The sequence below is a fragment of the Benincasa hispida genome, chromosome 4, assembly GCF_009727055.1.
Source record: "Benincasa hispida cultivar B227 chromosome 4, ASM972705v1, whole genome shotgun sequence".
In the NCBI taxonomy this organism is placed as follows: Eukaryota; Viridiplantae; Streptophyta; class Magnoliopsida; order Cucurbitales; family Cucurbitaceae; genus Benincasa; species Benincasa hispida.
The window spans coordinates 48,239,133-48,311,221 of record NC_052352.1 but is presented as its reverse complement, the minus strand read 5'-3'; the positions used below and the strand labels follow the sequence as shown (position 1 = coordinate 48,311,221).

The window sequence follows — 72,089 nt, the reverse complement described above, 5'->3', positions numbered from 1 at the left end:
GACAAAGTGCAGGAAGCTATCTGGCAACGAGTGCAGAATTATGCTAACCTGGCTGCCCTGATCGATGTGCGACCCATTCATCTCCGCCACATTGAAGTGGACCATCATGTTTAGAACATGTTCACGCACGGATGTGTCTTCTTCCATTTTGGAGTTGAAGATGTATTTGAGAGCTTCGTGCTTGAGTTGTCTAGATGGTTGTTCGAACATTCCTCACAGGGACTCCATGATCTCACGTGCTAAGACTATAGGCTCATGTTTCTTGGCCAAAACATCGTTAAGACTAGCCAAGATTTAAGCTCGGGCCTTCTCGTTCACCCATATCCATCTTTCATAGGCCTCCCAAACATTTCGAGTGGCGTTCTGAGGTGGAATAGGAGGACACTCCTCTGTAAGGATGAACCTTAAATCATCGATGATTAAAATAGTAGTGATTGTATATTTCCAACTAGCGTAGTTCTCGCCAGTCAATTTATCGGTGCTTAATAGAGCTAATGTGGCCGTAGCCATTTCTACGTTGCTGAAAAATGAACAAACTTAATGAGTCTGTAATACCGCTTTTAACACCAATTTTAGTTTTAGCAAAATAGTTTCCATGTACCCTAAGTGAAAAGACATCTATTTCACAATGATGCCTCAGCGAGGCAGGACAAAAATCACCGGTAGGGGTGTCAGATGCCCTTTCACTGGGATGGAACATTCTCAACCATTAGGCAGAAACAACTCTTGTAATTGACACTAACAGTCACCATTTTTCAGTCCAAAACTATTAACCTTTAACAATTCTGCATAAGTGTTACCCCTCATTTTCGGCCCTAGAGTCCCGCCCTAATGTGCCAACCGTAGGAAGAAAGCAGCTTAGGACAAGAGACTAAAGTGACCTTATCCTATATAGGAGATCAGATAAAGAGTCGTACAAAAATGCCATCCTATAGGGGGACACTCCCAGGGTGCTTTGAGGCGATGCACAGAAATGCTATCCAACCTAATGAGAGAGACCGTGGGATATGTTATCACATGTCTCGCTCCAATTTACTATGAACATTCTCTCCATTCATCTAGGTATTGACCTACCCAAACACCATCCTTTAGGGGGACACTCCCAGGGTGCCACGAGCCGAGGATAGATCTCACGGTGTGAGTATAAAGGGAGAAACGTGAAGAGGTTTAAATGAAGTATCATATACCCCAAGTACCTCCCACTGAATGTTCTACCTAAAAGTTCATTAACTTAGACCATTCGACTACTGATTTTATCTAAGTTAGTTTAATTTGCTCAAAAACAACTCTTGTCTTTGAAATTAAACAAGTTAAAGTCAAGTCCCATTAAACTCTTTAACAGACTATCCCCAAATTTGCATGCATGCATCAAATCTATCTAATTCTCCTTTCCAGGTAGGTTCCCAGGTAGAGGTGTTCCGTTTCCATCAGCTTAAGTACCCCAGCCTAGACAGAATCCGCCAAGGTGCCTTATAGATAGATTTGGTACACATTTAATCGTTTATTAGTCAATTTAATCCTATTAAACCGATTAAAAGATTAAACCTTAGGTTGCTAATCTTATTAGAACTGTGATTTTAGGTCTATCTCCACCAAGTTTTAAAACTCTTTTAAAACCATGATTCAAGCCTAAGTTTGCATGCATGTCTTTCTTATTGATTTTAGTTCTAATTTCCCTTATAACTCTTATAAAAGAAACAACCAAAACCCATTCACATTTCTATGCACAACTAGATATTTATAACTCTTATATATTTAACCTATGTGTCATGCTTTATGCAATGTCCATTCATTACTATATATAACTCTTATATACTTGGTAATGAACTAAGCATACATGCTTCTATATACCCTTATACTATAACACTTATAATATAAAGATGATGCATGTCTATGCTTAATGCATGTATAAATATAACTCTTATATTATATGATGCATGAGCATGCTCTTGAAGTAATTTAAATCATGCAAACTACTACATCATAACATTTACAATATAAAGATGATGCATGACCAATGCATAACCTAAGGTGGGATTTCAACTATATGGCATACAATATGACATATAATAAAACATACATCTCATGTACATTCTCCAAAATTAGTGGACCAAAATGATTAGCCTAAAAAACTAGAAATTAAATTCTATCTATTACATAAATCCATCGAGCAAACCAATTCACAAGCGAACCGAGTCTTGAACCGCTCGGGCGAAGTCTTCCTTGATCGTTTGGTAAAATGGGCGAGTAACCACGATAACTTAGCTACGATCAAGTACCATTTACAATATGATGAAACATGAGGCTACTCGATCATTTAGCGTACTAATTTAAAACAGCGCAAGTCTAAACGATCGTATAGACAAATACGTTGCTATGAAACACGATTGTCTAGACGGTCATAGAACAAGCGCTAAGTAACTTTTACTACATGATGGTGTAGTAGTGACTAAACGATGAAGCTTGCTGAGCTAAACGATAGTTTAGTGCACGCGCGTCTACCTTGCTGCCGAGTATCCCATACTCAATGATCACTTACCCCATCGTTTAAACGATCTGACCAACGCTTGGTCTTCTTCTTTCTCGAAGTAATACGCAACTTCTTGCCTTGAAGCGTCATCACGAGCGACTCACACTAACTCAAACACTTTAAATTACAGACTCGATAGCAAGTTAATATGCCCAAAAAAATAGGGGCCCTTACAATTAACTTTCAAATGTAAAAGAATTCAAGAACTAGAGGCAACCATCCCAGAAACGCCATTAAACAACATCTACAAACATATTTAACACTTAAACAGAATGTAGATATGCTTACACCCACCAATAATGTATATGCTATTCTATACAACAATGGATTTGGAATATTAGAACCTAGCTCTGATACCAATTAAAGGAACACTTATCAAAGAGAACCTATGAGCGGAAGCAAGATCGTCTCAAATTCATTATGACATAATTACAAGCATTCACAAACATACAAACTAGTTATGCATTTTATAACAAATTATGGCATGCTTTCATAAACAAATGCAATAGGAACGGGAGACTTACCTTTGAAGAACTCTTCTTTCACAGGTCTCGCACTCTCGTGAAGAATTTGGACAACAACAACTCGTTCTCATCTGGATCGTCTACCCAATCGTTTGGTCACGAACAAACTTCTCCACGAACAATTTTCTCCACGAACAAGCAACCTTTTGGATACCACCACTCAGTGACCTTGGTATTCTTGGAGTGAGAATCTAGGAGGTGTGGGATCTGTTGGATTTGGTGGAGGGAAGGAGGAAACAACATCGAACTCAACGACCAAGCAAGTGGGAGAGGGATACTGTCTATCGTATAGACTGTGGTGTTTGATCATTTAATAAAGGTACACGATCATTTAGTAAAACAGGGTTGATCATTTACACGATCATTTAAAGAAACTCGCTAGCCACGCGATCGTTTAGTAAAATTCTACACGATCGTTTAGATAATGGTGTGTGTACATGATCATTTAGACAAACACTTAAAGCTGTCGTGTAGTCTCTCATGAGCTAAACGATTGACAGTGTACTCAAATGAAGCGATTCAACGATTCTCTTCCAAAATGAAAACATTTTTCATTTTATCCTTCAGTTATGAAAACTGAATACAACCTCTCATTTTCATGCACGGTTATAGGAGAAACCACCCACAATTATCTCATAATTGTTTTAATTATAAATAAATATAATAACTAACTTATCATAATATATTTATAACCTATAGTTTTAATATCACATCATAAGTAACATTTAAACCATAGTCATTTTCTTCTTTACTTGATATAAATCACATTTACATCATTTTCCTCCAATTAATGTATCTCATACATCATGTCAACTATATCATATATAATTGAACGAGTTTAGTCATACCATGTATAATCAAACTCCCTTTTGTCAATTTAAACACTTCAAACTGACCCAAACACTGATTCTTAACTTGAAGCCATTGAGCTACCAAGGGGTTTTTATGGACCAGTAGCTCGAAGCTCCAAAGGTACGTGAATAACTGATTAAACTCTTTAGTCACGAGATCTACCATCCATTAACTGTTGGGCACTCTACTAAAGATCGACAGTTGCACTCTTCTCACTACAGATATATTTCTGTGTCCATCGAATATAATTAGTCAACAATATGATAACCCTTCATAGATGCTCGTAAGTAAAGTTGGGAAAATTTACCATTTTGCCCCTGTAGTTACATCTAACTCCTTATGTACCACTGATTCTTCTAATGAACAATACATTATAGTCCCACTATGAGTGGACACCTCTCGGGCCTTGAGAAGGTGTGTGGCGCTACATTGATCAAGTTCCAGAATTAGCCCTTAAGGGAGCAATCTATCTACTTACCCCTGTTTCGAGGAAGGAATGAACTCCATCTTGTATAGCTGTGTTCCCAGCTCCCCAATCAGACGAATCCCCAAAGTGGTAGGTTTGAGTCAGCGATTTGGCCACTCGCACCCATGCAAATCAAAGGACCGCCCTCAAAGGCAGGAGTTCCCAACTCACTCAGGATTAAGGTCATGTTTCCTATGGTCATCCTAGTGAAGTGAAGTCTCTATCATGAATGGCGTTATATAACGAGACTAAACACTTCGTGGTCCGGTCTTATACAAACTCCTTTGTATAGGACATCCCCACTCACATGTCTCCACATGAATGATTAGAATTAGACCATCTGTAGCACGCCACAACACTTGTAACTATCTACAAAGCAGACTGCATCCGTAGTGTCAACAGGATAAGGTTTCCCTCCTATATCCATATACTACGGACCATTTTGGTTATCACTTAAGGCATGATCCATTTATATGTCTCCACATACATGCTTAAGTTACAACGACAACCAGGGATCTTAGTTTATTGGTTTGTGGTAAAGCAATTAAAACATCTCATGTTTCATAGACAATAGTGAAGAAAATATCTCATATTATTACATCATAAGCGTTTGTTCAATACATATGTTACAAACTACACGATCCAACGAGAGTTTAGGGCATCAACCCCAATAAAAAGGTCCCTTATAAATACGGTTGTTACATATTTATTCTTTTATTAGTCAATTTAATCCAATTAAACCGAATTAAAAGATTAAACTTAGGTTTATAATCTTATTAGAAACGTGATCTTAGGTATATCTCAATCAAATTTTAAAACTCTTTTAAAACATGATTAAAGCCTAAGTTGTGCATGGAACTCTTTATTATTGATTTTAATTCTAATTTCATTAATTATAACTCTTATAACAAATGAAACAATTAAAACCATCCCACGTTGCTAGCTAGACATTCGCAAGTTATTTATAACTTTTATAAATAAACCTAAGTGTCATGCTTCATGCAATGTTCATTCATTACTAATATATAACTCTTATATAACTAGCAATGAACTAAGCATATATTCCATGCTAACATACAACCTTATATTATAATATTTATAATATAAATGATGCTTGGATATGCTTTGATGCATGCATATATTATAACTCTTATATTATATGATGCATGAACATGCTTTATGTAATTTAATCATGCATACTAATATATTATAACATTTATAATATAAAGATGATGCATGGAAAAATGCATAACCTATGATGGATTGTAAAACTATATGACATACATCATGGCATATAAGATAAACATACATCACATGCACATTTAATAAAAGTTGATGGACTAGGATAGTTTATCTAAAAACCGAAAAAGAAATGCTAAATTATTACAAAAGCTTGAGTCAACCTGTTCGAACAGGTGAACCGATGAACCGCCCGCCTTGAAGCCTTGACACATGATCATGTAGCAAATCCTCTGATCGTTGAGCAACGAGCGTTGAGTATAAATGATCGTGTAGCAATGATTGCGTGGTTTAGGACTATGCGATGAGCATGAAAGTCCACATGATCTTGCAACATGCTTCGGGTAACGCATGCCATGCAATCGTGTAGCTAACGACTATGCGATGAGTATGATAGTCTACACGATTGAGTAGCAAGCGTCGAGTATCGTATACCATACGATCGTGTAGCTACTGACTATGCGATGAGCATGATAGCTTACACGATCGTTTAGCACACATGTTTTGCGTCAGGGTATTAAATATTGCATGATCGTTTACCCTCGAGCGTCTAAGCGATCATGCAGCCAACGCAACCCGATCGAGTAAACACTTTGCACAATCGCATAGAATTAGCTATGTGATTGTTTAGAAAATGCTACACGATCTAGTAGAACAGTTCTACACGAACGCATAGCCAAATCTAAACGATCGTCTAGCTTGAGCCAGATGATGCGACCACCATTTTGTCTTCTCCATCGAAGTGATCTGCAACTCTTGCATCTGAAGCTTCTTTACGAATGACTAAAAAACTCTAAATGAATACATATTCGATTGCAAGTTTTTATGCCCAAAAACGCAGAGGCCCTTACAATTAACTTTTGTAAAAGTAAAACGAAAGCATTAAATAAAGACAACTATCCTGAAGCATCATCAATAACATCCACAAACATTTAACAGTTAAACACATTGCAGAACTTAAAATCCACCAAATTGTAAATAAAATTCAATACAACAAATGGAATTTGGAAATCAGAACAAAACCTGGCCTTGATACCAATTGCAGAAATTCTATTTACAGAGAACCTTTGAGCAAAAGCGGATCGTCCCAATTCCATTGTGATTGAACGCATACATTTACAGTCATACAAAACAGATTATGCATAAAAAACTAAATTACAGCATGCTTCTAAATTAAAAACAAAGTTTAGAGATTATATCTTTGAAGAACTGTTCTTCAAGATAATCCCTCGAACGAACTCGTTCACGAACGCGTCGAACACTCCTCGAACAAGCAGCAAGCAAAAACTTGATCCTCGAACAACCGGGACACTACCACTTAGTTACCTTGGTATTCTGGGTGTGAGAATCCAGGAGTGGTGGGCTTTGGCTAATCTTGGATAGAGGGAAAGTTTGGTGTGGAGGAGGAAGACGATCGTGTAGTGAACAACACTATCGTGTAGACGAACTATCTATCGCATGGACAAGTTTACTCGATCATGTAGTCTCTCAAAGGAATCAATCGTGTAGTAACTCTTTTTACACTCGATCGTATATCTGATGTCTCGTGTGTGGAATAATAAAACCAGTTTTTATTTATTCTACTTTTTCCATAAAACCAAATAACTACCCACTAAGGGTGGTTATGGAGAAAAAGATTTACTTGTCAAATAATTAATAATTATAAATAAATATGATAATTAACTTATCATATTATATTTATAACCTATAGTTTTAATATTGCATCATATACAATATATAAACCATAGTTCTTTTCTCTATTTTATGGTAGCTAATATAAATCAAATTTAATAATTATGAATCTTATTCATAGAAAATATATTTGGATCATATTCAAATATTACTTTCTCCAATCAAACTATAATGTATCATATACATTATGTAAATTATATCATATATAATTGAATTAATTTAATTTATATCATATATAATCAAATTCCCTCTTATTAATTTGAACATTTCAAATTAACCCAAAAACTGATTCTTAACTTAAATCTATTAAGCTACTAAGGGGACCTTATGAATTTGTAACTTGAAGCTCCAACGGTACGTGAATAACTGATTAAACTCTTTAATCACATTATCCACCATCCGTTAACTGTCGGGTACTCTATAAAGACCGACAGCTGCACTCTTCGCACTAAGATATATTTCTGTGTCCATTGGATATAATCAATCAACAGTATGATGACCCTTCACAAATCGCTCATAAGTACAGTTAGTCCAATTTACCGTTTTGCCCCTGTAGTTACATCTAACTTCTTAAGTACCATTGATCCCTCTAATGAACAATAGATCATAGTCCCACTATGACTAAACCTCTCTCGGGTCAAGAGAGGGTGTGGTGCTACATTGTTCAAGATCTGGAATCAGCCTTTATGAGAGCAATTTATCTACTTACCTTTGCTTTGGGGAAGAAGTGAATTTCATCTTGTGGAGTTGAGTTCCCAGCTCCTCAATCAGACAAATCCCCAAAATGGTAGGTTTGTTGAGTCGACGATTTGGCCACTCTCACCCATGCAAATCAAAGGACCGCCTTCATAGGTAGGAGTTCACAACTCACTCAGATTAAGGTCATGTTACATACGGTCATCCTAGTAAAATGAAAGTCTCTACTATGAACGACGTTATATAACGAGACTAAACATTTCGTAGTCCAGTCTTATATAAACTCCTTTGTATAGAATATCTCTGCTCGCATGTCTAATACATGAATGATCAGGATCAGATCATTTGTAGCACTTTACAACATTTATAGCACCTACAAAGCGGACCTTACTCGTAGTGTCACCAGGATAAGGTATCCAACCTTATCCATATACTATAGACCATTTAGGTTATCACTTAAACACGATCCACTTGTATGTCTCCACATATATGTTTAAGTTACAACGATAACCATGGATCTTAGTTTATTGGTTTGTGGTTAATGCAACTAAAATATCATATATTTCATAGACAGAAGTGAATAAAATATCATATATTATTAATCACTTAAATGTTTGTTCATACAAGTATTTACAAACTACAAGATCCTATGAGATTTAGGGCTTCAACCCCAACAAAAATAAATCCCTGATGAAATAAATGTTCAAAAGTATGTCTAGATGTAGGCAGTTCTTGAGGAATCAATAAATAGCCTTTTGGATAGTCCAAAGTAAAATGATATATTTTGTGTGACAAATACTGATTTATTTAGAAAGTAAATGGTTGTAGACCTGTAAAAAGGTCAAGTTGTGTTGATGGATTAGTTTTAAGTAAAACCACGTAATAGTTAACTAGTGATGTTTACCGTCATTTAAACGTCAATTTCTAATTTTCAAACAGATAAGTCTTCATTGTAGTAGGATAGTTATGAGATAACTCAACCTTTTCAAAGGCTTACTTGAAGTTTTTGTTGTCATATAAGATGACAAAATGAAAACTTATAAACCTTACAGTAGTGGAAGAGTTATGCGATGACTCAACCTTCGCTGTGACTTATTGGAAGTCAAAGCTGTCATACTGGACTACAAGAATTGAAGAAATTTGACAAAGAGAAATTTTGTTAAAATCATAAATTATGAGATAAAGTAATGTACTTAATCTCAGTTTTTTTTTTTTTTTTTTTTTTTTTTTTTTTTTTTTTTTTGTAGATTTTCGTTGATGGGGGCAACCTCAAAGGATATGAATAGATTTACAAAAGAAGACTTGAAAGTTTAGTACTTGGAGATAGAGATCTTCAAAATAAGACTCTTGGTGTCAGGTGAAAATCAGCGCTAAAACTATTGGGTGAAAATGGACTATGAGTCAATTTTCTAACTAGTTTCTATAATAGAGATTTTATGCATTATTTGATTCGTTGTTGCATATGTGATAAGAAAAATGAATAGAAGTTCAATGCATCTGTATAATTTTCAAGAAAATTTTCAAAGATTGAATTGCAAAAGGTTTGCAAAATTGTGAGACACATTTGAGAAATAAACTTTACAATTGGGATCTTCGAGAATAAGCTTTTGATATAGTATCATAACCAATGACTTTGAACGATGACGATGTTCTTGTATAGATAAGAAAATGAAATGTGGGTTTTTATTTGTTTTATATTGGTATTTGCTCATTTATGAATGAAGTGGAAATCAATATGAAAGTTTGACTCTTTAACCAATTTTCAAATAGTTGATTTAAAGATTTTTGTATATTACAAGTCCACATACAGATCTTTAGGACATGATATTAAATTTGTCTCATGCATCTTACGTTTACAAAGTAGTTGTTTAATGTTCGATGCAATTACTTTAGATGGAATGGTAACATACCATTCTACAATGAAGTTGATATGTCAAGGGAAAATTTTCCTAAGACACCTCAAATGTTGAGGTAATGTAAATCTACATGAGACTTAATTAACATTTAATATACAATTGGTTAGTTAAATCAGTAAAGTTGATGGTATGACCATTGGGTTTTTAAAATTAAAACTTACGAATAGTGAGATGTGGGTGCATATAGTTTAAGATTTGATCTTTTACGGGTTACACTACTTCAGATTGGATTTAGAGAAATACATGTTTTATCCTAGTTGGTGTATATTGGACGATAAGGCAATCTTTTGCTTGTGAAGCAATAATTTGCATAAGTCAGGTATGTCCTAAGATATTTGAAAGTTGCTTCAAATATAACTTAATCTGTCCACTTTATGAGATAATGTGGTGTGAGAATTGAGTTTGAGGACATATGTAACCATCAAGTTGTAGGAATAAAACAGAATAAGAGAAACATCTTGTTGATGAACTGGTGGTTTTTGTTGACATAATAGTTTGAATTATATAAGAGGATTTCTCTAGGCTAAAGTGTGAGAGGATCTCCTAGATTGTCTGGGACTATGAGACACGTCTCTATTGTGCTAGGGCAAATGAGAGAGCATGTATGGCGTAGAGTATGTCATAGGATATATGTCTCACCGGTTTACATTTTCTTGACTTTAGTGCAAGTGGGAGATTGTTAATATATATGCCCTAAAGCCTCATAGTTTTATGTTATTAGAATCATTAGTTGATTAGTTTTATATGCAACAATCTATTATATAAATATCAAGATTATCTGATGTGACTTAAATGTGTATGTAGAGACATACATGTGGATCATCTTTAAGTGATAATCTAAATGGTATGTAGTATATAGATAAGGTTGGGTGCATTATCCTTGTATACTACTGATACAACTCGCTTTGTAGTTGTCACAATTGTTGTAAAGTGTTTCAAATGATCTGATCTTGATCATTCATGTGGAGACATGTGAGTGAAGGTATTTTATACGAAGAGTTTTTATAAGACCAGACCACAAAATGCATAGTCTCTCTTTATAACACCGATGCTACACCAAGATGACCGTAAGTGACTTAACCTTAGTCTTGAGTGAGTTGTGAACTCTTGCTTATGAGGGTGGTTCTTTAATTTGTATGAATGAGAGTGGCCAGATTCGCTGAATCAATAAGCCTACCATTTTGGGGATTCGTCTGATTGGGGGTTTGGGAACATAGCTATATAAGAAGGAAATCACTTCTTCCCTATTGTTAGGGTAAGTAGATAAATTACTCCTTTAAGGGTTGATTCCGGGGCTTGAACAATGAGGCGCCTCATCCTCTCTTGGCCTGAGAGGGGTTCAGTTATAGTTGAAATATGACTAATTGTTCATTAGAGGTTATATCCAATAGACACAAAAATATATCTATAGTGTGAAGAGTGCAACTATCGGTCTTTAGTGGAGTGACCAATGGTTAGTGAAGGTTGATTAATTTAATTAAAAACTTTAATTAATTAATCAAGTATCAATTAAGTTTCAATCTATAGGTCCATAAGGTCTCATTGTTAGCCCGATAAGGACTAATGAGAATCAAATTAATTTTGGTTTAATTTGAATTGTTCAAATTAATTAAAGGGAATTAATTGTATAAGATACAATTACATAAAGCATAATGTATGTTAATACATTATATTAGTTTTATGAGAGAAATAAATATTTGAATATGATTCAAATATTAATTATATGAATATGATTCATATAGAAACTATATGCTAAAATTAATGTGAATGTGATTCATATTAAATTTATATAGTTTTATGAGAGAGAGAATTATTTGAATGTGATTCATAGAAATACCATAGGTTAAAATTAATATGAATATGATTCATATTAATACCATAGGTTATTTAAGAGAATAACAAAATATAGGTTATACTATATGTGATACAGTATAAATTATAGGTTATATGTTATATGTGATATAACATATAGTTTATGTATATATTAAAAGGGTTAATATATATTTTTCAAGTTTTGAATTTGAATTTAATTTAACAACTCCCTTTCGGAGTTATTCTCTCAAAATTTTGGTTAAAAATAAGGGGAAGTGGTTTCCGTTATTCTCTTATTCACTTACATGAAAAATAGGATAGAGATGATGATCATCTTTTTCATCCCCCTGAATCTCTCTTTGTCTATTTCTTCCTCTTTTAGAGAACTCTCGCAAAATAAAGATCTCCTTTCACCAAAATTATTCCAAGTGAACCTACGAAACTCCACTGTGATTCTCACCTTGAGAATAATGAGGAAGATCTCGTGGTGGTGTTTTCTTCCTTGTTGTTGTCACTGTCGCTGTGTTCGTGGTGCCGGGTTTAGGAGATCTATTTCTTCCTCTTTTAGAGAACTCTCGCAAAATAAAGATCTCCCTTCACCAAAATTATTCCAAGTGAGCCTACGAAACTCCACTGTGATTCTCACCTTGAGAATAATGAGGAAGATCTCGTGGTGGTGTCCTCTTCCTTGTTGTTGTCACTATCACCGTGTTCGTGGTGCCGGGTTTAGGAGATCTAGAGAAGCAATTCATGTCCGCGCTTCTGAGAGGAAGGAGAATATGGTATTCTTCAAGGGTATGTGATATCCCTTCTCTCTTTTCTACTTTCATCACAGTACAAGCATGCTTAGAATTAATTATGTTTATCCTTTAGTTTCTGTCACTTTGAATTACTCTGTATATTCTGTAAAAAGAAATACTCTTTATATTCTGTAAAACGAAATTTAGAGACAACTGAGTAATTTCAATCCTTTCACATATATATGTGAAGTCATATGTATGTGTTTGAAGTGTATAGTTGAGTTCATATGTCTGGGGTATCTGGTGTAGTCTTTAAACTCTAAATAATCTGCTTTTATGATTACTATTTTTGTTTTGAAAGTTTTTTATTCAATAATTCAACCCATCTTTGTGTTGAATAAAATATGGATTGCGATTTTTTTCTTTTAATTTTTAAAGCATTTCTCTCTTTCTTTCTTTTTTTTTTAGAGTTGGTTGTCGAAAATGGTATTGGAGTTGGTTGTCGGAGTTTGTCGTCAAAGGTGGTTTTCGAAGTCCGAAGTTGGTGGCGCGAAGGTGGTTGTCGAAGTTGATCATCAAAGATCAGTTTCGCCGAAGTTTGTAGTCGGAAGTAGTTGTTAGAGCTCCCAAGTTGGTCGTATGAAGGTGAAATTGGAGTTGGTTACCAGAGTTTTGTTGGATTAAGGAAGTAAGCAACGGAAGCAAAACATGATCATTAAGCATTCTAATTCATTAATTTTGGCTTCAAAATAGGATGTTCATGAACTAAAAACAGAGTTTCAACACTAACCTTTGAAGTACCTTTGATTCACAAAAACTAGCTGCAATCTCCTTCTCCTTTGGTTGTGAACCATCACAAGGTCTTCCTTACTATTCTCTTGGAGCCTTAGATTGAGTTGTGGGACTCAAAACAAGCTTGAATAAGGGAAATGGGAGGTGAAAAACTGATTTTTCAGTAGTGTGAAGAACACTTCTTCAACCACTTTCTTTCAACAAAATGCAATCGATTTCTCTCCCATTTCTACTCAGATCTCGTTGTTATATTGCATGACTTTCATGCAAATCAACATCCTGCATGAACTCCAGCTCATGCCTGAGAATTTGAGTTGTAACAATGGTGGTACCATGAATGAGTTGCTAGGAGGAAGTGGGAAATTCCCACTTTTCCAATTTTTCTCATTTTCTCATTTTTTGTTTTTCAATTTTGAAACTTTTCCAATATTAAAAATTAAAAAAAATAACTTTTCAATTTTAATTCTTTAATTAAAATCGAGTTTTTATTAATTTTACAAAAATTAATTCAATAATTAATTAAACGATTTAATTAATTTCAATTAATTTAATATCAAATATTAATTTAATTAATCATCAATTCCACTATCATGAATCCCTATTCATGAATATTTAAATCATATTTAAATATTAACCAATTCTTCAATTTCGTTTAATTCCAAAATTAAACGTGTAATTATATCAAATATAATTACTAATTCCCTTATCTAATTTTAATGTTTCAAATCAATTTATCACGCTACTCCAAGGCTAATCCGTTTGTGAGCTAGTAGGGGACCTAGTGGACCTACAGATCATGGGCTTCCAATAATCCAACATTAATTGGCTAAACTCTTTACACCGAATTAACCCTCATTCGTTAGCTATTGGGTCACTCCACTAGTTCCACAGATTGTTCCACTCCCCTCACTGTAGATATATTGTGTCCACTCGATATAACCATGATTAGTAAGTTAACCTTTCACAGATTGTTCGTAATAACGGCTGGGTCAAAAGGCTATTTTACTCTCAAGATTACCTCTTGTTCTTTAAATCCCACCGATCCTCTAATGAACAATTGGTTTGTGATCCGATCATCAAACCGAGTTTCTTTCCGGCCAATGAGAGGGTGGGACCCCTTGTTCAAGACCTAGAGTCCGCTTAAGGGAACAACCTCTCTACTATTTCTGAAAGCAGATAGGAATGGATTCTATCTTGCACTCTATGTCCCCAGCTATCTACCCAATCTTACCCCTGAAATTGGAAGCTTATTGAGCCGGTGCTATTGAGCCAATCCTCACTTATGCAAATCTAAGGATAATCTCGAATAAGCAGGAATTCATAGTTAGCTCAGAATTAAGGTCAAGTTACCTAGGTCATCGTTGTAAAATAGTTAGTCTTAAACAGTAAACAACATTATAAAGTAAGAGTGACTTATTCGTGGTCCGATTTTGTGCAAACTCATTGCATAGGACAATCCCACTCCTCATGTCATCACATGTACGAATTAGGGTCAGTAGCACTTTACAACTCCTTGTAACAACTACAGAGTGGGCCGCATCCGATAATGTTACCAGAATAAGGCACCCAACCTTATTCATATAATATAGACTATTTTGACTATTTACTTGAACCTGATTCACTTTTATGTCTCCCCATAAAGTTCAAGTACTCATATAATAGTCATGGATCTTTAACAACTTTATTGAATTTTCAGAATAAGTTTTATTGTTTACAATTTCGAGTTTTAGGACATAAAAACCCAACAAGTTTATCGTCAGAGGTGGATGTCGAAGCCCGGAGTTGGTCGTCGGAGTTGGTCGCTCGAATGGTCATCAAAGTTGATTTTCATCAGAGTTTGCACTCGAAAGTGGTTGTCGGAGCCTGAATTGGTCGTCGGAGTTGGTTGCGCGAAGGTGGTCGTCGAAGTTGGTCATCAGAGTTATCATCGGAGGTGGTTATCGGAGCTCGGAGTCGATTTTTGGAGTGTGGCAGCGATAGCTGCCGACAGTGATTGATGGGTGGAGCCATTGAAATCATTAGAATGGAGGATGGGTGAGTTGGTAAAATATACCAATTCAACCTCACCAAAATTTAAAGTTGGTGGACCAAATATTGAGTTGGTGTATTTTAGCAACTCAACTCAACTTATGTTGGTGAGCCAAACACCGTATAAGTTTAATTTTACAATGCCGCACAAAGCTTCAATATTTAGCCTTCTTTTCCTCCTTCGCGTGAAGACAATCAGCAACACTTTGTGCTGAGACTACCGCTGTCAACCGCCTCATGCCGTCGTTCATGTCGAGACTGCCGTCATCACAAAGGGTAGCATCGGAAGTCTCATTTACTCTCTTCTCCTCGTTTTCTTTTTCTTCTTAAATCTCTTTTTTTGCCATTATCTACAAGTCATCATCGCTATTGTTGCCATGTGGTCAGGTGAGTATTAGGCTGTTTTATGGGATTTTTGGTAAAATTTTTCTGTGGAAGTTTGGCAAGGTTAAAGGTGTTCGACAAGGTATGATTCATTTAATAGTAACATCTAAAATACAGTGTATTTGAATGTGTTAACTCTTTTTCATTTGTTTTAGTTTGTGCTGTTGGTTTTTATAATTTTAGTTATAGGGGTACTTTGGGTATTTTCTAATTAATATTTTTTATTTAAAAAATTATTTTTCTATTTTTACGGTTTTGAAAACTTTTTTGGTATTTTTACAAATAAAACTTTAAAATTTGCTATTTATCGTGTCAACCCTTGTTAAAATGATACAATTAATAGTTGAGGTTTGAAGTGATATTTTGTGAAAGTTTAGGAATATAAATGGATTCTTTTCCAAAAGAAAAGAAAAAAGAAAAGATAATTGTTTTAAATGGTAAAACTGCTAAAAATATTTTTAAGTATAGCAAAATGTCACTGCTATCAGTGATAGATCGCGATGCATTTTTTATCACTGACACTAATAGATGTCTATCACGGTCTATCACTGATAAATAACAATATTTTATTATATTTATAAATAAGTTGGCACATTTTTTTTTATTTAAAAATAACTAAAAAAATCAATTGAAGGCATCAAGTAAAAGGATAACAAACAAATCTAGTTTTTATCATATGCAAAATAAGACTGAATCTATTTTATTAGATTAATTTTGCCAAAAAAACTTAAGTTTTGTTCAATAACTATTTGTTTTCCATTTTCTATGTTTTTTTTTATTACTCATGAGTTTATCCTTTTATGTTTTTTTAAAAAATCAAGTTAGGTTTTGAAAAGTGAAAAAAAAAAAAGAAGTAAATCCTATTTAATAATGGTTTCATTTTTAATCTTCTCTTTTTTTAAATTTATGTTTGCTTCTTTCTAATTTTTCTAGTATGATTTTCACATATTTTATGAAAATACTTAAATTGTTAATCAAATTTTAAAAGCAAAATGTACTTTTTGAAAACTAGTTTTAGCCTTCAAAACTTAACTTTACTTTTTGAGAACACAATCAAATTGGATAACAAAACATAAAAACTTAGGAGAGAAAATAGTGATTTTAAGTTTAATCTTAAAAAAAAAAAGAGTAAAATGACTATTAAATAGACTCGTAAACTTATTTTTATGTTTACAATTTCAAAAGAATGAAAATATACTGGGTGATGAAAATATAACAAGTAATTCATCTCGATATAAAGAAAGAAATTGTAAGTAAAAAAGTCTTAAGAAATATTTGGTTTAACTTTTCAAGTATTTAATCTTAAACTAAGTCGTTTTGAAAAGAAAAAAATTGACGTGTTTGATAACTGCTCAAAATAGAAACATTTTCAAAGCTTATTTTGAACAAACCATATCAAAAGAGCTTAAATAAAAATAACTTCGGTTTAAAAACACTTTTTTCCTTAGGTAATAAAAAAAGATCCTAAAGACAAAGCATTTATGACACATTTGGTTTATGGAAAAAAGAGGTGGGAATGAGAAATGATATTTTATCACCATATTTGGTATAAGTTTTCAATCTTAGGAATGAGAATATCTTATTCTAAAGCATTTTATATTTTCATCCATGGAGGTTTTTCATAATCACCCAAATAAATGAGTTTTCTCCATTTCCAATGATTTTTCTTCCTCTCTTACTTTTTATTTTTGTTGATACTGGTTAATTTATTTAATTTTTATAAATATGTACAAATTAAATTTATAATTGATATATATAATTAACTTTATTGATAATAATGCTAATATAATAATTTATTCTATTATTATGAATTAATATGAAAAATCATAATTTTTTTTAAAAAAATATGAATAACCATAATTATATTTGCTTAAATCTCTTTTTATTGGTAATATATATTAACATCATAAATTATTTAATAAATTTATGAATTAATCTTTAAAAAATATTTATTAATTAATTAATAATAAAATAAGTTAATTATTTTTAATTGTACACTTGTACTTCTAGTTCTAATCTATAATTATAGTTATTTTTTAAAAATTAAAAACATTGTTTGATGATTTAAAATCAATAAATTTATATCAACTTCTTTTATAATATAAGACTTATAATTGACATTAAATAATTAGCTACCTGAAAAAAAAAAAAGATATTTAAATTAATTATCAGTAATTTCCATAAAAATTGATAATATAAATGTGTAATATAAAAAATTTAATTAATTATAAATATATTAAATTAGAGGGTGAATACGTAAATTTAATTAAATTTTAATGATTTAAAATTGATTTAATAACTTAATGTAATAAAGATAAATTAACAAACAAAAGTTAATTATTGAAATTAATTTTATTAATTTATATAAAAATGTATAATACATTTTCAGAAACCCTAAACTGAACAATCCCTTGAACAATGCGATTAACGGACCTCCCAAGAGAGGGTTCTATGGTGTAGTGGTTAGCACTCTGGACTTTGAATCCAGCGACCTGGGTTCGACTCCCGGTAGGACCTCTTTTTTTTTTTTTCATATTTATCCTACTAGATTTGTTTAGCTAAAACAGATCTCTTAATTCTCATTAAGAGTTAGGAAAATTTAATGGACTTGATAGAGGACAGAATAGACCAAAAGCTAAGAAAATTAGTTATTAAATTTTTCATAAATTAAATAAAAAGGTAAAAATTACAACACTTGCAAATTCCTAGAATAAAAAAAATAGATTCATTCTATAGCCTTAAAAATATTAAAAGCCTAAGGAACTAGATTAACATCAATATTAATAGTACTAAATTTCTTTAACTAAATATTAAACTGATATTACACCAATTTTTCTTCCGTGTTACATAAGTTTCTCCTCTTTTATCATTCTTTTTCGGTTAAAAATCACTTTTAATCCTTAAATTTTTGTAAAATTTTTTAGTCCCTGAACTTTAATTTGTAACGATATAGTACCTAAACTTTCAATTTTATAACAATTTAGTCCCTAAATTTTACTATATAACAATTTAATTTTTCAACTTTAAAATGTGTAACAATAAATTAATCAGACTCAATATTTTTATAAAATACAAAGTATACATCATGAAATAATAAAATTGACGTCAAATTTTGATATTTTTTTTTGCATTAGGGACTAAATTGTTATAAAATTGAAAGTTGGACTAGATCATTACAAACTAAAGTTTAGAGACTAAATTATTACTTTCATGAAAGTTTAGGGACAAAAAATGGTTTTTTAAGCTCTTTTTCCATAATATAATAAAAAGAACAAATACAATAATTTCCACCAAAGTTGGTCCTCGTTCATTCATGATGAGAGTGATCAGTTTTCTGGTAATAACTTTCTTTCCTTACAGCGCTTAAGAGATCCATTCCGAGCAAAGCATTCAGCAGGTTCATGCCGGCCATCCCAGACAGTGCAAGCGGCAGCTCGATGCCTTTATCGAACTTGGAAGCATCCATGATGAGCTTGGCAGTAATGAGAATGTGTGGAACAAACCTTGCGAAAACGAACGTTAGCCAGTTGAGAATCCATTCAACTTTCACGATAACGCTCTTGGCGTCACGAACACCAGCCATCCTTCGCAATCGCCTTACGTGGAGAAAGATAGAATGCATCTGGAACATCAGAACGATTCTTGTTTCAGTTTTGGATATTAAAAGCTGGTAGTAAAAAATGACATGAAAACTTGGTTTGATTCTAATAGAGTATGGTTATTCTAAGAATAGATCTGATGTTTTGGCCTCCAGAGTCCTTCCAAACGGGCAAAGAAAGTACGAGTTCGATCTCTTTCATTTGCTAACTAAGATGACTATTTTCCCCCTCAAAGGCATGTTCTTTGATTGAGCATTATATATGGGTATATGTGTGTGCATCGCCAGATCAATAAATCAATCAAGAAAACAAGTGAGAGGTGATGTGTGTGGGGAGACATATTAAGAGAGATTGTGTAGAATTAACCCATATAAAAAAGAGAGAAGACAGCGAGAGCTTGTGCAGAAATAGACTAGGTTAAATTATAAGTTTAATTATTGAACTTTTGTAGTTGTGTCTAATTCGTCCATCAACTTTCAAAAGTGTTTAGTAAGTCCTTGAACTTAATTATATGTTCAACAAGTCCCTAAACAATTAAAAAGTGTATAACAGATCTTTAAACTTTCAATTTCGTATCCAATAGACCTTTGAATTTTCAATTTTGTGTCTAATATATCCTTGACCTATAGGATATTTTTAAAATTCACAAATCTACTAGATAAGATATTGAAAATTTAGGGTTCTGTGTGACAAAATCCAAATTTATAACCAATAGACCAAACATTTCAAGGACCTAATTAGACACAAACTTAAAAGTTTAGAGACTTATTAGACACTTTTAAAAGTTCAAGGACCAAATAGACAAAAAGCTCAAAGTTCATAGACTAAACTTGTAACTTAACAAATAGACTAATAGGCGAAGATGTATACAAAGAGACTGGTCATGGAAAGTATACACATGGAGAGAAAATGTGCACAGAAAAGAGTTAGTAAGAGAATGGTTAACTAAGAGTAAAGTGACAGAAATTGTGTTAGGAGGAGATCAATGTGAAAGGGTGAATGCCGAGAGAAGTTAATGAGAAAGTGCATGGAGAAAAAGGTCAGAAATAGAAACTGGATGCCACACGAGATAAGATGGACTGTTCAAGGCAAAAGCACTAGATAAAGTATCTATCTATTTCGTTTCTATGAAAAACAACTTAAATCTGAAACGGTCGAAAAATACTTGGAGTCCTCATCTTGTGCCTGTGGCAAAGTCGTCAAAAAAGGGGACATCGTCGTTGTCCATGTCAATGGAGGTAACAGAAATGCTTAAATCCAGAAAGGACAGCAAACATGAAGAAAGAAAGCAGCATATTCGCGAAGCATATTTTGCGAGAAGAAACTAATGCATACCTCGCAAATGAGAGTGAGGATGAGATAATTGATGGTGACATTCCTATACAAAGCAAGCGTAAAGCAAATGAGAAGAACCAGATGATGAACCAAGATCGCAGGGATCCAGCCACTGTATAGTCCGTATTGCAGCATATCCCACTGATCATACGCAAAATATCCACATGAGAAGCACAAAGCTGCATAGGCCCACGGCCATGTTCCTCCAAACAATTGTGAATGCTCAAAAATCCCCTCTGAACCATAACTCAGCCATCGATTCACCAAAACAAATAGCACTGCATTTAAATCATTGCAAAGATGACTTAACTAGATGGCCCAAAGAATAGGATAAACTATCGAAATTCAGAAAATATTGAGCCATCAAAGTACTTCGGGTTAAAATCATGTGGTAACCAAGGCCAATCTAGCAGCTTTCCTCTATCTTGAACAATAGGAATTAATAATACATCTATTCAAACCTTATAATTAAATATTTACCTTTAAGTTTTGAACCTCATTTCCTCAACCTTCAACAACATAAAGAAGTTGCTAATGGAGCCAAGAAAAAATCTCTCACATCATTGACGAATTTTAGACATTTTCTTGGTCGACAGACAACCTTTACTCGCATCATAGTTCGGATTCTTTTAGCAAGCATCTTTATAATACAAAATCTCCCCTTTTCTGTTCTCTGCATCAACCCGACAATGACATCTTTTTCCCTCAATCTATGCATCAATATGCATACAATGCAGAGATAGGTATAGAAAGAAAGGAGAGGAAGCAAGCAAAATCGATGGGGAATGAAAAACAGGGGGGGCTTGAAATTTTCCTAGATTGATCTGGAAGAACTGTTTATATAGTGTGGCAAAATGAAACTGACTTGTTTGATCTTAGCGACATATTGAGGTTAGAGATCTTCATTAGGATTAACAGATCATATGGACGACCCTTGTCTATGTTACTAAGATTTCTTTTCCTAGATCAACATGGGAAACAGCTGAAGCTTTCTTTTCCTATAACATCCTTTTATCTCCAACACTTCATCTGTTCAGTGATTTGCAACCTTTCTTTTCTTGTCTATCAATTAAGACAGTATTTTTCCACCTTTCTTTAAACTTGATGAACACATAGGAAAACAGAATCTCCGGAAAAAAAGGGGGTACGAGACGTAGGAGAGTAGAGAGGAAGGAAGCATGGTGTTTATTTAATCTTAAAGCTTCAAAGAAAAAAAAAAAAACAATTCCTGTCTCTAAAGTTTGGCCTGTATTTTGTTTAGTTTTTGTCCATTGAGTTATTTTAACTGAATCCATATGAGATGGACGACCCGGGCACTTTGAAAGCAATTTTAAAATCACTTCACCAAATGACCTTAAACATTCCAAATCAATTTAATGTTTGATTTTATAACATTAAATTGATTCGAAAGTGGCTCCTCAATATGCCCTACATTCTAATGGAATAAATAGAAACATAATCTAAAATAGATATGTTACTAAAACCATTAAAAATTCAAGAACTGAAACTTAAAAATTGGAGTTCAATTTTATAATTTGACCAAGGTACATAAGGAGTAAAGAACAAATTCTAGATATTCTTGGCACTGGAAAAGAGCTCTAAAATAATTCATTTGTGCTCGGTTCATTCGCTCAAACAACCCACTGTAGCAAACGCACTGAACCACATCAATAACTAATAATTCACATAATTTACAACACAAAACTTGCAATAACGAAACACGACCTACTACCAGTCGCAGTCTTTCTTATAGTGCAAATAAAGTTTCTTATTCCAATCAGTAAAACCTTAAAGCAAGCCGAAGAAGTAACTCCCAAACAAAGAATCAAACAGTGAGCAAGGAAGGCAGGCGGGTATGATGAAAAAAAACGAGCGAAGATATAAAATCACTCACAAAGAAGAAGAAAACAAGCAAGGAGAGGGTAAAAGAGCAGCAGAGAACCTGAAGCAGAGGTGATAGTGGAGTGAAGGAGAGAGACGGAGGTGTTGACTAGGAGAGGATCCTTGGAAACAAGAAATCGAATGGCCGAATTGGCGGATTGGTAGAACAGAGCTCCGAATACGACGTAGAGCAGCTCGAAGCGCCGGTCGAACAGAATTTCGAAACAAAGAGAGACTGACCAAAGCACTAATGTCGCGGAGAAGAAGCTTCCTGCCCTTCTCTTCTCCTTCAACACTGTCCTCCCCGCCATTGATTCGCTGTGGAGCTCAATCGTCTGTTCTATATCTGCTGGAGAAGAAAACGATCGACAGAAACAGAAATGAAGAGACCGGAGACAGGAGACGGGCTACCGGTCTATCCGGTAAACGGTGACCAGATAATGCTTGCGAATTGGGCATCAAGCGATTCCGAAGGATGGGCTGTTTGTTCGGCCCATTTCTTTTCTGCCCATTGTACAATTACCCTTTTTCTGTCTCAATGATTTTGCAGATTTTATATTTAACAAAAAATTTAAGTATATTATGGGTCTTTCAAACAGGGAGCTTTGAGAAACATTGGATGGAGCTCTAAGAGCCTAGGAGAGGCTTTGAAGACTCATCATGAACCTTAGAAGATCCATAAGGTATCTAGAGTAAGTTTAAAGTAAGTTCAGAAGATCCATGAAAAAGTTTAAATGACATATGAGAAAGTGAGTTCGAAATATCTATGAAAGAGTTTAAAGGACATATGAGAGAGCTCAAACAAGTTGTGAAGGAGATTGAGCTCAAACATGACCTATGAGGGAGCTTAAAGTGAGCTCATAAGACCATGGAAGAGCTTTGAGTGAGCCTAGAACGAGCTCAGAGTACCTATGAAGAAGCCTAAAATGAGCTCAAAAGATCTATGGTAAGCTTCAAGTGATTGAGTTTGAAACATCCATATTCTCAATAGATGATTCATAAAGGAACCATTGAGAAATTGCATAGCTGATGCACTTAAGTATAAGCTACAGGGATAGTGTAATTGTCTAGAGAGTATTAATTCAGTTGTTTCAAAATTTTAAAAGAAACAACTACAAACCCCAGTGTCAGTTACACATTATTGTCCTATATAAATAACTAAAATCACTGGTCGAAGGTGTACCTAAAATCTGATACTATTTTCTACTATCAAATTACTCACAAATCCCGAGACTTACTTGAGCGTTGTGTGTAGCTTGACACCACGCTGATACTTAATCTCTTTTGTCTTGCAGCCATTTGGACTATTTTTCCCAGTAATACAAATTTATGATTTTTTATTTTTATTATTTTTATTTTTTTGCATTAACAAAACCGAACTTAGAATCTAATATAATCTACTACACTCTGAAAAGCCAATTCTTTTAGAAAATTTTCTATAAATGTTCTATTTAAAATTTATTTATGGAAAAATGCTGGTGTAAATAAAAGAATGGTTCTAGAGAAGTACTAAAAACCTTATGTAAGCTTGTTTATCCTTTATGTATCTAGTTGGCTTATACTCATTGCTTATTTTGACAATATAATCAACATCACACGTTAACATTTTAATAACAATGATAATAAAGTAAAAAATTTAAAGGTCCAAGATGTGTGTACATAAGCTTCTTCAAAAACTAAAAGCCAAAAATCAAATCGTTATCAATCAATATATAAATTATAATATTTAGAAAATATATAAGAATTACGGACAAATTTCAAGAAATAAATTTTGTATCTAACTAAAGTTTTATTTAACCAACTTATTAGAAAAAAAAAAGACTTTTGAAAGAAAAATAGTCACTTTTTTTCTTTTCTTTTCAGCATACTAGGGGTTCAACCACATTTTATCAAATGACATTTTTTTTCCTTTGAAAAATATGTTTGAATTTTTTCTTTTTCTTTTTTAGTTCAGGTTGGTATTCAAGATGTACTAAAGTATCGTTATTTTGAAAAGGAGTTAGACAGATTACCCATAAAAAAGATTTCTTATACTATAATAATATGAAAAAATTTTCATACCATCTCTAATAATTGTGTTCAACGTCAACGTACTTTTAAAAATAGAATGAGAACAGCAGAGTCTACAAATATTTATGTAATTATAGTGTGAATGAATAGAGTGATATTTGGATATCATTACAAACATTTTGGACAGCCTATAGGCAATAATGGACGGACTTGATTTGACAGTGACAAAAAATTACGTACTCGACGGGTGAACCAATGAAAGACTCAAACGAAGCGCAAAGAGAGAGAAAGCCACGAAATTGGAAGTAGAAAGAGATTAGAGAAATTGAGAAGAAAGATAAAAGATATCTTCGCAATCCGATGTGGCAGGATGTCTGGGCCCCACTGATGGAAGATACTCGCTCTCACAATAAAAGAAGCATGTGGAAGTTAAGCATGCCACGTGTAATTACATTCTGCCCACTAATTTCCACGTGGCAGACCATGGAAGGCCAGCTGAGATCGCGGAATACAACCGCCTCTTATCGCCAAAAATCCCCAAAATCAAATCTCTCTCACCAAAATTTCTCACTTCTCTCCTTCTCTCCCTCTCTCTTTCACCTGCCTTCACACTTCAAACAACGCCATGACCGTCGTAGCAACGGCCGCCGCTCTCTCCTTGCCGATCTCTTACTCTAAATCTCCCAAGCTCAATTTTAAGAAGGTCCGTTCCTTTTTCTTTTTCTTTTTCTCTATCTCAGTAATCGATTGAAACTCCAATGTACATTTTTCTGCTGAGCTTAGTTCTCGTAGTGCTTTTGATTACCAAGCTTGGCTGTTTCCTGTTCAAGTTAGTAATGGGGTGTATTAACTGGTTTAATCGCTTGAATATGTGGTGTTAGATGTTTGATGTTGTGTGTTCTGTTAAATTGTGGTAAATGATTGGCCTTGAGGTTCTAGATTTTTGTTCCTGGTTTGATATTGTCAGGTGTTGAATTTTCAGAGTGTGAAAGGAGGATTTAGAGTGTTTGCTGTGTTTGGAGAGGAAGGAGCTATAGAGAGGAAGAGTGGTTGGGAAACGCTATTTGATGTGGAAGATCCGAGGACTAAAGTTCCTCAATGTAAAGGGAAGTTCTTAGATGTTAATCAAGCTCTTGAAGTGGCTAGATATGACATTCAATATTGTGATTGGCGAGCTCGGCAAGACGTTCTTGCAATCATGCTTCTTCATGAAAAGGTTCCTCCAATCTTGTGCTGCTTCATTTCCTTCGTTCTATTGCTTTTTGTTAACATTCATTTCCTCTAAGTCTTTCATGGTTCCTTCCCTCCTCATTAACTCGGTTTATCTTCCACCAAATTACCTTTAGGTTTGAAGAGGCTGTGTAATTTGGTGGTTGTTTTTTTCTTGAAATGTGTTTTGTTCTGAAAATTTTGTGGCTCAAATATTGCGTTTAGGTTGTGGAAGTCCTAAATCCTCTGGCCCGTGACTATAAATCCATCGGAACAATGAAGAAGGAGCTTGCCGGATTACAGGACGAATTAGCAGAAGCTCATAGACAGGTATGTATAAACTTTCTTGTCAATAATATATTTCCAGACATATAGTTAGCTTTTTTCCTAGTTCATTGAGAGGATGGATAAATGGCCTTTTGTTGTTAGTTCTTTGACCTGGTGAGGTGATTGTTCTTCTATCTTTTACCATTATCATGTCTTGACCACTCGTGAACAACTGCAGGTTCATATATCTGAAGCACGGGTTGCCACTGCTTTAGATAAACTAGCTTACATGGAAGAATTGGTGCATGATAGGCTGTTACAAGATAGAAACACAGCGGAATTGGATAGCCCATCTACCTCGACTGATACTTCTACACATTCCCATGCTTCTGTAAATAGAAGATCGCCGAAGAAAAGTTTGAACGTATCAGGTCCCGTCGAACCGTATCATCCCCGCTTGAAGAACTTCTGGTATCCTGTTGCTTTCTCCAGTGATTTGAAAAATGACATAATGGTAGGGTAATTCTACTGATCAGGTCATCCAATATCCTTCGTATTCAACTGTACTTTGGATGCCCTCTTACTAATTTATCATCTATTTCAGATCCCATTTGATTGTTTTGAAGAACCATGGGTTCTTTTCCGAGGAAAGGATGGCAATCCTGGATGCATAAGAAACACATGTGCTCATAGGGCGTGCCCTCTTCACCTCGGTTCTGTCAACGACGGTCGAGTCCAATGTCCTTACCATGGTTAGTCTAAATAAAAGAAATATAGACTCAAAAACTCAAAAGCTTGGCTTAATAGAAACAAAAACTAAAAAGAAATGATATCTAAGGGTTATTCGATTTGGTTGAAAACTCCAGGTTGGGAATACACAACAGATGGCAAGTGTGAGAAAATGCCATCAACGCGACTGCTAAATGTGAAAATAAAATCTCTGCCATGTTTTGAGAAAGAAGGAATGATCTGGGTTTGGCCAGGTAATGATCCTCCAGCAGCTAATCTTCCTTCTCTAAACCCTCCTCCTGGTTTTCAAATCCATGCTGAGGTAATTGTCAGAAACATGAAGTTCCTTTTGTCGGTTGAGTTTTAAATGAAGAATATGCATGAATTCTTTAGCTAAACGGTATGTGCATATGGCAGCTTGTCATTGACATTCCAGTGGAGCATGGATTACTGCTAGATAACCTTTTGGATCTTGCTCATGCACCTTTTACTCATACTTCCACTTTTGCAAAAGGATGGAGCGTACCCAGGTACATTTCAGTCAATATCATAGCTATGCAAATATCCTTTGCGGTCAAGTCGGAACAAAAGTGCAGAGCACAAAGATTTTTCAAATGTTCAGTAGATGGATTTAGCTAAAACCATAAGAAATAACACTCGGAAACTCTCAAGTCTAACCTCTGGTAGAAAGACTTCTGTGTGTTTTTAGTTCAAGCTCTTCCCTATTTTTGCTGGTTGCTTCAGATAGCAGGCAAAAAAAAAAGTGCACTTTCTTTACTTTTTGTGGAATGCAGCATATATTTGTAGCTTAAGTTATCAGTTAAAAAAGTCATAAAAACTGACTGTTTATTGTACTCTGTCTCTACCCAACTCACAGCTTGGTGAAATTTTTAACCCCTGCATCTGGGCTCCAAGGATACTGGGACCCTTACCCAATCGACATGGAGTTTCGACCACCTTGTATGGTGTTATCAACTATAGGGATTTCCAAGCCAGGAAAACTAGAAGGCCAAAGTACCAGAGAATGCTCAACACATCTTCATCAACTTCATGTGTGCTTACCTTCAACAAGACAGAAGACAAGACTACTGTATAGAATGTCACTGGATTTTGCTCCTGTGTTGAAGCAGATTCCCTTCATGCACTATCTCTGGAGACATTTTGCAGAACAGGTATAATTCTCATCCAGAATTTGTCCAGAGCTAGTTTCCAGGACAGTTTTAAGATAGAAATCTTAGAAAAATATTTGAATTGTTCCATTACTATTTATTAGAGTTAGTTATACTAACCTCTGTTAGTTATCTCTAGTTACTTTCTAACTCTCTTGTAACCGTGACTATATATATGTCATCTTTGCATATTATAAATTAACCCAAGTCATAATATGGCATCTGAGGTAAATTTTCATGCGTCTTCTTGAGGTCCCTTCCTTGCGTTCTTCTTCATGGCTATCGACTCTGATGATTCATCAAACCCTAACAATCATCCTCTGTTGTCTAAGATTGGTGTTATTAATTTTCTGTCCAGTATTAGAGTTAGTTAAACTAACCTTAGTTATTTCTACTTACTTTCCAACTCTCTTGTAACCATGACCATGACTATATATATGCCATCTTTGCACATAATAAATTAAACCATTTGGAAGCAAACTCTGACGTCTTTCTTTTAGTGTTATTTATGCATATGCCGTCTTCGCACATAATAAATTAAACCATTTGGAAACAAACACTGAAGTCTTTCTTTTTGTGTTATTCATGCAGGTACTGAATGAGGACTTAAGGCTTGTCATTGGTCAGCAAGAAAGAATGATTAATGGAGCAAATATTTGGAACATGCCAGTTTCTTATGATAAGTTAGGTGTAAGATATAGGCTATGGAGAAATGCTGTAGAGGAAGGAGCAAAACAACTACCCTTCAGCGAATCAACTTGAACAGTATTCAAACTTAATTAACTTGAAACACTTCTTAGGACCCATAAATACAAGCCCCCTTCTTTTTCAAAGCTTAAAATTGCTGGCTGAGACAAAACCAACCTACCTTTCCTTCCTCCTTCAGCTTCCACTTTTGAGAAGAACGCTCTCAATTGGACTTTGCAGAAGCTGTAGAAAATCATCTGAAAGCAGAAAGATGTTGGCTCTTCCCCCTACAAAATCCCCTTTGTAAATTAGAACTGCTATATAAATTTGATCGGTTTTGCCTTTATAAGTTCTTTCTGCTTTGCTTTTGGTACGCTTCTCCAGGGCCCACTACCTAAGATCATTGTTTTAGGCTTGTAAAAGTACATGAACACGAGTATTGTTCGTTCTATGTATCTTCAACGAAGAAATTGAACAGTGTTAATAAAGATTTTTCATTCTCAATCTTGAATTCCAGCAATTTCTCATCCAAAAGAAGCGGGTTTCAAGAACAAATAACAGAATCTGACACCATTATGATTACTAACAGACACATCTATAAAAGATCTCAAATGATTTGAAGCAGAAGTAAACAAGAAAAGCCATAGAACCTAGCCTTCTTTAACTACACAATTGAGAACTTAGAACTTATGGAAGTTACAGAGAAGAGCCACAGTAAGGGCAGAAGCTGAAGTCGGGCTCCACTACTCTGTTGCAAGAACGGCAATGAAGGGCCCGTAAAAGAGCCGCAGATGGCAGCGATTGATCGGAAATTGGCGGCGGAGAGAAGGACTGAGGGAAAAAGAGCTTACAGTTGTTGCAGTGCATCAATGGCTCTTTTCCCGGCCACCGCCACACCGGAACAAAGAAGAGCTTCAGAACTTTCTCGTAGTCGACGAGATCGGCCGGCGAGTTGCAATTTATGCAGCGGCCGGCGCTGGATTTGATGATCTGGCGAACTTGTTGCTGTAAACCTCCGACGAAGAAGAAGAACATTTTGTTTTGGGTTTGATAATTTTGCGGGACGGTGGGTCTGTTTATCTGGACGGAAGATGCGGTTTGATCGGTTGCAGGAGAGTCTGGAGGTTTCGGAGGGGTTCCATTCCATCAACTTGTTCAGCCGGTCGCCCGTTTTAACCTTTTTTTTTTTCTTTGAAGCATTTTCTAACTAAAAAATTTATGGAAAACATCTATTTACATCCCATCTTTTACTTTGAGTATTTTCTCACCTAGAAATTTTAAGAAAAATCTCAATTACATTTTCGAAGGAGTATCAATTTAAACTCTAATTAATAATTGCAACAATTTAAATTACGAACTTTTATAATTGTGTCGATTTATACTTTCGTTTAGTTATAAACTTATATTCTTTAGTAAGATTACATTTTAAAATTATTCATGGATTCAATTTTTATAATGTATAGACTTCTTCATACAAATTGATAAAATAGATGACTATAATTTATGCGTCGATAATTTTTAAATGAAATAATTGAGAGTCTAAATTAATTAACTTAAAAAATTTAGATTTAAGTTTTACACGATGTTTATTCAAACATAATATAACGAAGGGTGTTAATTGATATAATTATGAAAATTTAGAATTTAAATATATACAATCATTAGTTTGGAGTGAAAATTAATAGTTTCCAAAATTGTAAGGTTTACACGGAACTAGTTTCAATCAATAGTCTATTAGCCAAACTTTTTTGTTATGTTGAGTGAAAGGAAAAATGATAAAAGAAAATCGAAATGGAAATTTAATACCTGAATAAAAAAAATCTAGATTAAATATATATATCTAAAAAATATGTATTCGATTAACAAAATTTAATATATATATATATATATATATATATATAATATTTAATTATATAAAATTTATATAATAAATAATATATTCTTTTTTTGTTTTAAAAAATTACAATACTTTTGCTCTGCAATCTTAAACCTGAACAAAAAGTTCTTAGCACGACTGGTTTTGGTCCAAAGCAAAGGAATTGATTGATGAATTTTTTATGGATCAACTAGAATTCAAATTCAAGATTGGGAGTCCAAGCTTCATGGATTTTGATGGGTTTGTTGATGGCATTTAGAAGAGACGGAAGATTGAAAAGTTTAATATAGGGACCGTAAAGAAAAAAAGTGATGAGAGTGGGAGGGGGAAACGAGAGCTAAAAAAAGATAAATAACAAAATATCAAAGGAGGGAGAAAAGGTAAATGATGTAAAGTGAAAAAGTATGATGCAAGTCGCATGTAATCAACAATACCACCTATAGTGGGATCATATGATTAGGTGTAATAAAAATTTTAGGACTCACAATTGATTTTGTAAACAACCTGAAGCATAATTCAATGAGACACACTTCCTTAAATTACATTTCACTAGTTACGTTTACAGGTAGATAAACACGCTCGATCGTTTTTCCTTAATTATTATTTCAGTATAATTTACCTTTTTTTTGTGATATGTTACTCGTTGTTTTTTTTTTGTTGTTGTTATTTGCTTTCCTATCGTTATAAGACACGTGATCTATGTTTTTCCCTTTAATCTATCAATGAACTGATCTCTATTTTTGTGTTCTTTTTATTCCCTTTTACCAGTGGTATATGGTATTAGACCTTACCTCCTCTACCTCTCTTACTCCTAGTCTACCACCCTCAATTTCTCCAAGTCCGTCTATACAATGGTCTTCCTACCACTACCCTTTCAAATATGTGCAAATCTCAATCTGATTATGCGGCAGGGTCTCGGAAGTCTATTGATAGTAGCTTTCCTCAACCCACATTTGTTATATTGGTGCTCAACAAACACATATGATAGATGTCAAAAATTGCATGTTTTCACTGTCTAATTTACTACTTTTCTTTAGTTAGAATAAAAAAAGACACTTAATTAGCGTGATATTTTGAACCTAAAAAGTGTAAAATGTGTATGCACATGTCTTTGATATTAACGGTGTGCTTTTTGAGCTATAGATGACCATCAACCAAAGTACTGGTAACATGATAGAGTACTAATGATGTGTTTTACTTGTCTGGAATGGCCACCAACCAAGGTACTAATATTATGATTTATGATTTTGAGACGACCATCAACCAAAATGCTAGTTACATGTCTTATGTGCAAAATGTGATCATCGACCAATGCACTAGTGATAGGTGTTATAAGATTGAAATGACCACCAATACGATGGAAACCACGGCCAAACCGCAATGAATAAATGAGGATTTAGATTTCAATGACATAGAAAATGACGTTATGATGGATTCAACTTTATTAGATGAGTATTAAGATTGGATAGATGATCAGGTACTAAGAATGTGACGTATAATTTTCTTTGTTATATATAAATACCTTATATTTTGACTTAATAAAGTCCTTTAAAGTTTATTAGTTTCAATAGAATTAGTTAAATGTAGTTGGTTTACAAAAATCATATCCCTGTATTCTTCTATGTGTATGTCCATGGCCTCCTATGGTTAGCTGCAAAAATCACTTTGAAAGAAAGGAATTTCGCCACTATCTATTTTTTCAGGTTATAGTGAGATTACATTAAACATTCTCTTCGGAGTATTTGCGATAAGGAGTGGAGTTGTAAATTTCAAAAAATTGTGAAATCTGGAGAGTTTGTGAACTCCTAAAGGATGTTTAGAACAAGAACTATCATAAGACTATAATAACTATCTCTTGCTACATTAAATACTATTTTAAAACTCTAACTACCGTCAATACTATTTCATTTCAAACCCCCATTTGCTACAGTATTTATTATTTGCTACCGTTTTATTATGTTACATTTAACATTTTTTTATTCTTTTTTACACTATTTTCTTCTCAAACTAAAATAGTCTATACTTCAAATACATACTATTATAATCAAAACTAAAATAATTTACACCCAAACACAAACTACAATAACCCAACCATAACAACTTATGACTATAATAACCAATTCCTTGCCCCAAACGCCCCCTAAGGCTCATAGTGTAAGAAGTTAATAAAGCATAAAATTGATGTTTTTTAGTAAGGACCCACGATGATATGAAAACCTTAGGATTTGAATCCGTAGCAAAATTGTACAAATTTAAATGTTTAAAAGATACCAAAAACTATTTTATACATAAACAAGGAGTCGTGAAAATAAGCCTGGCCAGACGATTTGAAAATCGGATTAATACATGAAATAAACTAGGGATTTTAAATTATAAAGTAGGATTTCAAATAGAAAATAATTTAAAATGACTCAAAAACCACCGGTAAAGGAAAATAACAGAAAAGGAAAGTACTAAAAAGGAAAACATAAATTAGGAATAAACCATCCATAATTTGCCTTTAACAATCCTCTATCAATAATTCCTTTGTCTGAAGCAATTCGACATGGAAGAAGAAAACTTTCCCCAATTCGAAAACCTGAAACTAACAGAATCCGAACAAGCAATTGCCATCTTGGAAGACCATCAAATAAACGAAGTAGAAAACAAGCTACAGAACGCACTAGTTTGCAAAATCTTAACATCGATTGCAATTTATGATGCCAATGGTTTGGAATTTCCAAGAAGAAGTCACAATCCAAAACGTCGATTGCAACATCTTCTTATGTATATTCAAAGCACCAAATGATAAGCAAACGGTTCTAGAAAACGGGCCATGGTTCTTTGACAAAGAGCTGCTGGTTTTCGAACACCCACCAAGAGGAACCTGCAAGTTCATAGACCTGGACTTCCAATACGTCTCTTTCTGGGTTCATTTTCACCACCTTCCAATGGCTTGCTTCTCGAGGAAAATGGCCATAGTATTTGGGAATATGGTTGGGAGGTTCGAAACGGTTGAAACCGATGAGGAAGGAATGTGTTGGGGAAGAACTATGAGAGTTAGAGTGAGTGTTGATGTGAAAAAGCCTTTGAGAAGAGTGGTGAAGTTGAAAGTTGGATCTATGGGGGAAGAAATTTTGATACCTATCACTTATGAAAAGCTCATGGATTTCTGCTATCAATGTGGAAAGCTTGGGCACGTCCTCGACGCCTGCAATTCTTCTTCTGATAGTGAAGAGAAAGACGATTTATGCTATAAATGTGGGAAGGTAGGACTCGTCCTTCAAGATTGCAATTCGCGTTTTGGCACTGGAGAGGAAGACTTACAGTATGGAGACTGGCCTAGAGGGATGAGAAGAGAAGGGGATGAGAAGTTTGAAGGGATAGAGTTCGGAAAGGGGGAGGGCTGGGAAGAGGACTACAATGACAGTGATAATCAGGAACTTCAGGTGGTCAGAATCAGCCCCGAATGGTTAGCGGGGCTCTCCGGAATGTGAATAGGTGGAAGATATCGATAATATAGGCCGAACAGATGGAAGCTGTGGGAATGGAAAGGGTTTCAATGAGGCGATTAAGATGGGGAATGGAGAAGCCGAGGACCTGCAAAAGAATAGAATGATGCATAGGAGGATGGAAGAAGATCACAATTCACAGAAGAAAGGAAGACTTCAAATGTCCCTTTTGTAAGGAATAACTATCTTTTGATTCTTTTTCCCCTAAATGATGTCATCTTTTAATTTCTTTTCCATTTGATTAAATCCTAATTTTGCTACATGTCTAAACGTACCAATTAGCTTTTCTCCCAAGTTTGTCTTCTGCTGTTCGTACTTTTGTTCTAGCTATTTCTGTAGTTCAGAGAAGAACAGGACACAGTTTCGTTTAAGATTTGCTCTTGAGGTACAGAAGTCCAAAAATCTATTTCAAATATTTGATCAACTACCTTGGCTATAGATCAGAGTAATGAAAATAAAGTCTCATCTATAAAGCCTTGTTCTTAATATTTTGCTTCTTAATTGAGACACAAATGTTATGAACTCACGTTGGCCAGCAATGTATTGTTATAGGCATTGCTTCTGGAGTGTGTGCAAAGGCATATTCCCTGCGTCTGCTCTCTCTGTCTCTCTTACCAGCTATCTTTTTTTGCTGTCTGAATATCTATCTTCAAATTTCCCTTGAACAAAGCTTGTACAAGAGTAAAAACATCACCCCTTTGCCCTCCTAAAGATGATTGCAACACTTTGGTTGGCTTTGCCCCATCAAAATCTTCTCTGATTGAGCTGTTCTTCAAAACACAGTCGAAGATGTAACGTGGTGACCGCTAAGGTTTCATCAGCATCCTAAAATGGTTGTCAACCTTCAAACTGAACTTCTATGTCTCATATCCTGTTATCTGTTAGATTGATTTCAATGTTTCAAGGTCAATGGAGTTTCAAGAACCAGTCCACCTTATTTTCTTGCTTCTTTACATCAGCTAAGTTGAAAACTAGCAAAAACTAGCTTGGTTGTTGGTTCTTCATCATCAGTCAGTCAATTCATGTCTTCCCAATACTCAACAAACGATAACTATACACTATATGGTTAGCTTCCTGCAAAAAATTGAATCACAAGTTTAATAAGAATTCCATAACATTTTTTAAAAATATTTTGTTGTTACAATTTCAATGATAGACCAGAGAATGGAACCGCGAGAGGGTGTAATAAGCAAAAAATTCGAACTAATAATCCATAGACAGAAAATTATCAGATAGGAGTAGAACAAGTGAAATGTATCATGTGTAGTAGCCATATCGCTAATGAACTTCAAAATTTAACTTAATTTCTGCTAATTGAAGATGCAATAATCTGTGTAGGATTCATGTGTAGCCCTAATCCACTAAATTCTAAAAATCCATAGACAGGAAACTATCAGATAGGAGTAGAACAAGTGAAATGTATCATGCGTAGTAGCTTTATCGGCAATGAACTTCAAACTTAAATTTAATTTCTGCTATTTGAAGATGGAATCTGTGTAGAATTCATGTATAGCGCTATCCACTTGTGCGATTTTGGTAGAGAACAAAATGGTTACAAGCTAGGGTTCAAGAATTTTGCTCAATTAAGAAAAATGCAGAATCAAATTCAATTCTCAATCAAAATTTTACCATGCATTTCCCGTTGTAAATTCAATTCCATCATCTACGACCATTGATCCTTGAAAAATTCCATCCATTCAGCTCAGTGGCATTGCGTAGCGGCACAACGGGCACAAATGACTCGTCTCCAGCCATTTAACGATACAGTCTCTATGGTAAACATGAGCGCATGGCAATCGCGTAACTTCCATCCCATTCATCAGTTCATCCAAACATATTCTACATTCCCCAATCAACAACTCCCCACCAACATCAATATCCACATTCTTCAAACCTTCGATTGCCGTCTCACTAGCCGGCAACGTTTTAAACGGTTGCGCCGATGATTCCCGCAAAACTCGCCCAATTTCCTCGCGTTCATTATACGGCGAAACGACTAAAACGGACACCGCCAACGGAAGTATCCTACGGCCAGCATTAAGAGGATTGCATGCGATATCAGCCGCGACGGAGAGAACGTCCGGCACCGCCGTGTCCAAGAAGTCTTGCGCAACGCCGGTGTCAGAGAAAACGGCGATCAGGATACTGGAGCCAGTAGCGAGAAAGACGTTGCAAGGTATCAAGAAAGAAGATAGAGAGGAATTTAAGAGTAGATGAAATTCTTGAGGGTGATTTGACTGAAGAACGTGGCGAAAGTGAAGATGAAAAAGGAAACAGTCACAAGGAAGCAAGTGAGAATTGGACATGGTAACATTAAGATCACCTTCCCCTTCTTGAGGTTGCCATATGTGGTAATCGTAGAGAGTATCCATGGCCATGCCAGATCAAAGTAAGGTCAAGAAATGAAAAACCAGAGAGCGAAACGAAGAAGAAAAGAAGAAAAGAGAGTGGGAGTTGATTTTCTGTTATTTAGTTTTCGGAAATAAAAATACTAATTATTAATTTAGAAATATGGAAAATATGCCTATTCGGATTCAAGAATACAAACAAGGCAGCCTTTTCTTTGGATCACAATTCACAAACTCTAATTTATTTTTTATTTTTTATTTCTTATTTTCTTGGCCGAAAAATTTACTCTTTTTTGTCCTTACATTTATAAAAATAGACCCATTTCATTTCTGAATTTATAAAATATATATTTTTAGTTATCAAATTTTTAAAAATAGATTAAAAAAGTCGCTCAAATAATTTTATACTACTATTTTAAATAATTATATTACATTTTAAATTAGAAGAATAATTTTTAAAAATCACATCCTCTCTAAAACTATTTTTTCTAATTTTAAATGTCATACCTTTTTTAAAATTTAGGAAACAAATAGATACATTTTTATAAACCTGTGGATTAAAAAGTTACATTTTTAAAATTGGACTAAATGCACATATTCTTCAAAACTTTGGGACTAAAAAGAAAAATTTTCCTTCTTAGTTTGTTAATTAAAAAAAAAAAAGACAAAATCCAAAAATTACCCTTGAAGTATTGTGGTCGTTGCAATTACACCATCAAGTTTTGGGTCCTCAAATGTCTACAAGTATTAAAATTAGATTCTCAAATTTATAATAGTTATAAAATTAGACATTCAAATGATAAAAATTGAACCCTCAAATTTATATATTTGTTACCGTTTCTAAAATTATGTAAGTTTAAAGATTCAATTTTAAACTTGTGTAAGTTTGAGAACTCAAATTTTGTAATTGAAAGTTGAAATGTATAATTGAAACTATCACCGTGGTTCTCAAACTCATGGTTATCATTTATCAATTATGATTTCCTTATCTAATAATAATAACTTAAATCTGTTAATGAAAATATGTGAATTTAGCTACGTATATCAAACTGTAATTAAATTTGGTATAATGCAATGAGATTATGAATAGTAAAGGTAGTGTGTCCCATGTAATTTTTAAACGCGTTTTGATTATAGATTTGGAGGTAGGCCCACAGTTCATTATAATTACGGAAGAGTAAACAAGATGAGACTCACTTTTTTACATTATCATTGACGTTTCACATGGGATAAATATGATCTTAAAATAATAGTAATGGTTAAATTATAAAAAGAAAATATTTTTAAAAGCTGCAATATTCTTGACATGGTGTGATATTGACTCTTTTTTTTTTTTGGGTAGGGTGTGATAGTGACTTAAAACCAAAAAAAATTGAATTATTACATTATTAAAGATCACAACTTCACTATACTATCTAGGGGTCTTCGTGTATTGTGTTAAAATACTTTTTAGATTCAACTCAATTATTTGGATTTGTAAATATTTTCAAACCCAAATAACCTTTATTAAAAAATGAATCTAATCCACTCAACCATGAAATATTTGGGTTAGGCTGATTCTGATTACTCGATCATTTATTTAAATTTTTATTCTAAAAATGAATAAAATGTTAATACGTAGAAATTTGATTTAATTATTTTTATATATTGAATTAAGATTACCAACTAAAATTTATATAATGCAAAATTTCTTTCTGAAGTACTAAAAAACTATTTTTATGTTTTGTTAGAAATAACCAATCTAAAAATAATAAAATTTATATAATACTAAAGTAAATAATAAGTTCGAGTTGGTTCTTGGGTTACTTTAAGTGAACCCTTAAGCCAACCCAAATAAGTTGATAACCTAATCAAAATCGCATGGGTTGGGTTAGATTGATCGATTTTTTGGGTTGTTGGATTTTTGAACACCCGTGTGTCTCAATTTCTATCTGTATTTTTAATAAATTTATACTTTAAGTATAATTTTGAAATGTTAACGAAACGTTAAATGTAATATTATATTGTTTCTTAAAAAAAAAAATAGAGATTACTTATTTATATAATTTAGCCTAAAGAAATTGATCATATTGAGTTTATTTTATTTTGATGTTGATGTTGATTAAGTTTAAAATATTTTACTGTGATGATTTTGAGATGATTTTACCTGGAGGAATCTTATTAAGAAAATAGCCTTTTTGAATACGGGATGATACAAAGTTATTTTAAGTCAACTAAAAATTATTCTTTACCATTTGTATAAAGTTTTTTTTAATTTTTTTTTTTAAAAATCGTTTTTATAATTAATGTTTTCTAACATAATCTAAAAAGATTCTAAAAATTGTAAAAATACTTTAAAATGTACTAAATATTATACATATTATGATAATAGATGCCTATTAAATGTTATTGTTTAGTGTTTATTGACCTTGTGTCGTGTCCTCATTTTCCAAAGTGTTATTCATGTGTCTCGACATTACACATTATGACGGTTCATATAATCCACCTCCTACTTACAAATTGTACTGGCATTTTGTGGGTTTTGAAATACATATATTGGGCAAATTCCAAAAAGATTGGAGAAAATGGAGAAATCCATCATTTTTATTTTATTTACTTTTGTTATTTATTTATTTCATATATTTATATATTATGTTTAATTTATTTTAACATTTATTTATTTTTAATATTATATCGAGCTCCTATTGTTTTCCTTGCTAAAGGTAGGTCTTAAATGTATGTCAGTTTTTCTTTCTTCGTTATAATTAATAAATTAAATTTTGTTTTACATATTTGATATATATTGAATTTCTAATATAAATATAATATTTTGTAATAGTGTTACTATGAAAATATTATAAAATTAGAATTTGTAGCATTTGATATTAATGGTAATAATTATTTGTCATTAGTGCTCAATGCCAAAATACACTTGGATGTCCTAAAAATGTAATCATTGAAAAACAATTTTTCTTCTTAAAACTCATCATAAATGGATGCATTCGAGGCTCCATAATTTTAAATCAATGTGTTAGAGAAGACATTTTTCTACATTTTGGATATGCTCCTGCATTAGCAATATCAAAAGAAATGTTTTAAACAGTATTTTGAACTTATTTCATATTTTCTCGTGACCGAATAAAATAACGAGTTATTGATAAAAATCATGAATCTCGATCAACTGAAAAAACACCATTCCCTGAAGCGAATGTTGTGAATGTTAATGACCGTGGTCGTGGTTGAGGTCGTGACCGTGGCAGAGGAAGAAATAAGTATTATTTTCGTGGTGGTCGTTCTAATCATTCAAATTTCAAAAGAACCACACAAAATCATAATCACGAAGGAAAAACTCCACAAGATAAGAGTTCCAAAAGTGTTGAAAATCAATGCTTCCGATATGGAATGACTAGGCAGTGGTTACGTGTCTGTCGTACGTCAAAACACTTAGTTGATCTCTATCAAGTCTCCCTGAAGGAAAAATGAAAAAATGTGGAAGCAAATTTTTCATACCGGGATAATGAGATATTTTACCCATCCAATATAACATATTTGGATGTGACACATTTTTCAAATCTCCTGAAGAGAAAACTGGCACAATTGATGGAATAACAAATGTTTCTTTTGATTTTGAGAATATTTAGTATTGATATTGTTCATTTTTATTTTTATTTTTATGTTTTTTTCCTTGGTTAATATTAAATTTTGTACATTCGAAGTGTTGTTTTTCCTATTGTAATTATTTTCTTTTAATAAAAAAAACCTGGATCATTTCTATATGTTGGGTGACTAAAAAATGAGTAAAAAAGATCTATGTTGGGCAGACAGGGCAACTACATATACAATACTTACAAGTAGAAATATATTTTCCTACTGATAATTCTAGAAGCAAAAGTCAATACAATATTAGGTTCTGCAAACCTGATTGAAGGCTTTGGAAAATCAAATATTATTTTGCCTAGAGGAACAAAATTTACAATTGACAATGCATTGTTCTCTAGTCAATTAAAGAGAAATCTACTTAGTTTTAAAGATATACGTTGCAATAGTTATCATATTAAGACTAATAGAAATAATAATATAGAGTATCTTTATATCGTTTCTACCGTCTCATGTGAAAAACGTATATTGGAAGAGTTGTCTACTTTATCATCTAGATTATATTATATGTTAGGCTGTATGTCCTAAAACCTCGTAGTTTTATGTTAGTTGAATCAATGGTTGATTGACTTTATATTACTTGTGCAATAATCCATTGACAAGGTTATCTGATGTAACTTAAGAATGTATGTTGAGACATACAGGTGAATCATGTTTAAGTGATAACTGAAATGGTCTGTAGTAATATGGATAAGGTTGGGTGTCTTATCATAGTAACACTATTGATACGACCCGCTTTGTAGTTGTTACAATTGTTCTAAAGTATTACAAATGATCTGATCGTGATCATTTTTGTGGAGATATGTAAGTCGGGGTATCTTATACAAAAGAGTTTGTACAAAGACCAGACCACAAAATGTTAAGTCTTTCTTTATAATGTTATTGCTAGAAGAGACTTACATTTCACCAGGATGACCTTAGGTAACTTGACCTTAATCCTAAGTGAATTGTGAACTCCTACCTATGAGGGCGATCTTTTGATTTGTATAGGTGAGAGTGACTAGATTCGCCGATCCAATAAGCCTATCATTTTTTGGATTCGTCTTATTGGGGAGTTGGGAACACAACTACACATGAAGGATTTCACTCCTTCCTTATATTGGGTAAGAAAATAAATTGCTCCTTTAAGGGCTGATTCTAGAGCTTGAACAATGAGACACCCCAACTTCTCCTAGCCTGAGAGGGGTTTGGTCATAGTTGAACTATGACTAATTGTTCATTAGAGAAATCAGCAGAACTTAAGGAGTTAGATGTAACTACAGGGGTAAAATAGTAATTTGACCAAGTTGTACTTACGAGCAATTTGTGAAGGGTCAACGCGCTGTTAATTGGTTATATCCAATAGATACAGAAATATATATATATATATAGTGCGAAAAGTTCAGCTGTCGGTCTTTAGTGGAGTGACCGACAATTAATGAATGTTGATTAATTTGATTAAAAGAGTTTAATAAATTAATCTCGTATCATTGGAACTTCAATCTATAGATCCATAAAGTCGTCTCATTAGCTCAATGAGGACTGATGAGAATAAAATTAATTTTGGTTTAATTTGAATTGTTCAAATTAATTAAAGGGAATTAATTGTGTAAGATACAATTAAATAATGTATGTTGGTACTTTATGATAGAATGTATGTTGATACATTATATAATTTTATGAGAGAAATAAATATTTTAATATGATTCAAATATTAATTATATGAATATAATTTATATAAACTCTATATGTTAAAATTTAATATAAATTTAATGTGAATATGATTCATATTAAATTTATATAGTTTGTTGAGAGGGGTTGTTATTTGAATGTGATTCAAATATTTATTCATATGAATGTGATTCATATAAAAACTGTACGTTAAAATTAATATGAACATGATTCATATTGATACCTTAGGTTATTTAAGAGAATAATAAACTATAACTTATGTAATATGTGATATAATATTAACTATAGATTAAATGTTACATGTGATATAACATATAGTTTAAATATATTTTAAAGTGGTTAATATATATATTAAATTCAAATTTAGAATTTGAATTTAATTCTTTCAAATTTAATTAAAAATGGGGAGGGAGTTATTACTCCTTCATCCCTAATCTCTCATTCTCTCACGTAACAAAAGAGGTGGAGAGAGAAAATATTCTCTCTCTATGGTTCTCCTTCTCTCTGCGTTTTTTGCAGAAGAGATTGGACGGATGATTTCTCTCAATCATCTCCTTCCCTCTTCCCAAAATTGAGTGCAAGCTCATACCTCTGTACAATTTTCGTTCCTAAAAATAATGAGGAAGATCTCGTGGTGGTGTCTTCTTCACCATTACTGCGTTGTGTTCGTGGGTGCCAGGTTCGTGATATCGGGAGGAGCAGTTCATGTTTGTGTTGTGGAGAGGAAACAAGAAGATATAGATCTTCAACGGGTATGCGATTTCTTAATCTCCTCCTCTCTAATTGCACAATAGATAGCATGTTTAAGTGAAAATTGTTTATCATTTCCCATCACTTTAAATTCTGTATATTCTGTAAAACAAAATCTAGAGACTAATGTGCCTAATTGCTTCCACTACAAAGAATTCCAATCCCTTCATAATACTCATATACGAGTAATTGAAACATATGCAACAATGAACCTGAAGTTTATGAATCCAGACATATTTACAATTTGGAATGACAGATTAGGTCATCCAGGGTCTATAATGATGAGAAAGAATTATCGAGAATTTAAATAGACACTCATTGAAGAGCCAGAAGATTCTTCAATCTAATGCATTATCATTTGATGCTTGCTTTCAAGGAAAATTAGTAATTAGACCATCACCAGCTAAAGTGGGAATTGAATCCCCTACATTTTAAAAACGAATTCATGGTGATATATGTGGACCTATTAACCCACCAAGTGGACCATTTAGATATTTTATGGTATTTAGACACATCCACCAGATGGTCACACGTGTGCTTATTATCAAGCCGAAATCTCGCATTTTCAAGATTACTTACTCAAATAATTAAGTTAAGAATATAATTTCCTGATTATACAATTAAGACCATCCGTCTTGATAATACTGGTGAATTTACATCCCAAGTTTTTTATAATTATTGTATGCCAATTGGAATAAATGTTGAACATCCTGTAACTCAAGTTTATACAAAAATGGTTTAGCAGAATCATTCATAAAACGTTTGCAATTAATTGGTAGACCATTGCTTATAAGAGCTAAGCTTTTTACATCTGTATGAGGACATGCTATTTTGCATGTGGCGTCACTTGTACGCATTAGGCTAGTAACTTATCATAAGTACTCGCCATTATAATTAGCTTATGGCCGTGAGCCATATATTTCCCATCTGAAATTTTTTTTATGTACAATATATGTTCCAATTGTTCTACCACAACGCACTAAAATAGGTTCTCAAAAAAGGTTAGGAATATATATTGGATATTATTTCCATAAATTATTAAATATCTTGAACCCCTGACGAGTGATGTGTTTACTGAACAATTTGTTGATTGTCATTTTAATAAGACAAATTTTCCAACATTAGGGGGAGGAATTAAAAAGTTGGAAAAGGAATTACATGGAATGCATCGTTATTGTCTCATTTAGATCTCCGTACAAATCAATGTGTACCTGAAGTTCAAAAAATAATTCTTTTGCAAATATAACAAATCAGTTACTAGATGCATTTATAAATGATAAGAAAGTGACTAAGTCATATATACTAGCTGCAAATACCCCATTAAATGCAGTAAGTTGTCACTAATGAGTCTGGGACACGCCAAAAGCATGATAGACCATTCGATTCCAAAGATAAAAATCCTCGAAAAAGAAATAGTCAATAAATGACTCAATTAAGAATATGGATGCTCTAGAAGAAATCCTAGATATGAGTACTCATAAGAATATTGAAGTAAATGAGATTAATAATGAGATCTCAATAAATTATTGAACCATATAAATTGACAACATTTTTGCATACAATGTTACTCATAATATTATTTATGAAAATGAGTATGAAAAATACCAACATAGAAAGAATTGATTTATATGGAAAGGAACAGTCCAATATAAATAAAGTCATTTTCTAAATCGTGAGGACTAGTAGTTCAAACATCAGAGAATGTCAAACATGTGTAATACAAATGAAGTATTTGTAAAACAAATTGAGTGAAGTCACAAGATATAAAGCGAGACAAATCCTACAATAATTCTCACAATAGACTGGTTTTAATTATGAGAAAACATATTCTCTAATGGTTCATATACAATACCATGAGATATCAATTTATCTGATTGTGCATGAAAAGTTTAATATACATCTTATGGATGCGGTCTTAACACATTTATATAAACATCTTAATAATGATATTTATTTATGAAAATTCCTGAAGAATTAAAGGTGCAATAATCTTATAATTCAAATATTAGAGAATCATATATATATATATCATAGAGATTCCTACAAAATATTCCTGATGAAGGTGATATAATCATCTTATTCAATATTTGTTGGCATGAGGGTACAAAAATAACCCTATTTGTCCATATCCTTTTATAAAGAAATTACAACCTGAGATTTACTATATGTTGATGATTTGAGCAAAAACTCCTGAAGAGATTTCAAAGGCAATAGAATTTCTGAAGAAAGAAATTAAGATGATAAATTTTTCCTTAGTTTGCAAATAAAACATAGAGCAAATGGAATTGCATCAATTTATACATCAAAGCTCTTTTGTGGATTATGTACATCATTGAATACTCCTATAGTTGTTCATTCACTTGATGTGAAAAATATATATCATTTGATCTCAAAAAGATGATGAAGAATGTTAGGTATGAAGAACTATACATTTTGAGAAATAAGTGCACTTATATAGCTTGACTAGTTTATATATTGCACTTTGTAGTATTTTTCAGTAATTTCGTTACATATATATGATATTCCTCCAAAAGGAGGATATTGGAGTAGAGTTAAACATATGGTACGTTTTATCTGAGAATTAGTTTACATCGATTCATTTTATTCTAATATATTAATTATGAGTTGGTTGCAAAGATGTAGGTTAGTTATCTAACACATACAAGCTAGATCTTAAACATGTTACTTAGTACATGGAGAATAATTTTTATATCATGATGATCAGTGAAACAAACCATAATGACCACTTCCTCAAATCATGCTGAAATTCTAGTAATTCACGAATCTAGTGAGAATTATATGGCTATGATCAATGACTCAGCACATTCGTAGAACATATGGTTTGTCTTCTAGTAAAAATCTTCCTACGATATTATACGAAGACAACAAAACATGCATATCTCAAATCAAAGGAGGATACATTAAAGGAGATAAAACAAAACATATTTCACCAAAGCTATTTTACACTCATGGTCTTGAAGAAAATGGTGACATCACTGTACAACAAATTTGTTCGATGGATAACGTAGCAGACTTATTTACAAAATCATTACCAACCACAACCTTTGCGAAATTGGTGCACAATATTGGAATTCGGTGACTCAGAGATCTCAAGTGATGTTACCATGAGGGGGAGTAAATATACTGTATTCTTTTTAAAAAGTATTAGATTATATGAAATATGTATTTTTTTTCCTTCACTAGAATATTTTTTTCCAATAGTTTTTCCTAGTAAGGTTTTAACGAAACATATTTCATATATATAATGGGCATCTAAAGGGGAGTATTATAGATATTATGATAATAGATGCTCATTAGATGCTCATGCTTAGTATTCAATGACTATGTGTCATGCCCTCATTATCCGAAGTGTTGTCCATGTGTCTCAATATTACACATTATTAGTGTCCATGTAATCCACTCCCTACTTGTCAAATTGCCTATAAATAGTGACATTTTGTGGGTTTTGGAATACACACATTAGGTAAATTAAAAAAAGATTGGAAAGTGGAGAAGTCCATCCTTTTTATTTTATTTACTTTTGTTATTTATTTATTTCATATACTTATATATTATGTTTAATTTATTTATTTTATTATTATATTATATGTATATTAATATTATATTTTATTGGTATCCGTGTGTCTGTTGTGCTTTTTAAGTTCACAACACTAAATAGCTTTTAAAGGAAGCCCTTTATTAGTATTTCTTCCATACATTTATATATATATATATATATATATATATATAATCTCATTTGACTTGAGGATTTCATAAAAATTATCTCAAGATCATTCTTAAAACCGGTCTTTAGTACAAATGGGATGTACTCATAAATAAATAAATAAAGAGAAAATATAAGTTTACGCTCCTATATGTATATAAACACCATATGAGACTTATAATTTTATCAATTAAATTTTTAAATTTTCGTTAGCAAATCAATTTAGACCCTCTAAAAATTCTTTTGAAAGTTGACTATGCATCAATTTTAATCGTTCATTTTATTGATATTAAGATTATACATTTAAAAGTTGTCCATGAATGTAAGAAATGAATGCATGGACAACTTTTAAATGTATAATCTTAATATTCTAAATTGATTCACTTATAACATTTTAGAAGTTTAATTAAAACAAGTATATATTTCGCACGACATTTTTCGAACTAAGTTTGAATTAAGGTGTTAATTGATATAGTTACAAAAATTTAGGGGTTCGAATTGATACAACTATTAACTCGAGATTTAAATTGATAAGACTCCAAAATTCACGGGTGTAAATTAAATACCATAAATAAAAATATACATACAGGGCAAATGATGAGAGGAATGACACTACAACAACAGTCATAAGATGCAATTAACTCTATGTTGAGTTTAATCTTTTAAGTATTTAATTTTGAAAATAAGTCATTTTGAAAAAAATCAAATGTTTGATAATTATTCAAAATAACTTTTGGAACATTTTTAAAATATATTTTAAACCGTTTTTATCAAATGAATCTAAATAAAAATGATTTTTACTTTAAAAACACTTTTTTCTTAGCCAATTGGGACAGCCCTAAGTCGAGGTTTAAAATTCTATTTTAGTATTGGTTTCTCAAAAGTCAAAATCCCTATTTTATTTTAATAATTAAAACTATTAAAATTTTGATTTTAATTTGTTAACACAAAAAGTAATGTTAGCTTATACGGTGTTGATTTGTACAAAAACCATCTTCTTAATCCATTTCATAATTTGATGTCTAACCTAATTCATTGAATATGTTTTAAATATTTATTTATCACCCATTCTAACAAGTTAGATGAAGCAACAATTATCATTATAAAAATTCAAAATGTTTGAAATTCGCAATTGTTTTACTATAAATACCGTGGTAGAGCCATAAATTTTATATGAGACACTATATGTACAAGTCTAATAAAAAAATCAATAAATGAATATAAAAATATATATATATATTCATAACTTTATATATTAATCAATTTATTACATTGCAATTAGCCTCTACGTGTTTTCATGTTTTGAAATTGATCCTGACTTTTTACGTACTTCTAGTTTAATAGAATATAACATAAATAAAATGTAGCATCCTTTGAAATGTTATATTCTAACTAATTAGAATACACATAACCAAGTTGTATTAGATCATCTTGACTTTGTACCAAAATTCTTAAGTAGAAAAATATAATTTCGAGGCTGACAAAAACTTTTTAGTAAATATGCTATACGAACTTGATTTCGAATATTATAATTATAATCATAAATTTTGGTTCTTGGACCAAGATCTACAGGTAGTTTTTATAGATTGATTTCTGTATAAACTCGATTAGAATCCAAAACATTTTTCTTCTTTAAAAATGATACATCTACAATCTTTGATGTTGTTTTTCTTTTATAATATCTCTCCATATTAATTTTGAATTAACTCTACAAAAGTATTAATAATAAGAATATTACATTTTATTATATAGATTTAAAGACATAAAAACTTAAAGTCTAACTTACTTACCGAGTTCAATATCCAAACGAGTAACAACAAATAATCCTCTTGCTTGAACTGTGAAATTAATTTTAAAAACCTATACAAGTAAATGTAAATGTAAAAATAACATGGAAACAATAAAAAATATATAAAGTGTAATGTGAATATAAAAATTATGTCCAAATCTCATACAAAATCTAAAATAAAATGTTACAAATAGTAGAGTCAAACCGTATCTATTGACAACCAAATAACACTACATGCCAACAAGTCAATGTCTTTATTATTATACTTGAACTTTATATTTGTATTAATATATATTACCTTATAATTTATATTAAAAATACAAATATAAAAGATGAATAAATTGAGAGGGACACGGGTTCCTAGCCTCTACGTGGCTTCATTCATGACTACAAAAATATTTATGGTCAAATAAACAAATATGGGAGTGGCTATCTTTACCTTTTTTTTTTTTTTTTTTTTTCTGAAAAATGCTATCTTTACAAGTTGAACCTTCGAATTGGGCAAACACTACTCTACAAAAATTGTTTTGCATCCGGGACATATTGGTCTTTTTAGAATCGAAGTTTAATAAAGTATATTTTGTTATTTATTATTTCACATTTGTTCTTTTTTATGTTCTTTTAATTTATTCTAAAAAAAAAATAGGTGTAAATATAGCAATCAAATCCAAACTATTAGCAGATATATTATAATATAAAGAATTTACAAATATAACAAAACTTAAACTTTTTAAGACTAATAATTAAGTATATAGTAACATTTTAGCAATAAACTCTATTATTGATAAACTTTAGACTCTATCATGGATAGTCTATCACTAATAAGGTTCTATCCATGATAGAGCCTATCACTAACAAAAGTTTATCATCGATAGGTTATACACTTACTTTTTATACTTCATATTTATTGTATTAAAAAATAAAAATAAGTAAATGCCTCGACTACAAGTCTGAAAAATCACTTTAAAGGAATTTTGAAATTGTTAAAATCATATTTGTCATATTCAAAAATTATTTTGAAATACGTCTTTAATCACTTAAAATTAATTCAATATTTAATTTTACACTTTTAAATATAAACTTTTTATTACCAAAATTAATTTTAAATCATTAAAAAAAGTAATTTTAACCCTTTGAGGAGAGGGACCAATTTTGCCTTCAAAAGTACATATTTGTTGTAAAAAATTTTAAAAAGAACTTTTCTTAATTTTAAAAACTTTACTATAAGTCCAATAACTTCTAATTTTTGTGTCACATAGAAACAAATTGCACATAACTCCAACCTCACTAGTTGCAACATAGAGCCATATCATCACCGTAAAAAGGGGGGTGGGAAAGGAGAAAAAAGAAAAGAGCATGTTGTCCTAAAATACCCTTTACAGATATATATCCATATTTATCAATGTAAGTACAAAGCTTCACACATGATGTAGGATGAAAACTCATTGTTATTAAACTGGTTTCCACTGTCCCAAAATACCCTTTACATATATATACATATTGATCAATGTAAGTAAAGCTACAAAGCTTCACACATGGTGAGGATGGAAATTCATTGTTATTAAACTGGTTTCCATACTGTAAGCACTTCTTGGAACATCTCCATCATCAGTTCCCGGTCCGCTTGCCTGAAGAAGTCGTTTATTTCGTCTCTAAGGTCGTAAACCTTACCGAAATCGAATAAGTATGCTAAGCATCCTTTTTTCAGTTTATGCAGCTGATAAAGCCATGCTTCTTGCAGTCTCCCAAGGACATTCCCCGAGTTTATGTCTTCCAAGAGGCTCTCTTCGCACGCATCTTTTAGGTCTACAATACCATACTTGTTCGCTGCCCCAAGAAGCGACAGTCGATGCTTCCAGAAGTTGTCTTCAGTTATGGTTCCATACAAGTAACGTAACAGAGCCATGCAGGCTTCTAGAGTCATGTCTTCTATGAAGATGATGGAAGACTCTTTTTCCTTGAGATTGTGATGGAACATGCTCTTGAAAACCAGAGAACTGGCCGATAAAATGGCTTTATGAGCTTGTAAAGTGCCATCAATCGTCTTTATGGTGACATCGGCATAGATAGCCTCGTCTAGCATGCGAGAGAGGCATTGAAGAGTGCTTTGAGATGATACTGATTGCATCGTCCCCTCCATCGGCCATATAGAACTCGCTTCTCCTCCCTTCAAACCCTTTCAGATTCAACTGTTAGATAAACTATGGCTAGCAAATGTAAGCAGAAGAAATCTGAGAATGTTCAGCCACAGTCAAATCTCTACATGGATTTTCAGAATGAGCAGATTTTCAGACAAATTACGGTCAACGTCCCCAAATACCTTTTGCTACAATCAGAATTTCCAGAAATCTATCACAAGAACTGGGCATCATATGCTGAATTGAAATTAAGTTGAACCAATCTCTCAAGATGTAATTTTAGTGCACCAGACTAAGTATTGGAACTCACATTCATAGGGCAGATCTTCAAGTCAAGAAATTCGACATCAACAATGAAGCGACCATGGAAGGTGGAATCAACAGCCCAAACAAAGTCTTCACTTGTTCGAAGAAGTTTTTCATGAACTACAGGAGAAGAACTGTACATATAAATTGAGTATTTCAGAGTATCATCAAACCAAACATCATACCATTTGACCAAAAAAGAACAAGATTTGAAAACAATAATTGGATCGAAGGCTCCAAGTGGTCTAAACTAAATAACAGATTTCCAATACAGAAAAGCCTTAAAATACGTCAATTATATATGATACTTCGACATATTTTCCCCAAGATTTGTTTCATGTTGACATCTGAAAATCAAAAGATTACATGGAGATACTTCAATGAATTAGTAATAATAGGAAGGGTATTATATTCTATGGAAAAAGATATGTGATCCACACAGGCAATGCCCAAGAACAACGAGGAGAAGAAATCATAACGAATAGTTATAAAAGCTGGTACTAAATAATCCGGTTTTGTTTGATGAAGTATACAAGATGTTAATAGCTGCACATGTATTATCTAAGAAAATTATTCATGATTCCCATAAAACAATTTAAGCAAAAATTATGGGAACTGTTATATAAGTGAAATTCAATAATCATTGAAGATTATTAAACGATTTCAACTATGAAACTATATGGATTGCCACACATAACAGATCTCGCATAAAGGATTCACTAACACTTGAATAAAAGTTCATTACAAGGAGAAAGAAAATCACGAAGAAAAACAGAGAATGTTCGAAATTGCTCATCTAACTCACACAGTTGTTCAATCCCATCCGCTTTCCTCAATGAATACAGCTTCAAAGCTCTCAACCACAACATGCAAAGCTCAAAAGTAAAAAAAAAAGTATAAAAAAAAAAAAAATCACTCAAGTGGATAATCAGAACACATACTGGGAGAAACAGAAGGTCTACGGTTGGGTCCAACGCTAGAGACTCGAATAAAAAACCGAGCAATTGGAGGCTGTTCCTTGGCGATCTTCGACGGCTCAGGGAACAAACGAACGTGCAGATATCGACTCTTCTCGACCGACAAATGCCTCAAATCCAGTAGATAAATTCAAGAACAGACTAAGAATAACTACAATTGAAAACAAAAGAAAAATGAAATGAAGTTGTTGAGAGAAGAGTACCAATTCCAGATTCCGACCTTGAAAGGATCGGATTTCTTGAAGTTGCAAGGGCCGAGGCTGTCGATCCTCCATTGAGCTAACCTTGAAATTGTATCTACCCTAGAATCAACCATAGCTCTGCAAGGCAACTGGTTTGTACTCTACGATAGAGATGAAGGAGACAGTGGACGAGTTATATTACAAAGGTACTTCACCACTAAGGCTTAAATTTGGGATTCATTTTGGAGCCTTAAATCAGGGTTGAGTTGACTACCTTTTTTCAAGATAAAGCTTTCAATTTTTATTATTATTATTATTTTTTTTTGCTTGTTTCTGTTGGGTAAAATGTTTTTTTTTTCTATGACGTTTGATATTGATGTCTATTTAGTCCCATGATTTTAAAATAAATACTTTAGTATTCGAAGTTTGAAAAATAGTTCTAAATAATCCTTGAAGCTACTTGAACTATTAGTTGAAAATGTCGTGTCCATTAAATGATGAGCTTGCTAGCTTATTTGTAAAAAAAAATAATTTATTTTTTTAATGATGTGGCTTTCCTCCTCTTTTCCTCTTTTCCGTCGCCTTCTTAAACTGTAACATACCGAGCTTCGGATAAATTGGGGTTAATTATCTTAAATTGTTGGGCTTTAATTTTCTTTAGTTTTTGGATTTTGGAGCCAACTTAAAACAATTGAGGAGATGATTAATTTTATGTGGTTTTAAATCGATTTAAATGTTTGGAAGGATTTAATTTGTATCAAATGATGGATTTTGTGCCCTTTAATTTTGGTTTTTGAAGCCTAAATTAAGGTAATTTGAAAAATTAATTGTTTTATTAATTTGATAGAATCTTTGGAGACTTTAGAGATATTATGATAAAATATATGATTTATCTTTTTAAAATTTGAAAAAAAAAAAAAGAATTAGGATATTTGAAATTAAAGGAAAAGAGGCAGAAAATCGGAGAGAGACAACAGTTCGGTTTTTCAGGGACAACTTCCAGAAAATTGTCTATTGCTTGAGTTTGAACCGTTGGATCGTGTTGAAATTTGGTCAGTCTGTTTGAGATGTATAAGGTCTCGTTTTGAATGGTTGGATCGTTGTTTGAAGCTTTGATTTATCTGTAATCACTACTGTATAAAATCTGTAGAATCTGCATAGGTTAGTGATCTCCTTCGGGATTTCTCCAGAGGTTAGTGTTTCCTTCGGGATTCACCAAAGGTTAATGATCTCCTTTGGGATTTCACTAGAGGTTAGTGATCTCCTTTGGGATTTCACCAGAAGTTAGTGATCTTCTTCGGAATTTTATTAGAGGTTTGTGTTTCCTTCGGAATTCACTAGAGGTTAGTGACCTCCTTCGAGATTTCACCAGAGGTTAGTGATCTCCTTTGAGACTTCATTAGAGGTTTATGTTTCCTTTGGGAATCACCAAAGGTTTGTATTTCTTTTGGGATTCACCATAGGTTTATGACTCCTTCGGGATTCACCAGAGGTTGTAATTTCTTTCGAGACTTCACCAAAGGTTAGTGATCTCCTCCGGGATTTCACCAAAGGCTTGTGGGTACATCTCACCTACGGTAAGACAGGTTCAATTATCCATTAGATGGTCATCTAGGATTCGTAGAGGTTTTTGCTTGTCTCACTATAAAATTGCATTTATTGGACATAAATGCATAGCTTGACCCCGGTAGTGGGGTTACTTACTGAGTATTTTATACTTATTCTTTATTATGTTATGTTTTTAGGTAGGATAAGGACACACTGGCGAATGATAGAAAGAATCTATGACTGTGCCATTCAGACCAGAGAGATGCTACCGCTCATGTTTTCATATTTTGATATTTTAAATTTTAGTCTTGATGTTTGAACTTAGAGTTCCATTGTTTGAAATTTTTATTTATAAAGTTTCATGAAATTTATTTTTATTTTAGGGAAACCTCGACCAAATATTTTTTGTTATTTAGATTTTACAAAAGCTATTTATTTAATAAAATTATGTTGATTTTAGTTAATATTTATGAGAGAGTCGTTTTGAGATTTATGCATGCATGTAGTAAGGACCTAGTATAAGTCCTAGAAAGTCAAGTCGTTATAATTGGTATCAAAATCTAAGTCTTAGGTTCTGTAGGCTGACTTACATTGTAAGTCTAGAATGTCCCTATGGCTCATCAACAGATTCTTCGTCATCACCAGGTATGTCCGGGTAGTAAAAGTATTAGGGTAATTGCAATTGGTAGCATTTTTAGGAATAACCAAGTGTATAATATCATTTAAAAAAATTTTGTAAATATAGACAAGTCTATCAACGATAGACTTCTATCATTGATAGACTCTTACCAGTGATATGGTCTATCACTGATAGACTCCTACTAATAATATGGTCTATCACTGATAGACTATTTAAATTTGACCATATTTGTATTTTTTTTTTTACATTATGTTATATCTGCTAATATTTTGGGTCTAATGTCTATATTTACAACTGTCCCAAAGTACTATGAAAAGTTTTACATAAAAATATTTGTTCAGTTTGATATCACAAGTTATGTTTTATTGCTTGGTAATGTCTATATGGAAGCTAGTATGAGATGAATTTTCAGTAAGACTTAAAACAAACCGATGGATGTTAAAAGTTACTTAACACCATTTTATCTTATGAAAGGATTGCTAAGAAATAATAGATAATTCAAAGATCTTTAAATCTGATGAACTATGTAGTGTTATGATATGGCAGTGTAAATAGTAAATGATGTATCTATCTAAGCCAAAGAATAAAGTAGTATAGTTAAGAATTCACTAAGGAATGGTGATATATTTTGGCATTAAATAATGAAGTTGGTGGTAGAACGAATAAATACCCCTCGCAAGGCATGCACTCAAGTATAAGGCTACCGTAGCTTTATAAATAAGAAAGGAAGAATAGACTATAACTCTATTAAAGGCTACTGGATATTAAAGTCAAAATGTTTCAAGAGAAATGTTGAAATGATTAATAGTTCATGGTCATTTTTTTGTGGTGTTGAAGATTGATGGATTGAGTAAGATGTTGTGTTTTGGTTCTTCATACACATGCCTAAAAGGAAGAAGAATTACTAGTTGGAGTTGTTGGCTATTGATTAAAGCTTTTGATAGGTTATCATTACTCTTGTAATGGACTAAATAGGGTACCTTGGGTTTTTTTTTCATGTACTATGCCCTAAAGGGTTAGGAAGGTTCAAGTTGGAAAGTAAGTGAACTTAAGGCGAAGAATATCTTCATAAAAGTACCTAGTTTAGTTGATCTGATTAAAAACTAAAGTTATAATTTGAAAAGTACATAAGACTTGAAGTGGGAAAAAAAAAAGTTAAAGAGAGATGAAAGTGGAGTTCTTAGTAACAAAGACTATCCAATATAGAATGTATTATAAGTTTGCATTGCGATTTTATTGAGGATAACGGGAGTATGGGTGCATAAAGGAAGTCGTGCCAATGTAAAACACATGACAAACATGAAACTAAGATTGTTGATGGATGGAAAAAAAAAAGTGGATTTGAGAGGTTAAGGAATTGTAAAGGATTGTATTCAAGATACTTCAAAAGTGCCTATGTTTTGTCTATGTTTTTGTTATGATGAAAGGACTCAAGTTTAATTAAGAGAGAGGATAAGTATTTGGAGTTTAAAAACAATGTTAATTGGTGGAGGATACTCTCTTCTAAAGTTTGAAGTTTGGAATTGAATTGTAGATTAATATAGATAATCACATGACTTGCTTGGTATAGAGATTATATTTCACTTGGGAAATGGAAAGCGCGCCTTAAAATTTGTTGGCCTCAACAAAGATAAGTGTGAAGAAAACAATAGTATTTAGGAAAGGTTTTATTATGTTAAGAATATAAAGAAAATTCATATTTTGAGATCAAGGACTAAGTTTGGTTTGACTCTCTAAGTTAAGAGTTGGATGTTTACGAACATTTGGGTATGACTTGAACTGTCTTTGCTTTGGAAATTTGGAGATGTTATTTAAATGGGGAGAAGGTATAGATCTTTATGGGCAACTAAAGTTTAAAGTACTTATTCACTTCGATCGATGAAGCAATTCCAAAACAAAAGGATAAGGTGAGAACTAGGTATCAAAAGCTTTTTCAAAATTTGAACTTTCAAGGACGAAAGTTCTAAAGGTGGGAATAATGTAACATCCCGAGCTTCTGATAAATTAGGATTAATTATCTTAAATTGTTGGGCTTTAATTTTCTTTAGTTTTTGGATTTTGGAGCCAACTTAAAACAATTGAGGAGATAATTAGTTTTATGTGGTTTTAAATTGATTTAAATATTTGGAAGAATTTAATTTGATCATTGATGGATTTTATGCCCTTTAATTTTGGTTTTTGGAACCTAAATTAAGGTAATTTGAGATGTTAATTACTTTATTACTTTATAGAATTTTTGGAGATTTTGGAGATATTATGATAAAATATATGATTTATCTTTTTAAAATTTGAAAAAAAAAATGAAAGAATTGAGATATTTGAAATTAAATAAGAGTGAAAAGAGGCAGAAAATCGAAGAGAAAGACAGTAGTTCGGTTTTTCAGCAAAAACTTCCACAAAATTGTCTATTTCTAGAGTTTGAACCATTGGATCGTGCTGAAATTTGGTTAGTCTATTTGAGATGTATAAGGTCTTGTTTTGAACGGTTAGATCGTTGTTTGAAGTACTAGTTTATCTGTAATAACTGTTGCATAGAATCTGTAAAATTGGAAACATCCCTTCTCTCTCATCCTCGCAAACCCTCCTCATGCAAGACCCCCAATACCAGCCGCTAGCCTAAACAAGTTGTGCCATCCAATAGCAATTTCCGCCACCCGCCTATGGTTGTCGTTGCCACCACTGCCGCTAGTGCCATTGTCGCCGGAATTGATATTTTGGGTATATTATTTGGTGTTTTATGGGTTTTCTTGGAAGATCTTGAATACCCATCAAATTTTGGTTTATGTTTTGGCTTACCTATATTGTCTTGATGTTGAAATTGGGTTTTACAAACTCTCAAGATGCTTTCTGATAAGATTAAAATTGTTACGCATCCTTTTTTGTAAGATCTGGGGTCTTTGGTGAGAATTTTTGGATACCCACTAAGTGTTGGCTCAACTTTTATTTTAATTGTGATTTTTGGAGGTTGGATTAGAAGGTCTAAATTTGTTGTCCATTAGAGTTAAAGGTTTATTTTGGTGATATAGTTGTTGGTTCGTGATGATTTTGAAGCTTCGAAGTGATTTTGGATCAAACCACATGTTGAGTAAGTTGTTTAGAGACATTCGGGTTAAGTTGTGATTAGAATTGTATCCTAAACGTCGGATTTAATTTTGGTTTATGTTTTTGGATTTATTCAAGATTCAAGGTTTTGCGGAGTTGAATTGCTAGTTATTTAGAATTAATTCCAAGGTAAGTAATCTTACTCTAATTTTAGAGAGAGTATATGAGTATAACGATAATTCTGCTTGAAGCACGTTATGTGAATGTGCATGATCTAGAATTTTATGAAATATTTTATGAGGATGAATAAGCATGAACTAAGTTTTATATGATATGTTCTAAGAATGTATGAGCATGATGATATATTTCCATGATTGTGGAATTCTGATTTTATTGCATGATATTTATGTTAGTGATAGTTGCCCCATACCCATAATCGTGTACCCACCAGAGATTAGTGATCTCCTTCGGGATTTCATCCGAGGTTTGTGTTTCTTTCGGGAATCACCAGAGGTTTGTGTTTCCTTCAAGATTCACTAGAAGTTAGTGAAATTCTTCGGGATTTCACTAGAGGTTAGTGATATCTTTCGAGATTTCACTAGAGGTTTGTGATCTTCGGGATTTTTCCAAATATTTGTGTTTTTTTCGGGATTCACCTGAGGTTAGTGATCTTCTTCGGGATTTCACCAGAAGTTAGTGATCTCCTTCGGGATTTCATCAGAGGTTTGTGTTTCCTTCGAGATTCACTAAAGATTAGTGATCTCCTTCAGAATTTCACTAGAGGTTACTGATCTCCTTCGAGATTTCACCAGAGATTTGTGTTTTCTTTGGGATTCACCAAAGGTTTGTGACTCCTTCAGGATTCACCAGAGGTTGTGATTTCTTTCGAGACTTCACCAAAGGTTAGTGATCTCCTCCGGGATTTCACCAAAGGCTTGTGGGTACGTCTCACCTACGGTAGGACAGGTTCATTATCCATTAGATGACCATCCAGGATTCGTAGAGGTTTTTCCTTGTTTCACTAGAAAGTTGCATTTATTGGACATAAATGCAGAGCCTGACCCCAGTAGTGGGGTTACTTATTGAGTATTTTATACTTATTCTTTATTATGTTATGTTTTCAGATAGGATAAGAACACACCGACGAATGAAAAAAAGAATCCATGATTGTGCCACTGGGACCAGAGAGATGCTTCCTTTCATGTTTTCATGTTTTAAATTCTAGTCTTGATGTTTGAACTTAGAGTTCCATTGTTTGAAATTTTTATTTATAAAACTTTATGAAATTTATTTTTATTTCAGGGGGACCTCGACCAAAGATTTTCGGTCATTTAGATTTTACAAAAGCTATTTATTTAATAAAATTATTTTGATTTTAGTTAATATTTGTGGGAGAGTCATTTTAAGATTCATGTATGCATGTAGTAACGACCTAGTATAAGTCCTAGAAAGTCGGGTCATTACATAAATTTTCTCCAACCTCCATCTAATATTAAATTAATAAAACTAATATTTATGTGGTCTCCATCTCCGCCCGATTTCAGTATTGTTGTCTCGTGTCTGTCTTGCTTCTACCATCGATGCCTATTCCTCCCCTATTACATAGTTGGAGTATTCATTGTCTGGATATAAGAACTCAAGCTACCATTTATGTTTTTATTTAAATATCTTCTATTTTTGTCCTTCACTTTGTGATGTTCTGATTTTTTTTTTATTAATGGCACATTGTGATTGATTTCCTCTTTTTTTTAAAAAAAAAAAACCAATTCCTAGAGTGGTGGTTCTTTGCATTTTTTCCAAGTTTTGTACATCAAACTTTCTTCTAATTCATTTCATTCGTAAATAGAAAATGGGATTTTAATTTGGAGAATTTTATTGTTTTCACTTTTGATTTTGTATATATTTGGTTAGCTAATTTAGTTGGATTTGCAAAGTCTCTCCTTCATTCTTCACCTGGTGGCAGAAGATGCAACATAATCCTTATTCTTCATTGGGGGGCGATGGCAAAAAGTAGCAGACATCAACCGGAAAAATCTAGACATTAACTTCAAATCTCAGGACTAAAAGTATATTTTATCCTTTTTATTTTTGTTATTGTCTTTTTTTTAAAAAAAAAATTATAATAGTAATGTTAATCTTATTTTTTCACGGTTGTTTTAGTTTTAGCTCGCTTTCTAGTTCTTATTTTGGTTCTTTTTCATTGCTCATTCCTTTTTGTTTTTGCTCTGGTTCTTACTTACTCTCTTATTCTTTACATTTGGTTTATTTTAGAACTAGAACGACTTTATTCATTGTTGCTATCGGAAATGAAATTGAGAGCAAAGAGCTAGAAAAAAAAAAAAAGTCTAGAAGAAGAAGGGAGGGAGAGAGAATGATGAAAGTTAAGCGATATGAAGAAAATGAAGAATTAAAAAAAAAAAGTTTGAAAATGGTTATAAAATCTTATTTTGAAAAATTAGGTCAAGTAACATTGGACCTAATTCTTATTGGTCAAAATCTACTCAATAATCTATTAAACTTTCATTAACATACTAATGTTTCTATATTTTCGTTTTCATGAATTTGACAACTACATGTCCAAATTACTTTTAAAATTTTCTAAATTTTCAATTTTATGTGTAAGTTCAAATTGTTTTATTTTGTATTTAATAAGTCAAACAAAAATCAATCATTTTAAAAACTTAAATTAGATAAACTAAAAAAAAACGAGAAACACAATTAAAAAAATAAAATGAAATATTGAAACAAAAATTTACTCATTTGTGCAAAAGTCTTTTCTTTTGTGGGGAAAAAAAAGAAATGAAAAAATGGCGAAGGGCAAAATAGAGAGGACAAAAAGCTGTTGTGTGGAAAATTTTTGAAGATGAGAAAATTCTTTGTATAGTTGTTTTCTTACCGAAGTTTATTAAATTAATAAGGAACTAAATCTTATAATGATGTCTTTTTTAAGAATTTTTGTGGATTCTTAAAGAAAATAAATTCAATAGATTACTGGCAAGATTTTTTTTTAGTCAGGAAGATAAAAATATGATATTTAATATACATTTAATGATATATTTGACATTACATAAATATGACATTCAAAATTACTATTAATCATAAATCTACCATTGAATGATAAAAAGAAATAGAATATTATAAAAATTTTGGGGTAATAAATAAGTAGCTGGATTTGGAGGATGTAAAGCTGATTTATTTTTATTTTTTTTTGGGGGAAAAAGATGATGTTTGTGAAATTTGTGTACAAAAAATGCTATATGCTATAATTTTTGTAGTTTTATTGAGCCGTTGGATCCAATATCAGTGACGCTCTCACAGTTGGGCTGGACTTTTCGATTAAAAAGAATTGGGCCTGAAATCAGCCCATTTCCACGAAGGAAAAATAATAATTAATAGTAATAAAATTCTGTAGATTAAGACAAAAAAAATATAAAAAGGGGCATTCCGAGAATCGAACTCGGGACCTCTCGCACCCAAAGCGAGAATCATACCACTAGACTAAATGCCCTTCACATTAACTAATAATTCATTATCATTATCAAACTTGGATGCTATTTTAAATTTCTAGCCCATACTTTTATAGCTTTATTTCGATTTTTTTTTTTGGAAAATTATCATTTTTTAGTTCTCAAGTTTTGAAGAATAAGTGTGTTTGATCCCGAAAATCATCCTTATTTCCTGATCTACACTCGCAATCGCAGTCAAAGAATCTTTTTAGTTCCTAGTTTTATAAGAATAGATTTACTTCGTCCCTGAGTTTTCAAAATAAACCTTTTTAGTTTCTGAATTTTTAAAGGTAGGTTTAAAAAAATCTCTCTAGTAACTTTATACTATTATTTTAAATAATCATATAACATTTTAAATTAGAAGAATGATTATTAAAAACTACATCCTTTCTTCAAAGATCTTTTAAACATAGTTTTAAAGCTCAATGATTAGAAAGGTACATTTTGAAAATTTGAGGACCAAATATACTTATTTTTTTTAGGACTAAAAAGATAAATTTTTAAAACTTAAGAACCAAATGCGCATATTCTTCAATACTTGGTGACTGAAAAGATAATTTTTTCTCTCTCTCTTTTTGTAAGAAAAAAAAATATATGATTACATATTGTTTTCTACCTTAGCTTGATACCAAAAGTCGTAACTATTTGCAAGGGAAAACAAAATATAAAGTTTTAAAATTTTTGAAGGAAAAAGATATTATTGTCGGTTTAAATATATTTCCATTGTTAGACCGTGATGCTTTCATATTTATCGTCTAAATCAATCTCATACACGAAATGCTACACCTCTTCATCATCTAACCACTTCGATCTGGATAGTTGTAATGGGATAAATGATGTGATTGTCCATTCCAAACATATTTCCATTTTTAGATCGTGATGTTTTATCTATGGTCTAAAACACACTCATACATCAAAGGATATACCACCTTCAACCCAACCAGTAGTAACAAAGAAAGAACGTGATCATTCATCCAAATATATTTTTAGCATTAAATCATGATATTTTATACTTACTATAATTATTAAAAGATATATAGACAAAATGAGTCGATAAATATTCTTCCATTGTAGTGCCGATAATGATATTTTCTTTTTATAATTAAAGCAATAAATAAAATAGAAATCAACCGAAAAAATCAACATCTTAAATAAGAATTATCTTATCGTGTTTATATATGGCATACGCAATGGTGGATCTAGAAATTTTATTGACGGAGATTTATATATAATTTAATAAAAATAAATGTGATGAATGAAACTTGAACTTGGTTCTAGAGGGGGGCTAGAAAGTAATTTTACATTAGGTTAGTTAGTGATTTTGTTATTATCTCAACCTTTTATATATATATATATATATTATATAAAGAGCATTGAGAAGGGTTGAATCCATACTAAATCCACTCTTCAACGTACGTGTAACATAATTTAAAGATGAAATTAAAAAAAATATATATATCGCGATAAATTAAGTGAAATAGTAAATGGATATTTCATATATAAGAAGGTCATTAAAAAAAATGTTTTAAAGTTAAATAAAAAAAGCACTATTTTTCATGCCAGCCACTCGCATAATGCGACACTTTGGTTATTACTTTGTCCATTTTAAAATTTATTATAAAACATAAATTTAATAGTTTAAAGCCAATTTTGATAAAATAAAAATTATGCTTAAAAATATAAATTGAATATTAAATTAATTTGGGTGATGAAAGACACATTTCGAAGATATTTTAAGTGTGATAAAAATGATTTTAACAATTTTAAAATCAAATTCAAACATGCATTAAATTTCAATGAAACAAAACTTGACCAAAACATATTGTCCTCAAATTTAATCTCACGAACTACAAAATTAATGAAATTAAAAGCTAGTTTTGATGAGAAAACAATGTAAAGAAAAACATAATAAGATAAAGAAATGAAGAAGATGCATATATATACATAAAAGAAAAAAGATTTGATTAATACCGTATTTTTAAAATAGTTGTTGGAGAATACAATTTGGTTAAATTGTCAATTGGGCTTGAGATCCAATTCAATTCAAGTTCAATGAGGGAAAATTGGACCAAAGAAAAGGTTGAGTCCAAGCACCATGTTTTGTCCAAGTCACTTTTTAGACCAAATCTAATTATTTAAGTTGTAATTTTTTTAAGCCAAATAAGCATCGTTAAATAATAAACCCAACTCCATCGAATCATAAAATACTTAAGCTGGATTGATTTGAGTTTACTCAGGTCATTATTTAGATTTTTGTTTTAAAAAGAAACAAAATGTTAATATGTAAAAAAATTATCTAATTATTTTATTAACATTTAAAAATTACTTTCAATTTATATTATGAAAATTTTCTGTCCATAGTGTTAAAATAATTGTTGGAGAATAAAAAAATTATGAAAAAATTAAAATAAACGTATGTATATATAATTGTATTGGAAGTAAAAAAAAAAACATACTTTTTAAAATTAATAATAAGTTCAGGTTAATCCAATTATTTTTTGAGTGAACTCATATTCAATCCAACTCATCAAATTTCATTTATTCCAACTCAACTAAACTTAAATGAACCTATGTTGGACTGGATTGATCAGATTTTTTGGACACTCCTACTTGAGAGTGAAAAGATTAAGGAAGCTAAAGCATACTTGAAGGTTGAAATTAATTTTAACTCAAGAATTGATGGTTGAAATATGGAAGACAAACTTTTTTAAGTTCCCAAAAATTCTCAGATTAAAAGTTTAAGAAGATTTAAGAGGTTAAAACTTCCTTAGATTTTCAAGAGAAAAAATCAAAAGACTATATATTAGAGATTGAACTTATTATATAAAATATCATATAAATCAAAGTTCATTCAATGAATTAAACAATGGTATAAAAAGAGGTAATAATTAGATGGAATGAAAATTAAGAAGACAATATCAAATTATCGTAGAGATATGAAAGGGACTTGTTATCTTGTAAACTGAAGGTGGATATTTAGAATATTTTAATCGAACACAACAAGGAGAAAAAAACCAAACGTTAATAGAGTAATTGTCACAAATAGCAAAATTAGCATAAATATTTATAAATATAGCAAAATTTTTAAAATTAATAAAAATAATCCATACTAATGATATTTTTGTTATATATTTATTTTTTTTAAAAAAAGATATATTTTTTTAATTTGTTTATAATATAATAAAATTTGTAGACATATAGAAATGTTGATATGTCGACAAACAAAATATGTATATATTAAAAAGAACGTGGAATAATATTCACCAANCATATAGAAATGTTGATATGTCGACAAACAAAATATGTATATATTAAAAAGAACGTGGAATAATATTCACCAAGTCTATGGTCACCCTACTAAGAAAGGTCTATGCTCACTTCTTCAAGATTTGTACGACAATGTGATTATTTCTGCCATGTGACTTTGTTATCAAATACTGCGTACTTACTTTTTTTTTTTTTTATTGTTTTGAAAAATTGGAAAAATCATCCCAAAAATTGGGTGATAGTTATAATTACACCTTCAAAATTTTAATGGTAAAAATTGGGTTCTCAAATTTCAAAATTGGACCAATTAACTTAGAATAGTTGTACAAATTAGACCACCAAATGATAAAAATTGACTCCTCAAACTTTGTTACAATTTCTATAATTATATAAGTTTAAAGGTCCAATTTTAACACGTGTATAAGTTTGAGGATCAATTTTTACAATTAATAGTTTGCGGATATAATTGCAATTATCACCATACTCTAAGTGTGGTTTATACAACTTGTCACTTTTTTTCTTTTAACAAAGATATTGGAATGCTAAAAAGAGAAATGGACTTCATAGTTTAAGATCAAGGCACATACAAAACAAACGAAACCTTCCAAACACAAGAGAAAAAGTAACTACAACTCAAGATAAAAGGTCCCAATGAGAAGAACCCTCATGGGTCATCTCAATAGAAGCCCAAATCCCCAAAGAACAACAAAGAAAAACTCAGACAGAGCAACCTGATTGATCACCTGGAGAGGATGCAAGATAATTTCATAGACATGCAAATTATGCTCTTGCCAAATATGATAAATAGCAGCATACCAAGTGACTCTCCAGACCTTACACCTCAATTGATTGCCTACATTAAAGTGACAAATCCAATTGAGCATCGTATCCCAATAAGAGATCCCGTGGGAGCACCCCCTCCACCCAAACGCATATCCCTCCCAAATGGCATGGCTAAAAGAGTACTCAAATAATAAATGAATCCTAGACTCAAAGTTACCAGTGCACGTAACAGAGTAATTATGGATATAAGAATACCATCAACTAATACAATCACATGTCTATAATAGACTCCGAACAACAAGTCATGTTGCACATTCCTCCTGTACAACCACTGCCACTATCAAATCTACCTAAGTAGAAAAATCAACCAACTATTAGGAGTCCAGTTCCAAATCCCATTAAGGTGAGGAAGTCACCAACTTTTACATAAAGGTTATTTACATCCAAAATAATTGCAGTACGTATGTACTCTTTTCAATATTAAAGTACTATGAAAAAAGTTTCAGACAACAAGTAGAGTATATGAGATTTAAAATTTTTGTTCTTGAATGCTCTGCATACTAATTACTTCTAAGTTTATGCTCACTTTGAGTCGTAACTACTAGTTTAATATATATTATTGGTCATAAACTATGTTAGTTTTGGTAAATTCATCGTTTTTTTTTTAAATCTAAAAAATACTCCCCTATAAAATGTTATGTTACAAACCTTTTATGAGGTATTTAATAGATTTTACCTTATATTTAATAGAACTTCGATATATAAGGAATACATTTTTAAATTTTTTTACAAATCTACTGAACATAAAATTGAATTTTGAGTGTAATAAAACAATACTAAACTTTTAATTTATGTCAAATAGTTTCTTGATTTGTTTAAAAATGTCAAATAAATTAAAGGCATATTGCACATAAAATTAAAAAAACCAATGCTTTATTAAACAAAAAAAAATTAAATGTTTGGGGATTTATTAGAAACTTTTTAAAGGCTAAGGGCTTTTTAGATAAATATTGAAAATTCAAACTATTGTAATAATTTTAAATTTCAATGACATAATTGAAATGGCTAATTAAAAATTTAAGGATTAAACTTATAATTTAATCTATATAAAAAAGTAAGTAGAATCACGTAAATTAGTTAATTTATTGTTATAATTTTAAATTCAATGACATAAATCTACTCAAGTACCCAAGAGCATAGCTAAATTGACTTAGACATATATCCCGAATAAGAGCTCAGAAGTTTGATCATTATTGAACTAAAAAAAAATTCAAAATAATTTTTGTAAAAAGTAAAAGGGAAAATATCTTTTTGGTCCCTAGATTTTGAATATAGTTTTTGTTTGATCACTAAGTTTTCAAATGTTACACGTTTGATCTTCAAATTTTGAGTTTTATTTCAATTTAGTCCTTAAGTTTCGAAATATTATAATTTAACCTTGAGATTTGAGTTTTGTTTCAATTTGGTCTATAGGGTTAAGATTTTACATTTTTAACTTCAATTTTTCAATACTCACTTTCAATCATTGATGTTAAATTAATTAAAAATAATTATTAAGTAAAATTTTTAATTTAATTTTAAAAGTGATAAAAATAGTGAAACTTAATTAATTATAATTATTTTAATGATTTTTAATTTATTAACACAAATTAATACCAAAGATGGAAAATGAGTCTTTAGTGAATAATCGAGGTTAAAAATATAAATCTTGAAACATAAGAACTAACTTGAAACAAAACTCAAATGTCAATAATAAAATTATAACATTTTAAAATTTAGGGATTAATTGAAGTTAAACTCAAAACTTAAGAATAAAATATTTAACCTTTTAAAATTTAGGAACGAAATATAGGAACGAAATAGAAACAAAATCTAAAATGTAGTGACCAAGTATTTTTCCTAAAATAAAAGTTCATAATTTATGGAGACAAAAATACACAAAATTTGTGGCCACGAGTTTTGTGAACGTGGGAGAACATTTATTTAGAAAGCGACTTGCATTCTTAAATAATGGAATAAATGAAGGAGTATAGTTTTATATTCTTAAATGGACCTTTAATATTAATATTATTATTTTCAAAACTTATTAGAGAAATATTATTGTTTTGAAACTTATTAGAGAAATATTGTTGTTTTGGGAGTTCGAGGCTAGAGGTCGAACGTTGAGAACTCGACTAATGTGGAGGTCGAACGTTGAGAACTCGACGAACAAAGAAAAACTTGGAAACAATACATAGGCCGAAACTTCAACCCTCGACAAGGGAAATCTTGCGAATCTCACTTAGGTTGTCGAAGGTTAAAGTTTCGACACACATCCACTCTCGAGATTGCAGGTTTATTACTTTTCTTTTTCCTTCATAGAGGAAATAAAGTAATGAGATGGTATACTATATGTATCTGTGTACTCGAGCTGCTTCTAACAACTTATGCATTTTGTTATCATTTCGAATTAGACGGAGGCTTGTGGGATTGACGTGAGGGGGTGGGGATGGGCATATATTTCTGGAGCGAACTCCAGGCGAATATGAAGTGCATGGATACAAGTTATGGCTTGGAATGAAAGACAATTCGAATTAGCTTTGTCTACGAACAAAATTTTGTATATTAGGTTGTCGAAGGTTACACACATGTTCGAAACTTCAAAGCGATTAAGGAGATAAGTGGGCTGAAGCAGATTAAGGAGAGAGCGAGATTCAAAGCGAGATAGTAGGAGAGAGCGAGATTCAAAGCGAGATGTTAGGAGAGAGCGAGATTCAAAAACGAGAATGTTGGAGAGAGCGAGATTTAGTTTATATTGACTAATCTGCGACTACATTGAACTTGGTAAAATGAAATGGTTGAATAATTGAAAAATGAGATTATTAAGGAATACACATTGAATGCTAAGATTACACATTGAGTTTCTAGTAGTAGATCCATAATCAAAAAAGTGTTTGGATTGTTCCAGAAGAAATGAAAGCTAGTAATCATTAATGGACAGAGAGATCGAGATATTGAGAGAGAGCGAGAGCGAGATCGAGATCTTAGGAGAGAGCGAGAGTGAGAGAGCAAGATCTTAGGAGAGAGCGAGATTGAGAGAGCGAGAGTGAGAGAAAGATCTTAGGAGAGAGCGAGATTGAGAGAGCAAGATCTTAGGAGAGAGCGAGACTAAGAGAGCGAGATCTTAGGAGAGAGCGAGAGTCTTCACTTTATTTGAACTTTCCATAGAAATATATAATATATAAAAAAGAAAAAAAAATAGCTAACTATAATTGAATATATTAGATTATATACTATAATTGAATAATCATTAGACAATAAATTGAATATATTAGATTATATACTATAAAATTGAATATAATAGATTATTATAATGTAAAACTTTATTGATTACAAAAAAAAAAAAATTGAATATACAGTATATATTATAAAAAAAATTGAATATACAATAAATTATAATAAAAAAATTGAATATACAATAAAATGAATATAAATAAAAAAATTATTTATTATTCAATCCCTAACTATCTGAAGCCCGTCTTAGTAACGAATGACACTTCCTTCGATTATGTCCTAACTGGTTATAAAATCCACATCGTTGTCAAGTGGCTGGTTCTGTCCATCCATCTCGTTGTTGATAACGTGAACTTTTCGGTCTACCAAGTCTTTCTCAACAATGATGGATCAGGATGTAAGAAGGGTATATTAGGGTGCGCGAGCATATATATTACAAATGATGGGTGGAAATCTGTTTTCAGATAAATCAAGTCATTTGTTCACTTGATGTTCCTGCAACTATTAGCTAACCTCCATGATGCGGGCAGTATTTGTGGGGTGGAGCATGCTTGGCATGGTTGTATAGACAACTATGCAAGCAACAAGATCTGAGGTTCGAGAGATAGTTGGGCCTCTCATACTTTTGCACTATGGTGATTGGGAGCGATTTCCAACAATGCTCCACAGCTATATCATGTTAATGACGCTCAATTAGTTGGACGAGCCTACGGTTTCGGTATGTTGTTTTTAATTCAATTTAATTTTTATATCACTGATCTAGTTAATTTAAATTCTAAATTATCAATTTAAAAATTTAGGTGGAGAGACAAATTTTGTGTGACTAGGACAGCCACACATGTAGTCAACTAGTATAGATACATGTTTAATCTGCTTCAATCTAAACAAGTACATTACACTAACCAAATTGATTATTTTATTCACATTTTTATTGTATTTGTCTTTAATATTCTCTAATATATATTTTGTGTTTCAGGTTATTTGGGGCCGTACAAATTATTGTGCATACTTTGCCTAATTTTTGTTCGAATGTTCAAAACATATGGCGGCCGATGAGTCCTCTCATATGTTTCACATTAGTGAGTGACATCTCCTGACAGGGTGATGAGACAATTTGGTTTTCAGCAGGATGTCCCATCGCCTTGTAATACTAAACCCGTACTGCATGATATTAACCTAAGGACTGGAGATTGGTCCGAAAAAGGTGCACATTTGGTAGTGTGATGCACTATCGTGCAAGGTTTATTGCAGTGGGGGTTTCTCTTGAATAGTTTGACACAGATGTCATTCCATAAATATTCATTGGTATAAATATAACAAGACGCTACGTCACTCGTCCGGGAGCAGCTGTGGGTCATCTGGTAAATGAATGAATATTATCTATTTTTAATTTAAATTTATTTAAATATTATCTAATTGTTTTTATAATTCACAGAGATCGAATAACAGTAGACTCTGTTGAGGTTGCGATGATCCGAACCATGTTCTTGCTATATGTAGTGACAACCAAAGCTATATGGAGGAAATTTATTATATGTACGATATACCTATTGTTCCTCCACCAGCTTCTAGACGTAGAGACCTGTTCGCGAAGAGGATGAGTTTGATGAGGTTGCACATAATGTGGAAGAGTTGCCCCCTATGACGTAGACGCAGAGTCAAACTATTATGTTAGTCCGATGATGATGATGCAATATTTGGTTCAGGACATTATGACTCAGAGATTGGTCCTTCGTCTTCATATGTGCATGGACATGTCGGGGGTCGTGGAGAGCATAATGAATATTTTATATTATGAAGTGTCTGCAGAGGTACTAGGCAACATCAGAAGAACACCGAGCAACCTCAAGTTCGAAGTCGACGATGACAACCAGCTCGAAATCGACGACGTCCGCCTTGTGGGACACATTGATTTTTGTAATTATTTTTATTAAATGAGATATTTAATTTACATTTTTTTTTAATTTTTATGAGTTATTATTTTTTTTAATTTATTCTTTTTAGAGTTAAATAAAATAATAAAATATTTTTAGAATTTTTTTATAAAATGAAAAATTAAAAAAAAAAAAAGATAGGATTTAGAAGGAAGAAGGTGGAATGTATAATAATTAAAAAGAAAAAAAAAGGAAAATTTGTACGGTATTCTCGCTCTCTATCAAAATCTCGTTATCTCGCTCTTGCTCTCGCTCTCTCAAAATCTCGCTCTCTCTCATAATCTCGCTCTCGAATTTGATTGGGAAGTTCAGTGGCAAAAATAAGAAGATTCATTAGCTCGTTATTTAGTCAGACTTGCAGAGATGACAGAAAAATTATTCAACAAGTTTTGGAAGGAATTCCAGGGGGACCTTATGAAAATTTAGAAATATAATTAAACAGACTCAATAATAATTTAGGAAGGGCAAGGTCGAGGGTTCAAAGTTCGACGTACAAGTGAAAGGAAGGTCGAGGGTTCAAAATTCGAGTCGAATTTTCAACCATCGATTTATTTTAAAAAAAAATCAATAATATTTTTACAAATAGTTTGAAAACAACAATATTTTCATAAATAGTTTCTAAAAGGATAATATCCTTTTAATTTTTCCTTCTTAAATAATTATTGATTAATACTTTCTGTGCTTTAGATTTTCTTTTAAAAAAGGGTGCTATTATGAAATGGGGCTTATTAAATATAAAAAATATTTAAAAAATATTTACACTTCATAGTAAAAAATTTCATAATATAAAATATTTTTAGATTCTTTTTTATAAAGTCTAAATATTTTTGGAATTTTTTTATTTATAAGAATTTTCCTTATAAAATTTTGAAAACTGAAATAATTAATTTGGAAAAATATTTTTTTAATTCGTTGGTCTGGTTTTTATTTTGTCCTTAAATTTCAAAATGTTACACTTTTAATCCCTAAGTTTTAAATTTGATTTCAATAATTTTAAGTTTCAAAATGTTATAATTGTATCATTGATATTCGAATTTTATTTTAGTTTGGTCCTTAAATTTCAAAATTTACACTCTTAACTCAAATCTGAAGGGGAAAATTATGATTATTTGAAATTTAGGGACTAAATTGAAGCCAATCTCAAAACTTAAGATTTAAAATGTAACATTTTGAAATCTGGGAAACAAATGAAAACTAGACTCAAAATCTAAGACAAAAAAGTATATATTTTTAACTAATTTTAAAAGATTTTCGAGAATTATAATTTAAATTGTAAAAATTTAAAGTCCAAAACTTATATATTCTAGGGTTAAAATACTCTTAATCCCTTTACATTCAAGTGGCATTCTAGTGGTAGAATTTAGTTTTTATACTTTTAAATTTGTAATAATTTAGTTTATATGGTTTAAAATTTGTAACTTTATGTCCTTATTATGAAAAATCCCATCAAATTAATGTATTAAATTTTATTTTGTAACAATTTATGGTAAGTTTGGCATTGCTTTAACTTTTAAAATACTTGATGACAGTTGCGTTTTTAAAAAAATGAGTTATGAAATGAAGTAAAATAGTGTTGGGTCAATTTTAATTTTGAATTAGAAAAAATTAATTGCATTGTTTAGTAAATTAATACTAAATTGGTCTAATTTAGTTCTATGAACTAAAGTAGACTTATTATTTTAATTTTTTTTTATATAATAATTAATTTATAAAATATTTATTACAATTTTTATACCATTTGAATATCAACAAATTTTGTTTAATCTAAATTATATGATGAAATTTAAGAAAAGTAATGGTTATAAAAGATCGAATCAATTAAAATTTAAAAATAGATATAACAAAAATGATTGTTCACGAACTAAATTCTTATATAAATAAAATTAACGAACTAAATAGTATAGAAATTCGTCGTAAGAACTAAATTGTTATTTCGTTAAAGTATAAGGACCAATATCGAAACACGTCCCATGAGAATTTGAAAGGGGATTTTCATAAGTTTGAAGGTAAGTAATAGTATGGACCTATATGTGTCTCCTTAATTGGGCGATTATATGGCTTTGGAATGTGATTGATGGGTGTGTGTGTGTGACAGCCGAATTTCTTTTTCAGTATGGTCTATTTCTCCATTACTACCCTCCTCACCGGCCACCGCCCAATAATTTTAGGGTTTAAATTTTAATATAACTTTAAATCGAAATATCATTTTGGTCATTATAACATTCAGAATATCGACGTTGATGGAAATATTGAGATCTTAATTTAATGAAAATTGATGAAAATTGTTATGGTTAGTTAATGGAATTTTGAGTGTGTCTGTATTAGATTATAATTGACCATTTTTAATTATTATTTCTATAAAGTAAGTTATAAATAGGTTGTCAAATTTTTCGTGTCATTACTTAGGAGCTTGTTTCAGACCATAAAAAGATTTATCTAACTTGCAAGATTGAGATAATTCTAGTGAAAATTGACTATAGATGGAAACTAGCCCTTTAATCACACCACGCCATGCGTGTAGGATGCCCACCATTCCCACATTAATCTCTCTCCTTAGTCCCTCTAAAATATGGGTACTCTTTGGAGTCCAAACCTACAACTCAAGGTAGAAGTATATAAATGAAGTCTCACTTCCCAATCTTAGCAATGTG

At 31.9% G+C, this 72,089-nt stretch overlaps 5 protein-coding genes and 2 non-coding genes across 11 annotated transcripts; 2 read left to right on the top strand and 5 right to left on the bottom strand.

The window, feature by feature from the left end:
* Nucleotides 1-18,116: 18,116 nt before the first annotated feature.
* Nucleotides 18,117-18,188, top strand: TRNAQ-UUG. Its single transcript has one exon. It is a non-coding gene; the product is annotated as a tRNA-Gln (tRNA).
* Nucleotides 18,189-18,844: 656 nt separating this feature from the next.
* LOC120075350 (TLC domain-containing protein 2) lies at nucleotides 18,845-22,897 on the bottom strand. The gene is made up of 3 exons (XM_039028655.1): nucleotides 22,548-22,897; nucleotides 20,606-20,883; nucleotides 18,845-19,293 (listed from the first exon to the last, which is right to left on the bottom strand). Exons 1-3 carry the CDS (start codon nucleotides 22,795-22,797, stop codon nucleotides 18,979-18,981), a joined length of 843 nt encoding a protein of 280 aa, XP_038884583.1. The 5' UTR covers nucleotides 22,798-22,897; the 3' UTR covers nucleotides 18,845-18,978.
* Nucleotides 22,898-25,038: 2,141 nt separating this feature from the next.
* LOC120075349 (chlorophyllide a oxygenase, chloroplastic) lies at nucleotides 25,039-29,061 on the top strand. 2 transcript variants are annotated; one of them, XM_039028654.1, is made up of 9 exons: nucleotides 25,039-25,199; nucleotides 25,479-25,712; nucleotides 25,931-26,035; nucleotides 26,211-26,486; nucleotides 26,577-26,724; nucleotides 26,839-27,023; nucleotides 27,119-27,231; nucleotides 27,579-27,873; nucleotides 28,462-29,061. In XM_039028654.1, the coding sequence occupies exons 1-9, from the start codon at nucleotides 25,122-25,124 to the stop codon at nucleotides 28,630-28,632; spliced, it is 1,605 nt and encodes a 534-aa protein (XP_038884582.1). In that variant the 5' UTR covers nucleotides 25,039-25,121; the 3' UTR covers nucleotides 28,633-29,061. The 2 variants fall into 2 exon arrangements, with proteins under 2 accessions (XP_038884582.1, XP_038884581.1); XM_039028653.1 differs by having other exon boundaries at nucleotides 25,464-25,712.
* On the bottom strand, nucleotides 28,725-29,877 carry LOC120075351. The gene has a single exon (XM_039028656.1). It carries the CDS (start codon nucleotides 29,590-29,592, stop codon nucleotides 29,254-29,256), a length of 339 nt encoding a protein of 112 aa, XP_038884584.1. The 5' UTR covers nucleotides 29,593-29,877; the 3' UTR covers nucleotides 28,725-29,253.
* Nucleotides 29,878-35,621: 5,744 nt separating this feature from the next.
* LOC120076230 (E3 ubiquitin-protein ligase RING1-like) lies at nucleotides 35,622-36,302 on the bottom strand. The gene has a single exon (XM_039029994.1). The coding sequence runs from the start codon at nucleotides 36,300-36,302 to the stop codon at nucleotides 35,622-35,624; it is 681 nt and encodes a 226-aa protein (XP_038885922.1).
* A 12,897-nt stretch (nucleotides 36,303-49,199) lies between these two features.
* Nucleotides 49,200-51,696, bottom strand: LOC120076481 (BTB/POZ domain-containing protein At1g21780). 4 transcript variants are annotated; one of them, XM_039030321.1, is made up of 5 exons: nucleotides 51,467-51,696; nucleotides 51,228-51,373; nucleotides 51,092-51,139; nucleotides 50,291-50,406; nucleotides 49,200-50,018 (listed from the first exon to the last, which is right to left on the bottom strand). In XM_039030321.1, the coding sequence occupies exons 1-5, from the start codon at nucleotides 51,577-51,579 to the stop codon at nucleotides 49,404-49,406; spliced, it is 1,038 nt and encodes a 345-aa protein (XP_038886249.1). In that variant the 5' UTR covers nucleotides 51,580-51,696; the 3' UTR covers nucleotides 49,200-49,403. The 4 variants fall into 4 exon arrangements, with proteins under 4 accessions (XP_038886249.1, XP_038886250.1, XP_038886251.1 ...); XM_039030322.1 differs by having other exon boundaries at nucleotides 49,200-50,009; nucleotides 51,467-51,695; XM_039030323.1 differs by lacking the exon at nucleotides 51,092-51,139 and having other exon boundaries at nucleotides 51,467-51,693.
* Nucleotides 51,697-60,111: 8,415 nt separating this feature from the next.
* Nucleotides 60,112-60,183, bottom strand: TRNAP-UGG. The gene has a single exon. It is a non-coding gene; the product is annotated as a tRNA-Pro (tRNA).
* Between the last annotated feature and the right edge of the window lie 11,906 nt (nucleotides 60,184-72,089).

What these genes read in the sequence shown, in the direction of transcription:
- LOC120075350 (XM_039028655.1), bottom strand. Translation starts at nt 22,797, where the DNA reads ATGGCGGGGAGGACAGTGTTGAAGGAGAAGAGAAGGGCAGGAAGCTTC. An exon ending in CACTATCACCTCTGCTTCAG is followed by an intron (nt 20,884 to 22,547) that starts GTTCTCTGCTGC and finishes ATTTAAATGCAG; the next exon opens with TGCTATTTGTTTTGGTGAAT. An exon ending in TCCTCACTCTCATTTGCGAG is followed by an intron (nt 19,294 to 20,605) that starts GTATGCATTAGT and finishes CTGATGTTCCAG; the next exon opens with ATGCATTCTATCTTTCTCCA.
- LOC120075349 (XM_039028653.1), top strand. Translation starts at nt 25,122, where the DNA reads ATGACCGTCGTAGCAACGGCCGCCGCTCTCTCCTTGCCGATCTCTTAC. An exon ending in AGTCCAATGTCCTTACCATG is followed by an intron (nt 26,725 to 26,838) that starts GTTAGTCTAAAT and finishes TGAAAACTCCAG; the next exon opens with GTTGGGAATACACAACAGAT. An exon ending in GTTTTCAAATCCATGCTGAG is followed by an intron (nt 27,024 to 27,118) that starts GTAATTGTCAGA and finishes TGCATATGGCAG; the next exon opens with CTTGTCATTGACATTCCAGT.
- LOC120075351 (XM_039028656.1), bottom strand. Translation starts at nt 29,592, where the DNA reads ATGTTCTTCTTCTTCGTCGGAGGTTTACAGCAACAAGTTCGCCAGATC.
- LOC120076230 (XM_039029994.1), bottom strand. Translation starts at nt 36,302, where the DNA reads ATGGCCATGGATACTCTCTACGATTACCACATATGGCAACCTCAAGAA.
- LOC120076481 (XM_039030321.1), bottom strand. Translation starts at nt 51,579, where the DNA reads ATGGTTGATTCTAGGGTAGATACAATTTCAAGGTTAGCTCAATGGAGG. An exon ending in TAGACCTTCTGTTTCTCCCA is followed by an intron (nt 51,140 to 51,227) that starts GTATGTGTTCTG and finishes TGTGGTTGAGAG; the next exon opens with CTTTGAAGCTGTATTCATTG. An exon ending in GGATGGGATTGAACAACTGT is followed by an intron (nt 50,407 to 51,091) that starts GTGAGTTAGATG and finishes CTTCTCCTGTAG; the next exon opens with TTCATGAAAAACTTCTTCGA.